The sequence below is a fragment of the Ranitomeya variabilis genome, chromosome 4, assembly GCF_051348905.1.
Source record: "Ranitomeya variabilis isolate aRanVar5 chromosome 4, aRanVar5.hap1, whole genome shotgun sequence".
Taxonomy (NCBI): domain Eukaryota; kingdom Metazoa; phylum Chordata; class Amphibia; order Anura; family Dendrobatidae; genus Ranitomeya; species Ranitomeya variabilis.
Window position 1 is genome coordinate 528,474,125 of NC_135235.1, and position 72,089 is coordinate 528,546,213.

The 72,089-nt window shown below is 44.6% G+C and overlaps 1 protein-coding gene across 2 annotated transcripts; it reads right to left on the minus strand.

Annotated features, from left to right (window-relative positions):
- Window positions 1–20,492: 20,492 nt before the first annotated feature.
- On the minus strand, window positions 20,493–58,056 carry FBXL20 (F-box and leucine rich repeat protein 20). 2 transcript variants are annotated; one of them, XM_077252352.1, is made up of 15 exons: window positions 57,649–58,056; window positions 49,775–49,836; window positions 49,611–49,665; window positions 49,341–49,415; window positions 49,150–49,244; window positions 48,312–48,380; window positions 46,444–46,539; window positions 33,372–33,498; window positions 29,017–29,091; window positions 27,061–27,191; window positions 25,139–25,199; window positions 24,555–24,599; window positions 24,380–24,436; window positions 21,943–22,155; window positions 20,493–21,842 (listed from the first exon to the last, which is right to left on the minus strand). In XM_077252352.1, exons 1-15 carry the CDS (start codon window positions 57,688–57,690, stop codon window positions 21,735–21,737), a joined length of 1,311 nt encoding a protein of 436 aa, XP_077108467.1. In that variant the 5' UTR covers window positions 57,691–58,056; the 3' UTR covers window positions 20,493–21,734. The 2 variants fall into 2 exon arrangements, with proteins under 2 accessions (XP_077108467.1, XP_077108465.1); XM_077252350.1 differs by having other exon boundaries at window positions 27,061–27,194; window positions 57,649–57,922.
- Window positions 58,057–72,089: the final 14,033 nt, after the last annotated feature.

The window sequence follows — 72,089 nt, forward strand, 5'->3', positions numbered from 1 at the left end:
AGAGTTATGTGACACAAAATAGTTAATAAATAACATTACCCACATGTCTACTTTACATCAGCACAATTTTGGAAACAAAATAATTTTTTGCTAGGAAGTTATAAGGGTTAAAATTTGACCAGCGATTTCTCATTTTTACAACGAAATTTGCAAAACCATTTTTTTTTTAGGGACCACCTCACATTTGAAGTCAGTTTGAGGGGTCTATATGGCTGAAAATACCCAAAAGTGACACCATTCTAAAAACTGCACCCCTCAAGGTGCTCAAAACCACATTCAAGAAGTTTATTAACCCTTCAGGTGCTTCACAGCAGCAGAAGCAACATGGAAGGAAAAAATTAACATTTAACTTTTTAGTCACAAAAATGATCTTTTAGCAACAATTTTTTTATTTTCCCAAGGGTAAAAGGAGAAACTGGACCCCAAAAGTTATTGTACAATTTGTCCTGAGTACGCCGATACCGCATATGTGGGGAGGGTCCACTGTTTGGGCGCACGACAGGGCTCGGAAGGGAAGGAGCGCCATTTGAATTTTTCAATGAAAAAATTGGCTCCAATCTTTAGCGGACACCATGACACCTTTGGAGAGCCCCTGTGTGCCTAAACATTGGAGCTCCCCCACAAGTGACCCCATTTTAGAAACTAGGCCCCCCAAGAAACTTATCTAGATGCATAGTGAGCGCTTTGAACCCCCAGGTGCTTCACAAATTGATCAGTAAAAATGAAAAAGTACTTTTTGTCACAAAAAATTTCTTTTAGCCTCAATTTGTTCATTTCCACATGGGCAACAGGATAAAAGGGATCCTAACATTTATTGGGCAATTTCTCCTGAGTACACCAATACCTCACATGTGGCGGTAAACCACTGTTTGGGCACACGGCAGGGCTCGGAAGGGAAGGAGCGCCATTTGACTTTTTGAATGAAAAATTAGCTCCAATTGTTAGCGGACACCATGTCGCATTAGGAGAGCCCCTGTGTGCCTAAACATTGGAGCTCCCCCACAAGTGACCCCATTTTTGAAACTAGACCACCCATGGAACTAATCTAGATGTGTGGTGAGCACTTTAAACCCCACGTGCTTCACAGAAGTTTATAACGCAGAGCCGTGCAAATAAAAAATCATTTTTCTTTCCTCAAAAATTATTTTTTAGCAAGCAATTTTTTATTTTCACAAGAGTAACAGGAGAAATTGGACCCCAAAATTTCTTGCCCAGTTTGTCCTGAGTACGCTGATACCCCATATGTGGGGGTAAACTACTGTTTGGGCACACGTCGGGGCTCGGAAGGGAAGTAGTGACGTTTTGAAATGCAGACTTTGATAGAATGGTCTGCGGGCGTCACGTTGCGTTTACAGAGCCCTTGATGTGCCTAAACAGTAGAAACCCCCCACAAGTGACCCCATTTTGGAAACTAGACCCTCCAAGGAACTTATCTAGATATGCGGTGAGCACTTTGAACCCCCAAGTGCTTCACTGTTTCACTTTCAACAGCCAATCAGAGCGATCGTAGCCACGGGGGGGCGAAGCCACCCCCCTGCGCTGAAGTACCACTTCCCCTGTCCCTGTAGGTCGGGTGAAATTGGAGTTAACCCTTTCACCCGACCTGCAGGGAAGCGATCATTCTGTGACACAGCATATGCGTCACAGGTCGGATTGGCACCGACTTTCATGACACATACGCTGTGTCACAGGTCGGGAAGGGGTTAAGTGGTGGAAAAAAATAATCCAAACATTAATTTTTTTTTTTTTCGGAATCTGGGTCTGAGTGAGAGCTTATTTTTTGCACACCAAGCTGACTTTTTTTTTTTTTACCAATCGAATTAATGCTTTTTATATCTTGATAGATCGGGCAATTCTGAACGCAGAGATACCAAGTGTGTATTTTTTCTCAATTTTTTTTTTTTTTTTATGATTTTATTTTCAAATGCGGCGTGATTTGAATATATATATATATATATATATATATATATATATATATATATATATATATATATATATAATTTTTTTTTTCACTTTCTTTTAGTATCACATGGTGTGGGAACCTACCTGGGCACCACCAGTAGTAGTGCACACGGCTTTATCTTTGAAACTGCTATGAACACCGACCACCAGGCGGTGCTCATAGCAGTTCGGCAATGACAACCACACAAGTCTCCTGTAGTTTCCCGGATTGTCATGCCAACCCATCGGTTACCTGCAGTCACGTGACACGAGCGCCTATAGGCAGAGCCAAAATGCCCATCTGGTTTGCAGTAGTTAAATGCCACTGTCAGAGATTGACAGTGGCATTGAACTAGTTAAGAGCCGTGGGTGGATCGCGATTCCACCCGTGGCTGTTAGGGGCCCATGACAGCTAATCAGATAAGCTGTCATGTGCCAGAAAAGGTGCGGGCTCAGCTCCAGAGCCTGCATCAAAGAGGGAGAGGCGCCCTATGAGGGATATAATCAATCAGTCATCGAGTGTTAAGGGGTTAAAAAGTGATCAACAGATGTTATGTACTCCAAATTGGTACCAATAAAAACTCCAAATCATCCTGGAAAAATAAAAAAAAAAAAAAAAAAAAAAAAAAAAAGAACCCCTACTCAGGTCTGTCAATGCAAAAATTAAAATGTTGTAACTCTCAGAATATGGTGACAAAAACTTTCTTAACTAAAGGGTTTTTATTGTGTCAAAGTAGTAAAACATAAGAAAAAGAAAAAAAAAAAAAAAAGGAAACTTAGGATCACTGTAATCACATTGGCCCGCAGAATAAGGCTATGTGCCCACGTTGCAGATTGTAAGCAGAATTTTCCTCATCAAAACCAGAAAATCCGCTCTCAATTTTCAAGCATTTTTTTCACGTATTTGTCACGTTTTTCATGCGTTTTTTTCCATGTGTCCCAATACAATCATATAGCGGCAAAATTGCTGCAATTCCGCAAATCAATGAACATGCTGCGTTTTTTTTTCCGCGATGCGTTTCCGCTGAAGAAAAAAAACACAGCATGGGCACAACAATGCGGAATTCCATTAAAAATAATGTGATGCAGCGGAAAAAAAAATGCTTAAAAAACGCAACGTGGGCACATAGCCTAAATGTCATGTCATCTTTGCTGCACAATGAGTGGCGTAAAGATAAAATACTTAAAATAAATTTAATGCCAGAATTGCTATTTTTTTGTACATCTCATCTTCATAAAAGTAGAAGGAAAAAAAAAACTTGCATATCCAAAAATAGACAAGCCCTTAACAATGCCACATTGTGTCTGCAATCTATTATATTCAATGTAGCATTCCAAAAGTCAAATAGTGATCTTTCCCCTCTGAACCCTGCCCTGTGCCCAAAACACGATTTTCTGACTACATATGGAAAACTGCACTAAAGAGGGGGAGGAGACCTATGACGTGCATAGAACGTCATAGGTCTTTAAGGGGTTAAACAAATAGGTACTCTTACAAAAAAAAAAGAAAAATTACATATTTTTCATTGTGGTGTCTGAAATTATCCAAATGATAAGACTGTTGACCACAATCAGTTTTTGGTGAATTTGACATTAATTTTTTCATGGTGTCAAAAACACAGCGTGTTACAGTTCGAATAAGGCTATGTGCACACGTTGCGGATTCCATTGCGGATTGTTCCGCACGGATTCTGCAGAATACGCTGGTTAAACGCCCTGCGTTTTACCTGCGGATTATATGCAGATTTTGTGCGGTTTTCACCTGCGGATTCCTATAGAGGAGCAGGTGTAAAACACTGTAGAATCCGCACAAAGAATTGACATGCTGTGGAAAATACGTACGCTACTTACCTGGTAGCAGTGTTTTTTCAGGAGCCCATGACAGCACAACGAGAGGGAATCCGCCCTTCAGGGACAGGAAACCTACAGACATAAAAGGGCGGTACCTCTCTCCCACGTCAGTTGGTTCCAGAGCATGAGAGGACCACCTTGGTTAGTAACACAGATGCAGCATACAATTATGTACATTTTATTATATGAGTGAACATGGAAGAGGAAAAACCATGAAAAAAGTGTTGCAACATCAAAGAAAGAATAGGGCAGGGAATATAAGGGTGCTGTCATGGGCTCCTGAAAAAACACTGCTACCAGGTAAGTAGCGTACGTATTTATTCAGTCGCCATGACAGCACAACGAGAGACTTTCAGAGAAAATAAGAAGATTAGGGAGGGATAACAGCCTCAAGTACCCTTCTCCCAAACGTAAGGTCTGAGGAACTACCCAGATCTAACCTGTAGTGTTTAAGAAAGGTAGATGGAGAAGACCATGTGGCCGCCTTACATATGTCTTCTATCGATACTTCTGATCTCTCCGCCCATGAAGATGCTACGGCCCTCGTGGAGTGTGCTTTTATACCCTCTGGAACTTCGTTGCCACCTGCGGTATAAGCGAGACAGATCGCCTCCCTGATCCATCTGGCTAAGGTGTTTTTAGATACTCTAAAGGTACCTTCACACGAAGCGACGCTGCAGCGATAGCGACAACGATGCCGATCGCTGCAGCGTCGCTGTTTGATCGCTGGGGAGCTGTCACACAGACCGCTCTCCAGCGACCAACGATGCCGAGGTCCCCGGGTAACCAGGGTAAACATCGGGTTGCTAAGCGCAGGGCCGCGCTTAGTAACCCGATGTTTACCCTGGTTACCAGCGTAAAAGTAAAAAAAACAAACAGTACATACTCACCTTGCGCGTCCCCCAGCGTCTGCTTCCTGACACTGACTGAGCTCCGGCCCTAACAGCACAGCGGTGACGTCACCGCTGTGCTTTCACTTTCACTTTAGGGCCGGCGCTCAGTAAGTGTCAGGAAGCAGACGCTGGGGGACGCGCAGGTGAGCATGTACTGTTTGTTTTTTTTACTTTTACGCTGGTAACCAGGGTAAACATCGGGTTACTAAGCGCGGCCCTGCGCTTGGTAACCCGATGTTTACCCTGGTTACCAGTGTAAAACATCGCTGGTATCGTTGCTTTTGCTTTCAAACACAACGATACACGGCGATCGGACGACCAAATAAAGTTCTGGACTTTATTCAGCGACCAGCGACATCACAGCAGGATCCTGATCGCTGCTGCGTGTCAAACTAAACGATATCGCTAGCGAGGACGCTGCAACGTCACGGATCGCTAGCGATATCGTTACAAAGTCGTTTCGTGTGAAGGTACCTTAAGACCCTTCCTCACTCCCTGATAAGCTACAAACAAGGAGTTCTTTTTTTTCCAATCATTTGAGACAGAAATATATTTAAGGAGGCATCTTCTCACATCTAAGGAATGAAATCTACGTTCTTTATCATTGGTAGGATTAGAGCAAAACGAAGGTAGGACTACCTCTTGTAATCTATGGAATTTTGTAGCAACTTTTGGAAGGTAGAGGGGATCAGGTCTCATGATTACTCTATCCTCCCTAAACTGCATGTATGGTGGATGTCTGGAAAGTGCCTGCAGATCACTAACCCTTCTTGCAGATGTGAGTGCCACCAAGAGGGCCGTTTTGATCGAAAGGATTTTTATAGGGATAGTATCGATAGGCTCGAATGGGGCTTGCGTTAAGGCTGAGAGTACCAGATTTAGGTCCCATGGGACTAACTTTTGTTTTATGATTGGTCTGGACCTAGTCACTGCTTTGAAAAACCTAGAAATCCAGTGATTGCTGGCCAAGTTAAAATTATATAGCACCCCCAGAGCCGATACTTGAACTCAGAGTACTTGTGGCCAGACCCATTTCTAGACCTTTCTGTAAAAATTCAAGAACCTGATTTATACATGGTTTTTGGTCTATCTGAGCCCCTGTACTTGATAGAAATTTTCTCCACACTCTAACATAGATGTTTGTTGTAGCGGGTTTCCTACTCTTAAGGAGTGTATTTATTAGATCCTGAGAGAATTCCTTCCTCCTTAGTAACGACCTCTCAAACTCCACGCCGCTAGATGTAAGTTGGCTACTCGCGGATGGAGGATTGGGCCTTGGGAGAGCAGATGTGGCAATTCTGGAAGAATCCACGGTTGGCAGAGAGACATCTTCCTCAGCCACGGGAACCACGCTCTTTTGGGCCAAAATGGGGCTATTAAGATTACCCGGGCTCTGTCCTCCCGAATCTTCCTCAGAACTAATGGGATTAGGTTTAGAGGGGGGAAGGCATAAGCGAGACTGAAGTGCCATGATATCAGAAAAGCGTCTACTGCATATGAGTTGTCTTTTGGATCTAGGGAGCAGAACTGTTGTAATTTTTTGTTCTCCCTGCTGGCAAAAAGGTCTATTTCTGGACAACCCCACATCTGTATGATCTGCTCGAAGATAGCTGGATTCAGCGACCACTCTCCCTGTCTGAGCATGTTGCGGCTTAGATAGTCGGCTTTGGTATTGAGACTTCCTTTTAAATGAAGAGCCGTTAGGGAGAGAAGATGTTCTTCGGCCATCTGAAAAATATGATTTGCGACCTTCATTAACGAACTGGATCGCGTACCTCCTTGACGATTAATGTAGAGCACGGTTACCCGGTTGTCCGATAACAGCCTGACGTGTCGACCCTGTAGGGGTATAAGGAACCTATTTAAGGCGTGATCTACGGCCAATAGCTCTTTCAGATTGGAGGATGAGTCCTGCTCAGACTGAGACCATAGCCCCTGAACCCAATCCTCCCTTAAGTGAGCTCCCCATCCCTTAGGGCTGGCATCCGTAGTCAATACTCTAGATACATGATTTATCCAAGGAACCCCCCTACGAAGATTTGAAGTGTGTGTCCACCAAACAAGTGAATGCGTAGACTCCGCAGAAAGTGAAAATTTACTATTGAGGCGAGCTCCTAGACGACGGGAATTGTGTAAGACGTCCCATTGTAGTGTTCTGGTGTGGAACTGAGCCCAGAGAACCGCCGGGATGCAAGATGTGAGGGAACCCAAGAGAGACATAGCATTTCTTACAGACACTAAGGGATTGTCAATTGCCCTAGAGACTAGATGCTGGATCTTAGCTACTTTTGAGTCCGGCAGGCGACATTCCTGTCGACTAGAGTCTATAACAAACCCCAGAAACTCCTGAGATTTTAGAGGCTGTAGACGCGATTTCTTAAGGTTGATAATCCAGCCTAGCCTGTTCAATGCCCCCATCACCTTCTCTAGCTGGTCCCTGCAATGTGATTCTGAATGACCCACAATTAGTAGATCATCAAGGTATGGAACTATTAATATGTCCTGTTCATGCAGGTGTGCCATAACTTCCACCATAATTTTTGTGAACACCCGGGGTGCGACCGCGACACCGAAGGGAAGTGCCTGATATTGAAAATGCTCTACCGTGGCGGCAAGTGAAACCGCCACCCTAAGAAATCTTTGATGATCTACATGTATTGGAACGTGGTAGTAGGCATCTTTGAGGTCCAAGACGACCATAAAGCAATAGTTAAAGAGTAATTTTATTGCTGTTTTAACAGATTCCATCTTGAAGGACGGAACCAACAAGAAATTGTTCAGGCCTTTCAAATTAATAATAGTGCGATATGAGCCATCTGGCTTCTTGATCAGGAATAGAGGGGAATAGAACCCCCTACCTTCCTCTTCTGTAGGGACCCTGATTAGAACCTTCTTCTGTTGAAGTTCCCGGACCTCTGACTCCAGCGCAAACTGTTCTGTAGAGGAAGAACGAACAGGTGTCAACATAAACTTGTCCCGAGGAATATGATGAAAATCGAACCTTAGGCCTTTTTCTACAATGCTCAAAATCCACGGACTGTTCGTGATCTGTACCCAGGCCGGGTAGAAGGCCAAAAGCCTACCCCCCACCTGGACCGCCCGTCATTGTGGTTTTTTAGAATCTCGTGAAGGATTAAAGATAAATCTTTTACCCCTTCTCCTGTTGCTGTCGTATCTAGTAGACTCCCTGTTAGAATCTCTATATGGCCTTCTGTGGTTAGACCAAGCTCTATTGTAGTCCCGTCTGTGAAAGGGTCTTCCAAGGAAAGGAAAGCGTTTTTTATTATCTCCCGCTTTCTCTAAAAGCTCATCCAGGACCGGGCCGAATAAATGAGCTCCATCACAGGGAATGCTACACAATTTTGTTCTGGCCTGTAAGTCCCCTGGCCAACATTTAATCCATAGCGCTCTCCGGGCTGCGTTGGATAATGCTGAGGATCTGGCGGCTAACCTGACCGAGTCCGCTGACGCGTCCGAAAGGAAGGCTGCAGCATCTTGGATTATAGGCATAGAGGATAATATTTCAGTCCTGGGAACTTTATCCTTGAGCTGATCTTCAAGGTGACCTAACCACACCATCAGGGACCGAGCCGTACAGGTGGCTGCTATAGCTGGTCTCAAGGATCCAGCCGAAGTCTCCCAGGCCCCTTTGAGGAAGATATCAGCTTTCCTATCTAAAGGGTCCTTTAGGTTCCCCAAATCATCAAAGGGAAGAGATGTTTTCTTGCACGCCTTAGCAACTGCCGCATCTAGCTTCGGAACCTTATCCCATGAGGATGAAGCCTCCTCCTCAAAAGGATATCTCCTTTTATATGCTGGCGGAAGTGACCCCTTTCTCTCGGGTTTCTTCCACTCTTTTGAGATCAATGTTTTAATTTTGTCCACCACTGGAAAGGCCCTTCGGGATTTCCGCTCTATACCCCTGAACATAACGTCCTGAATAGGGCACTCCGACTGGGTGTCCTCTATCCCCATTGTGCTGTTGACTGCTTTAACCAGATGGTTAACTATCAAGGGACAGACAGGCTCGACCAGATTCCATTTCCTCAGAGGAGGAAGAAGACGGGAGGGACCCTGAGCTGAGCTCCCCCGAGTCCGAACCCACATCTGAAACAGGGGATAATTTCTCAATTTCTGTTATACGAGACCTGGATCTCACAGAACTCCGGACTTCTTGTCTGACCATCTTCCTTATTGTAGAGGTCAGATCAGGAGCCTCTTCCTCTAGCAATTGTTGAACACAGGATTTACACAATCTCTTTACGTGCCCATCCGGAAGTGGTTCGGCACACTGCCTATGTTTGGCCTTAGTTACACACTTTCTCCCCTAATAAGGAGAGAGGGAATATAAGGGGAACAATGATCAATAACTGAACATTCACGAAGATCACTTACCCCGCCAGCAATGAGTGGTACCGTATTCGGGGGGTCCTTCGTAGCCGACGAACTTTTACGGCCTGAGGACTTTGATGATCGGGACTCTTTAGCTCCACCAGCACGACTATCAGTAGAACGACGCTGGGAGCTCCTCAAAGGCTTTTCTGCCTGAGGCTGCTCTAGTGGCTGCTGTTGCTCACCGCTCTGCGTTGTTCCTTCCGGCGACTCCATGATGGATAGACGGTCAGGAACACGCTGTGGCCCACGTGCACGGCTTAAATCCCCCTAGGTACCGCCCCCAGCCGGGGATCAGCAGGGAAACACTCCAGGTGTCCGCTGATCGGACCTGCCGATTGGTTCCGGTCCACCGCCAGAGCCGTGTCCTAGTGCCGGAGACCCCGAGGACCAACACCCTTCCAAAACGCCGGGCGCCGCCATTAGCCGGGAAGAAAGCGCTACTGCGCATGCCCGGCCGCGTCATCCACCCGCGCCGCCCGCCGCGTCATCCGGACACGCCCCTTCCGGTCGCGGCTGCGGCGCAGGGAGCCGACGCGCCGGACAAGGACGGCCCCACTCCCCAGCCGATGCCGGCACCAGCGCAGGCGGCGGCAGACCCCGGGCTCCAGCAGACACGGCCCTACGAGAACCTTATACTCACCAGGCGCGGACACCGCAGAAGCCAGCTCATCCACACCAGAGCTGCTTCCTCCTGCTGTCACCTACACGAACAGTCCCCCTGCCGTGTGGTGCCTCCATTCACCTGACCAGGCCGAGGTAGGGGACCCCCGCTACCTGTACCGGTCTGGCAGGAGTGGGATCTTCATTCTTCGACCTTCTTCACGAGGCCAGTCTGAAGAGGTTCCGCTGTCAGGGACAGGAAACCAACTGACGTGGGAGAGAGGTACCGCCCTTTTTATGTCTGTAGGTTTCCTGTCCCTGAAGGGCGGATTCCCTCTCGTTGTGCTGTCATGGCGACTGAATAAATAAACCACGGAATTTTCCGCAGCATGTGCACTGCAGATTTGGTTTTCCATAGTTTTACATGGTACTGTACACCGCATGGAAAACTGCTGCGGATCTGCAACGTGTGCACATAAGCCTAAAGTGTATGGGATTTACCTGCAGGTAAAAACATGCACAGGTATTTTTAGTGCGTTTCCGCAGTGGAAACTCATCAAAAACGCATGTAATCCGCACATGACTGTATCAAGTTTTGTATCAAGTTTTGTATCAAGCCAAATAAAGCAGCTGACACCAACAAGACAAAAAAAAAAAATGCAGGGTCAAAAACACGATAAAAGTGCATGTAAAAAAATGCACTACCATACAATGAAAAACAAAAATGCAAGTGACCCATTTTACTTATTACAGTGGCTTGTAAAGATTGGTGCACCCCTGGTCATAATTAAAAGGAAATTGCTGATATTAGGTCATGTTGGATCATAAAATATGGAATAAAACAAAAAAAAAAAAAAAAAAAAGGAAATTCTAATGAAATCTAATATATAAAGCTGAATGTGTGTATGTGTGTATGTCCGGGATTGGCATCTGAACCGTCGCAGCTACAGGCACAAAATTTTGCACAGTCACACGTCTGGACCCCGAGAGCGTCATAGGCTATGTTGTGAGGTGAAATTTTAGCCCCACGCTTTCCAATTCACCAAACAATTTTGCCCCTATCTACATAATGGGGAAAAAATGAAAGGAAAAGTGTTGGAGGCAAATTAACAGCTGCCAGATGTGAACAAGGGGGACTTAAAGAATGAGAGCGATGGCGCCAAAGAGTATATACTGTACAGTTGCTAAGGTGGGGCCCCGACATGGGATAATCACCACAACACCACGGGGATATGAACACACACACAAAATGCGCCACACACTACCACGTGCTCAAACACATATACCACCCTCAGCGCACATTTCACCACACATACACCAACCTTGCCACATAAAAGTCGAAACACAAAAGTCGCTGCTCAAAACTCACCACGCGCAAAATTGGCCACGCGCAAAACTCTCCACATGGAAAACTCGCCACACGCAAAACTTGCACACGCGGAAAAATTGCCACATGCACAAAAGTTGCAACACATGCAAAAGTTGCCTCACACAAAACTTGCACATACTCAAAAGGCACCACACATAAAACTTGCCACGCTCAAAACTCGCCATGCGCAAAACTTGCTGCACACAACTTGCTACACTAACCTGTCACATGCAACTCGACACACAAAAAGTTGCTACACGCATGTCGCCACACGCAACTCAACACACACAACTTGACACACGAAACTCGCCCTAAAACACACACAAGTCTGGTATTATCCTTCAAAAATAAAAATCTGATTAATAAGCAGACAATCTACAAGAGCAACAAATGTACCATATAGGAATCCGGCAGCTGTCAGTCACATGACCAGTCTATTATGTGTATGTGTGAGCTAATATATACTGCCAGGGGGTGGGCTTACTGTTGGCTGGGGATTTATCAGGCTGCCAATTTAGCTTACAAATACTGAGGTAAAAATACTGACCAAATAACGTGTGAACGAGGTCTAATACAGGAGATGACATACAGATATATACTATATACAGGAGGAGATGACACACAGGTATATACTATTTACAGGGGAGATGACACACAGGTATATACAGGAGGAGATGACACACAGATATATACTATATACAGGGGAGATGACACACAGCAGGTATATACTATATACAGGGGGAGATGACATACAGGTACAGTGGGGCAAAAAAATATTTAGTCAGTCAGCAATAGTGCAAGTTCCACCACTTAAAAAGATGAGAGGCGTCTGTAATTTACATCATAGTTAGACCTCAACTATGGGAGACAAACTGAGAAAAAAATTCCAGAAAATCACATTGTCTGTTTTTTTATCATTTTATTTGCATATTATGGTGGAAACTAATTATTTGGTCAGAAACAAAATTTCATCTCAATACTTTGTAATATATCCTGTGTTGGCAATGACAGAGGTCAAACGTTTTCTGTAAGTCTTCACAAGGTTGCCACACACTGTTGTTGGTATGTTGGCCCATTCCTCCATGCAGATCTCCTCTAGAGCAGTGATGTTTTTGGCTTTTCGCTTGGCAACACGGACTTTCAACTCCCTCCAAAGGTTTTCAATAGGGTTGAGATCTGGAGACTGGCTAGGCCACTCCAGGACCTTGAAATGCTTCTTACGAAGCCACTCCTTTGTTGCCCTGGTGGTGTGCTTTGGATCATTGTCATGTTGAAAGACCCAGCCACGTTTCATCTTCAATGCCCTTGCTGATGGAAGGAGGTTTGCACTCAAAATCTCACGATACATGGCCCCATTCATTCTTTCATGTACCCGGATCAGTCGTCCTGGCCCCTTTGCAGAGAAACAGCCCCAAAGCATGATGTTTCCACCACCATGCTTTACAGTAGGTATGGTGTTTGATGGATGCAACTCAGTATTCTTTTTCCTCCAAACACGACAAGTTGTGTTTCTACCAAACAGTTCCAGTTTGGTTTCATCAGACCATAGGACATTCTCCCAAAACTCCTCTGGATCATCCAAATGCTCTCTAGCAAACTTCAGATGGGCCCGGACATGTACTGGCTTAAGCAGTGGGACACGTCTGGCACTGCAGGATCTGAGTCCATGGTGGCGTAGTGTGTTACTTATGGTAGGCCTTGTTACATTGGTCCCAGCTCTCTGCAGTTCATTCACTAGGTCCCCCCGCGTGGTTCTGGGATTTTTGCTCACCGTTCTTGTGATCATTCTGACCCCACGGGGTGGGATTTTGCGTGGAGCCCCAGATCGAGGGAGATTATCAGTGGTCTTGAATGTCTTCCATTTTCTAATTATTGCTCCCACTGTTGATTTCTTCACTCCAAGCTGGTTGGCTATTGCAGATTAAGCCTTCCCAGCCTGGTGCAGGGCTACAATTTTGTTTCTGGTGTCCTTTGACAGCTCTTTGGTCTTCACCATAGTGGAGTTTGGAGTCAGACTGTTTGAGGGTGTGCACAGGTGTCTTTTTATACTGATAAGTTTAAACAGGTGCCATTACTACAGGTAATGAGTGGAGGAAAGAGGAGACTCTTGAAGAAGTTACAGGTCTGTGAGAGCCAGAAATCTTGATTGTTTGTTTCTGACCAAATACTTATTTTCCACCATAATATGCAAATAAAATGATAAAAAAAAACAGACACTGATTTTCTGGATTTTTTTTTCTCAGTTTGTCTCCCATAGTTGAGGTCTACCTATGATGTAAATTACAGACGCCGCTCATCATTTTAAGTGGTGGAACTTGCACTATTGCTGACTGACTAAATACTTTTTTGCCCCACTGTACATACTATATACAGGAGATGACATACAGGTGTATACTATATATAAGGGAGATGACAAACATGTATATACTGAGGTGAAAATGAAAGGTGTGAGGTGAAAATGAAAAGGTGTGAATGCAAAATGAGAGGAGTGAGGGAAAATAGTGGAGTGATCGGAAAATGACAGATGTGAGGTCGAAATGACAAGTGTTAGGGGGGAATGAGAGAAGTGAGGTGCTATAACTAACCACAGATATTTACTATGCCCAGGCAACGCCGGGCTCTTCAGCTTAAAATATATATATATATATATATATATATATATATATATATATATATATATATATATATATATATATATATATATATATATATATTTATTTTATCTCCTTAACTGTACTGACCCACAGAATAAAGTTAATATGTGACTTAACCCCTTAGTGACAGAGCCAAATTTTTGAAATCTGACCAGTGTCACTTTATGTGGTAATAACGCTGCAATGCTTCAACAAATCCCAGTGATTTTGAGATTGTTTTTTCGTGGCACATTATACTTTATGACAATGGTAAATTTAGGTCAATAGGTTTTGTGTTTATTTATAAAAAATATCAAAAATTTGAGAAAAATGTTAAAAAATTAGCAATTTTCTGAATTTGAATGATTATCCCTTTAATCCAGATAGTCATACCACAGAAAACCATTAATAAATAACATTTCCCACATGTCGGCTTTACATCAGCACCATTTGTAAAATGTTATTTTATTTTGTTAGCATTTTAGGAGGTTTAAAAATGTAGCAGTAATTTTTCATTTTTTCAAGGAAATTTACAAAAATTTTTTAGGGACCTATCCATGTTTGAAGTGACTTTAGGGGTCTCATATATTGGGAAACCCCCAAACGTGATACCATTTTAAAAACAGCACCCCCTGACATATTGAAAACTGCTGTCAGGTAGTTTATTAACCCTCCAGGTGCTTTTCAGGAATTAATGCAAAGTGGTATGACAGAAATGAAAATGTGTATTTTTACCACCTAAATGCCTCTAACTTCTGAACAGATTACTACGGCCGTCAGACTCTAAGACCGCTATTTGGACGTGAATTGCCATGGCAAACATCAGGACCACAAAATCATGATCTGAGGGCACCGATTGGGATAAAGAGGGAGAAGCCACACTCTGTTAACCATTTATAATGATGTAGTCACTATTGACAGCAGCATCTAAGGGGCTAAACAGATTTGGAAGGTGCAAATACTGATCATGGCTCATACAGCAAGTTGTCAGCTATAGTGGACAGCCGACAGCTGCAGGATTGTCACCTGTATGGAGATGCTAGTCTCTTATATCTCAGGTCAACTAAGACGTATTGCTGTCATTAAGGGGTTAAACTACACGGTCAGCGTTGGGAAGATTTTAAAAAAAAAAGAAAATACAAAAAAAAAAAAAAAACCAAAAACACCTGATTGGGAAAAATATTGTAATTATCACTTTCTGCCATCTAATACAAATACATTTCTTGAAGACACTTGATAAAAGCCACAAGTTCAGTTTCCATAAATGTGGTTATTTCAGGTGGAGACGTTTCCTCTGTACTTATCCCTCAGGAGCTCTGCAAATACAATGTGGTGACGGGTAACCATTCCAGCAAAATTGCCACTCCAAATGGTGCCCCTTCCCTTCTGAAACTCACTGGGTGCCCAAAAACTAATGAATGACCACATATTAGGACATTACTGTACTTAGCAGAAATGGCATAATACATTAGGGGATACATTTTTTAATTATCTTTTGTAGAAATGAAAAATTGTGTGTTACAATATAATGTAGATTTACCCAAAAACATTTTCATTTTCACAGCTCCATGGTAAGCCAGTACTATATTCACTATAGCCCTGAATGAATTCCTTAAAAGTGTAGTTTCCCAAATGCATTTAATTTATTTTTTTAATGGAGGGGGTTGGGGTTTCCTCTGTAGCAATACCTCAGGGGCTCTACAAACACAATATGGCTAATGAAAACAAACTCAAAAATTTGCAGTACAAAAGCCAAAATGGCAATCTTTCCCTTCTGTGACTGCTGTGCAGCCAAAACAGTGGAGTACGACCACATATAGGATATTGCTGTAACAAATTGTGGGGTATGTCTTCTCATTACTGAAAGTTTGGGGTGAAAAGTAGATTTTAATGGAATTTTTATTTTTTTCTCCTTTCCACTTTGCTTTAGTTCACTTGAAGAGTGAACAAACTTCCTAAATACCATTATACTGAATATTAACCCCTTACACCGCAGCCCTTTAGTTTTTGCAATTCTGCTTTTCGCTCGCCTTCTTCCCAGAGCCATAACTTTCTTATTTTTCCGCCAATACAGCCATTTGAGGGCTTGTTTTTTGCGGGACAAGTTGCAATTTTAAACGACAATTGGTTTTACCATAACAGGTACTCGAAAACGGGGAAAAAAAATACCAAGTGCGGTGAAATTGCATAAAAAGTGGAATTCCACAACATTTTTTTTTTTTTCTCTAATACACCATGTTCACCAACTGCTAAAACTGACATGTCATTATGATTCTCCAGGTCATTACGAGTTTGTAGATACCAAACATGGATAGAGATAGTTTTTATATTTAAATGGAGGAAAAAAATAAAAATAAATTGTGTCATTTTCTAAGACCCGTACCATCTCCATTTTTCGTGCTCTGGGGTTAGGTGACTGTCTATTTTTTGTGTGTTGAACTGACGTTTTTTTAAATTATACCATTTTGGTGTGAATATGATGTTTTGATTGCCCGTTGTTGCATTTTAATGCAATGCTGCGGCGACCAAAAAAAACGTAATTCTGGCATTTTGACTTCCGCTACGCCATTTACCAATCGGATTAATTATTTTTATAGCTTGATAAAATCAGGCAATCCTGAATGCAGCAATACCAAATATATGTTTTTTTTAATTTTATTTTCAATGGGGCGAATGGGGGGGGGGGGGGGGGGGGGGTGATCCGAGCTTTAATTCTTTTATTTTAAAAATCTTTTAACAATTTCTTTTTACTTTTCACTTGCTTCAATATTCTTCATGGGAGACTAGAAGCTGTGATAACCCGATCGCCACTACTACTTACAGGCGATGATCAGATTGCCTGTCTGTAGCAGAAATGCTCACTTGCTATGAGCGCAGAACCACCGGGAGGCGCTCATAGCAATCTGGCTATGACAACCATAGTGGTTTGTGGGAGGCCTCTGGTTGTCATGCCGACCCATCAGTGACCCGCAATCATGTGACGGGGTCACCAATGGGTGGTATTAGTGATACGCTTCCAGCGCGATCACATTAAATGCAGCTGCAGCATTTAACTAGTTAACAGCCACGGGTGAATCGGGATTCCACCCGCAGCTCTTAGGGGCACATGTCAGCTTTTTCAAAACAGCTGACATATGCTGGGAAAGATGTGGGCTCAGCGTCCGAGCCAACATCAAAGGGAGGGAGTCCAACATGCGCAGTACTTGTATGGCGCATGTAGTGAAGAGGTTAAAAGTGTGCAATATATATACATTTTAATTTTTTTTTTTTTTCAATAGGGACACTTGTGCAGGGTTTCTAATATATCAGCCACTCAAAAAACTTGAACCGAACAAAAAAAAAAAAAAAAAAGCACTTACAAATTTTATTTTCATCAATAAATCTTGAATAAAAAGAGGTTTCACAATTGTATGTTTAAAAAAAAATAAAAAATGTTCCTGTGCTGAGATAATCTTATAAATGTGCCCCTGCTGTGTACTGTGTAATGGCTGTGTCTGACAGTACAGGGACATGGTCTAATCATACCACAGCTCCTGGGCAGGGAAGAGCACAAAGGAGTATACAGACAGGACAGGCAGTGAAAGGTTTTACCTCACAGAAAGCAGCTGTGATCCCATGCTGTCCTGTCTGTACATTAACTTTTGCGTCCTCCCCTGCCCAGGAGCTGTGGTATGATCAGACCATGTTACTGCATGTTCAGACCCGGCCATTACACAGTACACAGCAGGGGCACATTTATTAGAGTATCTCAGCATAGGAACATTTTTAAACACATCAAATCCAATGGTGGATCCAATCCAATTAATGCCAAGATCTATTAAAATGTACTTTGTTAGTGGGAAAACCCCTTTAAATAAGGGGCAGGTCATCTGTTTACATGAACCAAGTGAAACTGACTTGTGCTCAGATTGGAAGACCCCGACCTGAGTTAACTGCTTCATAAAATGATTATGAAGAAGCAATTAAGTCGGGCCTGGACTTCCGATCAGCGCACAGCCCATGTACATGGACAGTGTAGAACCAGCCTTACTAATCACTACGTTTTACACAAAACAAATAGCAATGGCCACCTCAATGGTCCATTCAAATAAATTCTACTGTCGACATTTATCTCACTTTAACACAAATTTTGACAAAGGTTTTCGGCTTCAGTTTTAAGTGGCTATTTCCACAAACTCTAGATCAGGGGTCCCCAACCTGTAGCTCGGGAGCCACATGTGGCTCACGGGCCCATAATGTGTGGCTCACGACTGTCTGCCAGCTTGGTGCATTGGCACCAGGTATAAATACAATAACTATTAAGAGCAGATCTCTAAATGGTGACTTTTGTGTGTAGCCCTGTACAGAAGAGCAGATCTGAATGGGGGTGAGATAGGAAACCGTGGAGCTTGGTATACTGCCTTGGGGTGATTTCAGTGGAAAAGTTTTGGTTGTCATTTTACCGTAATGGGGGCTTTGGGTGTCACTACTGTGAGTGGGGAAGGAGCTGGTTGTGGCTCGCGACACTCTCTCAGAGCTGAATGTGGCTCGCGACCCTCTTTCATAGCTAGATGTGGCTCTCAAGGTCAGAAAGGTTGGGGACCTCTGCTCTAAATTGTTAGCATAATTTGCACAAAAATTGCTGTAATTTCTCACCAAGAAAATTAACTTAATCACAAAATCCTAATTGTCACTTTTTTTTTTTTTTTTCAATCCTAATTTTACCGCAAAATGATCTGCTTACATCTTTGTTATTCTTCTTATTAGCTCATTAGAAAGTTCTAATAAGAACGTGGCAGTTGACATGTTGATTGAATTGTAAGAGCTTTAAAAAAGGGGGCTGGGGCTGGAAATCAGTTGGCCAAATTCATCAAGACCGTTGTCGTCTTGATAAAGAGATATACTGAAGTAATATTTGTGAAGTAGCCATTGTCGCCGCTTGTCATGAACTTGACTGGTGATCAACATGCCTGCGTACCACCCAATGTGTACCCACTGTCGAAACTGGGTGAAAATAGCGTGACAAAACCAAAAGTCTCAACGCTTTAGCACAGCTTCGAGTTGTGTCAACATTACTCCACTTTCCAAAACTTTATGCCAGAATACTAGCGTAAAAGCTACGATCTCTCGAGCCCATTGCCTTCTGATTTGACTGTATGCATTTCCTTGGCTTTAGCCATGGTTCTCATTGCTTTACATTTAAAAGAGCTTTATAGGAAAGGACATTGCTGCTTGTAAGATTGCCCTTAATAAACCATTTATTGGATCATCAAAAACATACAAAGTATGGCAAAAGCTTTTGGAGGCTGTTTCGTGTCAATAAGGGCCACTAAGAAGTCATCTCTTAAATACAAACGTCAAGGCCTGACTGACATTCTACAGGAAGTACACGGATTGGACTGCAGAGGTAAAAAGTTATTTTCAATGATAAGCCCCCTTTCAGACATCTTGAAAAATTATTGTCTGGAGAAGAAGAGGTCAGCAATACTACCATGAGTTCTGTGTCATGCCCATACTAAAGCAGCCTGTAACCATTCACGTGGGAGCCAAAAATTGGGAGTGAGCTTACGCCCTGGAAAAAAAGCAACGCAAGAACACCGTCATGAATAAAGAATGGAATCTAAACATCTTCCAAGAGCAACGTCTCCCAACAATGCAGGAGCAATTTCTGTGATGAACACTGCTTTTTCCAGCATGATGAAGACCACGTCACAAGGCAAAAGTGGTAACTACAGTAAGTGGCTTGGTGAAACAGACATTGAAATTTTGGATCTATGGCCAGGAAACTCCCCAGATCTCAATAATTTTGAGAACCTGTGGTGAATCCTCAAAAAAGACAAAATGGACAAAAAACAAAAACAAATTGCGATTAGACAAGAATGTGTTGTCAGCTGTCAGGATTTGGCACAGAAACTGAATTCCAGCTGTGAGGGAGAATTGCACAAGTCTTGAAAAATTAGGATCACCACTGTAAATAATGAGTCTTTGCAAAAACTTGATGCATTTGTCAATAAAAGTTTAAAGACATGTAAGGCTGATACTTGTACTTCCGTAACCACAGAAACATTGGCCCAAAAGATCTAAAAACAAAACAAAAAACACTGAAGCATTAAACTATGAAAACTAAAATTAGTGTCTCCAAACTTTTGGTCACGACTGTAGTTGGGGCAAGGAGCAGCTTGCAACCATAGCACTAGATCACGGTATTTTCTCAGCAGAGGCAGCTGGCCAACTCAGGAGTTATGGTAGAAAAAGAAAAATGTAAAATGGAGCCCCCATTTGGCGTAGGGTCATACCATACCCTTAACCCACAGTTGATTGCTTGCCAAAATCCTATAATGTATTAGAAAAACTGGGGTAATATCGGTAGCGAAATGTGTAGAAAAAAAAAAATCTGGGGCATAGCAAAGGGTTGAATTTTATCGCACCGCCTTAGATCAGCACAGATTTTTAACAGTTTACAACAAACCCACCACGATGTGTGAACCTGGCCTTACAGTCTGCAATCACTAACGCAATACACAAGGTTACGTTCTCATTGTGCCAACACTGCTGCATTGTAAAAAGACAACATCAACAATACAGATGCCCATTCATCGATAGCACCACAAGTATAATGGATAGGTGGAAAATTAAACCGTAATAAGGAGCAAGCTCTGCTAAATTTATCAAAATGGCATACTATGTGATATAGAATATACTTACACAATAGGTTATAGGTGCTTAACTGGTTGCAAGTACATGTTTGCCAGTATTTTGTGCCCAAAAAGTTCAACCCAGTCAAAAGTCGTAGCACAGGTAACTGAACAAAATTAAAAATGGTGCAACTCATTAATAAATACAAAGTACGTCACTTTATGACTCATATCATTGTGAACGGTAGCACATGAAAAGGACTGCAGTACTACAATTTTACCCATGTATTGCCCCCTTAAAAAAACAAAACAAAAAAACCAAGATAAATAAGTAGTAAAAGGCCATTGTCCATAGGTGTAGATTTCGGCTGCATTTTTTTTCTATTCCCCTTCACTATAATGTCAAACTTTACTGCAGCAACCAAGACGCACAGGATGAACAAGGGCTAATACTGCAGCCCACAACCACGCCCCCCCAAAAAAAAAAAAAAAAAAAAAAACAGCTTTGGCAACTGTCGAACACATGAAGCCAGACACATACACAGGCGAGAGGACATTTAGTAACTGAACGTGGTCTTCTGTTTCCATTTTTACTTCTGTAATTGGCATCATTATCACATCCACGTGAGCATGAGGAGGGAGCATCCCATCATATCATTAAAATTATGTTGTACAAAGTAATATATATTTATAATATATAACTCATTTCTTGTAACTTTTTTTTTTAAATTTCCATTTCATTTGTTGGGGAATGCATTATGATGATTCAGGAGAGTCTAACATGTGCAACCTGGGGGAGGGCAAGAAGGGTGCATGGTGGTTGCCCGCAGCCGCTTCCCTGTTGCACTGCCACGTTTAGATGTGGAATTCAGCGCTGGAGCAATTAGATTATTAGGTCCTTGAATATTTATCATTGCTCCCGAGTCCACATGGTCTCCTCTGGTACTACAGCAAGGGGAAAACCGGGTCCCAACTCAAATCAAAGCCATAGAGGAAGGTCGATACCTTCTCCCACCAAAACTTACAGATGCCCCCTCCCCCATCCTTACAAGGTTGCCCATTAACCATGAGAGGACTAGGCGGATAGGGCCTAAAAAAGGTCATAGGTCCAGACCACAAAATTGTAAATATCCTCCCATTCCATTGTTGAGGAGTAATATCCTGGAGTGTTACCTTTCTCTCTTCAATTTTCCACCAGTCTGAATAACGTAACAAGAAAATAAAAAATGAAAAAAACAAACAAAACAAAAAAAAAACGAACTTGTGTGGGTTGCTGGACCCTGCCTTGTCTGTAGTGGGCATGTGCGTCTTACATATGGGAGGGAAGTCTCACCTCCACCCACCATCACCTCAGTACGCTGGCGCATTGTCCTTTGAATGAGTCCACCTCTAAACCCACACAGGTGTGGTGGGAGGAGACCCAAAAGTGTGTCTCTTCTCATAGGATGGCACAGCATCTGCAGAACCGTTGCCTGCTGCCCCCTACTGAAGGAGGGGGTGTGACTGGAGCAAAGTAGGCATGGACTTTGATGTTGGGGAGATGTGTCTGGAAAAAGAAGAAGGTTGGGTACAAATATATTAGAAGAGTAGTGAATAATAAAGCATCCTAAAAATTAAAATTCCAAAAAAACAACTTTTACGCTCACCCGCAGCCTCTTGATGCCAGCCCTTGATATTTGTTGGCAGTCATACAACTCAATACGTTCCAAACTCTGGCAGCTTTTGAGGTGCTCAAGGGATGCATCGGTAATTAGAGGACAATTATCTAACTCGATGACCTCCAGGCGGTCATGGGCACAGGCACCATTGCCCAGGTGACGGATCCCATCGTCTGTTATTAACTCGCAGTGGGATAGGCTCTGTGTGCAGAAAAACAAGAGATGGACTTCCCTTTATATATAAAGCTACACCTCAGTGCTCCTATTACAACAACTAACAAAAAAAACAAACTTAGGTTATATCTGTTTATGGGACAACCTTTTTCATGAAAACTGAGCACCCATCAACAGGGTAAGATCTCTGAGGATCGTCATAGTTCACAGATACTGGGGTCCACACTAATCATTTAAAGATACCCTTAAAGGGAACATTGTAACACTTTTTCCCTGTAGAGATCCAATGTACAGGCCATGGGGATCTAGTATAAAAGTCGTATGCAAATTAGGCTGCTAGAACACTGGGGGAGTGATAATGGAAGAAACTATGTAACTTTGACATGCCCACAGTGCTCTTCTAGCTTGATTTGGATATGATTTATTTGATTTCTCATGACAAACTACATGCAGCAATAGGATACAGCATGAATCATATGTGTATTAGTGATGAGCGAGTGTACTCGTTGCTCGGGTTTTCCTGAGAACGCTCGGGTGACCTCCGAGTATTTTTTAGTGCTCGGAGATTTAGTTTTCATCGCCTCAGCTGAATGATTTACATCTGATAGCCAGCATAAGTACATGTGGGGGTTGCCTGGTTGCTAGGGAATCCCCACATGTAATCAAGCTGGCTAATAGCTGTAAATCATGCTGCTGAGGCAATGAAAACGTAATCTCTGAGCAGTCAAATACTCGGGAGACCACCCGAGCAACAAGTACACTCGCTCATCACTAATGTGTATGTATGGAGAGACCTGTTAACAGAAGCAGTGCAAGGAGAAGCTTTTTATAGTCTTCAGTCTTTAGGATATGTTTCCATATTCAAGTATCTTTAGGCAGTTTTTGAAGCCAAAGACAGAAATGGATCATAAAACAGAAGACGTGTGAAGTGAAGACTAGTCTCATAAGATTTGGGTATGTGTGCAATCCCAGTCTGACCACCAGTTCTGTACAAACTCATGTGTAGGTGGTCAATCTCTCACTATCTGCGGTTGATGGACTGCCATCATGACCCATCTAATCCCTCGACAGCCCTCAAACTCTTCCTTACCCTTCTCATTGATATAAATGCCCCCAATGTATCCTCCAAAGAGAACATCGTATGGATTTGTCTACTAGATCATGGCTCTCTTGCCAAGTCAGAAAAATAATCCACAGCGCTCTGTGCGCAGAATTTTCTGTGCATTTCTACGAGATGCAAATTCAGCTCGTCCCTCCTATTTATAAGACCCAACAGAGAGAAACCCATCACAAGCAGAAGACAGCAAAGGCTGATGCTGCATCGCATAAGAAACTGGAATTTGCAGTGTGAAAGTCAGGCGACAGCAGTAACTGATCACTTATGTCCGATTTATACATGATAAAATTTCCCCTGCAAAGCTTGGAGGCATCATGGGAAGCAAGGAGGATTCCCTGCCCCAAACTTACCATTAATGTAAATTAACCAGACACGTCACAAGATACACACACAGAGGAGCATGTGACTAACACACCTCTTTGAGTAAGCACACTGATACGTTAGCTTGTTAGCTTTTTCTATTTAATGATGTCCGCCTCCCCAACACATGCATCCCGATTAAGAAAACATCAAAACGTGCGTTGGGGCGGTGGAGACAACACACACCAGTGGTCACATCATGCAAGTCTTTTCTTTTTTTATGTGCCTACCATAAATTTTTATAGGATATGTATCCTGGAAGGATTGAATAATTAGTTTAGGCTATGATATCCAAACCAACACCCAGAATTTTGTGAATTGTCTCTGCCTAAGGACAGCAGCCTCTGCTTTAGTTTCGTTATTAAATTGATTTTGTTTCGTTTTAACATAGTATAAATAAAAGCATTTTTCATGGGTTAAATACACAAAGTTATCATGGGAAGCATAGCCTGCTTTAGGGGAAACCATATAAGAGGGGAAGAATGAATACATTTTATTGCTAGAACGCAGTATTTTACAATTAATAAACTAACAACTCAAAAATGGCAAATCAACTGTACAAGACATATACAAGGGCCTCTACATTTTTCCTTATTAATTAAATGTGCTGTACTAGATCAAAAAGTGCCGAAATGTTACTTTTAGATACAACACCAATAATGAATAATACGTACCTGTGTGATATATTTTAGCTTCGTACTTAAGACTTCCATAGAAAGACATAGTTTGGAGTGTATGCTGCTGGGTTCAGACACAATTACTTGTACTACTTACCAGCACCTGCAGCCGTGGACAGTGTATGGAGAGCTGGATGAGAGTGCTGTCTGTGATCTGCAGCAGAACAGTGGGGATGTTAGTATTTTTTTTTTTTTTTTTTTTTTTTTTAACACGAGTCCACACAGAAACCTAAGGTCATGTAATCCCCAGTCTCAGGCAGGTGACCGCTCACCTGTACACATTCCTCAAGATCCATCTTCTCCAACTCATGGCAGTTCTAAGAAGTGGAGGAAAAAAAAAAAAAAAAAGGGAAGGTTTTAGTGCTGTCAAGTGTCTCTCAACTTCGCGACAAAATGACCTTGGGTTGAGTCAGACTGATTGCTATGGACCTGATGTCTCACGACCCCAAGAAAATGGGTTATACTATAGTGAAAAACAACCAACTTAAACCCAGCACAAAGCTACAGCGGAGGAACACATTAATGGTTTACCTAGTACGGATGCCCTTGCCTGCAATGGATCTCAGTTACCAGATGCCACAGAAGGATAAACAGACTAATGTCTGTAAATCTCCCTAGTGCGCTACCCCATGGGGAACCCTGCCGAGGATCAGACTCAGAATATCCTACCGACACACAGCACTGAGTGCACCATAAGACTCATGGCCATTGTATACATGGAGTGTCACCTGATCTGTCACCAATAGCATTTTGACAGGTAAAACATTATTCCCCACCCTAGATGACGTAAGGACATAGAAAACAAAGCAGGTAAGACCACCAATATGAATGCCGTAGCAGAAATCACCAGCCTTACTTTTGCAAGAGTGGTGAACCCCAGATCTGTCAGCTGTGAACATCGAGCTACTTCAAGTATTCTGCAAGAAAAAAAAATTATAACATATTATATGTTCGTAATATAGACAACATTCATGGCCAATTACAATATTGGATTGCCGTTATCATGGTAATTGTAATGTTCCTGCTTCGGTCACCGCTTATACGTCTCTCATGGCTACAGAAATTAACTTTAAGTGCAAAGCCCCACAGTTCTCATAATCCTCAGTGATTGCACTGAACACAATGGTGGAAACTGAAGGACACTTTTCACCTGATAATACTGCAATTAGTTACAGAGTCATTTTTCTGGGTTCAGGATCATTTACTACCTCCTCTACGTATTAGATTTAATTGGAGATTCGTTAATGCCTGGACCTCAGGAACTTTTTTTTTTTTTTTTTTTTTTTTTTAGTAAGCTTCCTATGAAAAATTCATCAAACCGGCCAAGGCCAGCAGGGCATGGACCTGTACAAAATTTAAAGAGATTGTCCACTAATTTAACAATGATCACCTCTCTTTGGGAGAGGTCATCAATGTCTGACCCGGCGCCCACTGATCAGCTGTTCCAGTAGTCGGCTAGAAGGGCTCAGTTACGGAGCTGCTCAATCTACTGATAGTGGCCATGGCCGGGTAACGCACATCTGCTCCTACTGACTTGAGCACGTCCAGCTGCCGCCAAGAACAGCTGATCGGGGGGATAGCTGCGTGTCGCACCTCCACCGATCAGACATTGATGACCTATCCTAAGGATAGGTCATCAAATGTTATATAGTGGACAGCCTCTAATACATGTTACATAATGCAGCAACATAACTATTTAATAAAAAGGATGAAACTACTCTACATAATACTACACCTGAGTAAGCTGGAAGGGAAAGCACTTTAAAAAGGGTTTGTCCACTACTTTTAGAAAGACGATTTAATCCTTCGGGTAGCTTATCAATATCAGATCCGTGAGCGTGCGACATCTGGCACTGCCACCGATCAGCTGGTCGCGATTCCAGCGGCGGCTGGATGTCATCAGTATCTGAGCAGAACAGTATAGCTCCATAAACTGTATAGTGGCCACAGGCGGGTACTGCACATGCATTGCTATTTGAAGGAATGAACAGGACTAGATCTACAATACCTCACTGCAGCCATTATACAGTTAGCAAAGCTGTGCTCTTCTGCTACCGCCGGAACCAGAAATTGGTTGATTGGTGGGGGTTCTCCACCGATCTGATATTGATGACCAATCCGAGTATAAAGCACTAATAAAAAGTTACTGAACAACCCCTTGACTTCTTAAATGGAGGTTAGGAAGTGTAGAGATCTATCTGAATGTGAAAGCACTTAGGCAATCAATAAGTAACTGACAGTGCGTCTGAAAATCATTTGTGGGCCTTCTTCCCCTTGGTAGCCAAAGACAAAGTAGTGTACAGAACAGGAACACCTCAGCTCCATACACGTTGTAGTGGCCATTCCAGGTACTGCAGCTCAGCTCCTACTGAAATGTACGGGAGCTTAGCCAAGAATAGCCACTATAAAGTATGGACCTGTGGTGTCCCTGCTCTGTACACAAATTATTTCCGGCCATTGCGTACCTGCAAACAACTGTTCAATGCTACTAGACGTCCGTCGATCTGATAGATCTTCAATATTTAAGTCCTGGACTGCCCTTTTAGACCCTGACAATTTTTTGTTTCAAATAATTCATTTAGATGAAGAGTAGTATTTTATTGGAAATAGTTTTTATTCTATTCATTATGTCCTACCATTTAAATAAAGCAAATTAATCATTATATCCCTGAATGGTGTAAGTAAAGTGTAGAATCTTGCTCTATATGGGATAGGGAGGGGAATATATACATTTCTGCCTCAGTAACTGTGTATATACAATTCAACCCTGCCCGTTACCTGAGCCGGGGGCAGTTCTGTCCCAGTGCATTAAGAATGGAGTCTGTGATGTTGGAGCAGCCGGAGGCACAGAGAGATTGCAGCTTGTGGCATCCACGGCAAATCGTGATGAGACCGTCATCCGTTATTTGCTGCTGGGACAGAGGCAGTGAGAGCTGGGACATGAGCTAAAAGCAGCGCTGCCGTGGCTTGGGCCCAGGCGAGTGGGCAGGGATGTAAGAATCAGGTGTCACCAGATTTAGAGAGTGGGGTTATAAGACAGACCTCAGATAGGTTATAGACAGGGAGGTGAATAGAAGGAACCCTAAAAATCTAAGTACCTCAATATCAAACCAGCTGGAGAGCACTCCCCACAGATCTAGCTCCGGAGGTCTGCCCCAGCATTGGAAGGCATGTCTGCTCCATCCACAAGTCACAGGACCTCGGCAGTGGTCAGGAGACTAGATGAGCGACTCACCAGAAAACATCGGCTGGAGCAGTCCTGAAACATCCATACAAAAGTGGCTTCTGGAGCTGGCGCAGACCTCCACAGCCGCCTGTGCTGTATCTGTGGGGACGCTCAAAGAAGAGTATGTCTTCATTTATTCTTTTAAAACCATCAAATGTATTTCGGCATTGAAAACCCCCTAGTGACCCTATGTTAGGCTGGATTTACCAAGCATCATTTTCCCAACCAATAATCACCCATCTTAAATGGTTCAGATCATCAGTCTCCAACCTGTGGCTCTACAGCTTTTGCAAAATGTAAAATTCCAGCTGGAATTGATGGCAATAGCGGTTTTCTAAAAGCTGGCGATTAACATATTGGAGATCACTGGTCCAGGACATCAGGGACTCCCATGTTTATCGGACCTGCATAAAAATGTATCCAACCCAATTATTGATTTTGATGTGACTATCGCATAGTAAACAACAACGTGAGTAAATGGAAAATCTAATCGAGATTTAAACATGGTCATTTCTTGTGCTGTCTCATCTTACATATGAGGCTTTTTTGTGACTAGTTGAATCGGAATCAACACTCAACATTGAAATTCCAACACCAAGAAAGAAAAGTCATGGATTTATGGAAATCACAAGATTGATAGACATGTTAATGATATGCAAATAATGAATAAATGGAAACAAAAATGTCAAAACAGCCTGATTCATTCAGCATCTGGAGTATGAGCAAGCTGTGCAGAAATACTCACACAGCTTGGAACCAATTGTACAGCCATTTCTTCAAAGTGTCCCTTAAGATGTTGTTCAACACGTCAAAGCCAGGCTATTACTTGTACTAATGTGAGCAGCCAGCATTGGCTTAAACCTGCTACCTTGAACAACAGTGTCTGAGACGTCATTGATCAGCAATTGCAAAGGTAGCTGCCAGCAGCGGATTTTGACAATTTATGTGCCCAAGTGCATTCTAAATGAAAGAACATTCCTCAGACAACCATTAATAACGTCTTTGATAGCAACCAATGCGTTTAAGTGCAGGGAATTCTGTGCGAGGTACCCATACTCGACAATGACTAATCAAGAAGTTTTGAGAATTTTGCTTCCATTTATTCCATCATCAACATGTCCATTGATCCTTTGATTCAAATAATTCTTAGTGTTGCAAATTCTATGTTGGGGAGTGTAAATAACTGTCTATGTGGCCCAGACAAGGTGTGTGACTATACTGAAAGTGCAGTAGTTGTAGCTGGATCGAGGAGCCTGAGCGGCCTCAGAAAATACTTTTGCCCTTTATTAGTTAGGCCACTACTAATAATGACATAAAAAAAGTTAGATTTTTACACTGAAGACCAAGAGCTTCACGTTACTTCAGTGGCTGAGCCTTACCCATCCATACCCAATACAATTAGATGGCTCCTCACTGACAGTTAAGACACTTTATTTGGGAGATTCTTCAAGTTACCTAGCAGACAGTGATAATTACACATGCAACCTTTGAATCTCAAGTCCACTTACTGAACACGCCTGTAGATTTAATGTGACAAGCTCTGGACAGTGTGATCCAATATACTTAAGAGCTTCATCTTCTAGCTACACAAGAGACAAACAAAGGAGACATGTAAAATTATTATCCACATACAAGACTGTTACACTCATATTCATGAGCTGTGAACAACCCACCCTCAACACTAATTGGTGGCTTTCTGTGTACACTGTGCATAGGCAGAGAGCTGCCAATCTGTGGTGTGGGTGAGGCAATACAGCGCTCAGCATTAACAGAACTGGGAGATCTGCCACTGTTAAAACAAATTAATTTGTACCAAATCTTCAATCTGCGACCAGAATGATCAGACTGATATCTAAAAAGGCCCAGACTGTGTTACACCCATGTGAAACAGATTTGTATGATAAATTATGACGTGACCGAGCTGCTGCAAGGCCCTTAGGTAGTCGAGTGGATTGGCATTGCTTATTTAACCCCTGACAAGAAGGTGGGCCTGTTCATGCAGATCGAGAATCGAGAGGAGAATGGATTAGGGTGGAGTCCATATGACTTGAACCAATAAGTCGCAGGAGAGCCCATCTGAATTACAACCAACAATAGTTTTGGAAAAAGTGAGTGGCTAGTGTCACCCTGGGGTAGAGCGATCACCGTAGGAGAGCCACGAATTGACCAAAGAACAATAATGATGTTACCCAAAATGTTTGCGAACTTGTATCACGGGAAAGATGGTAGGTGGGATAAAAAAATAAAATTAAATAAATGGAAGGGGTGGAGTATTGAGCTGTGGAAAAAAAAAAAAAAAAAAAGAGAAAACAACTTGCATGTATGCTGGAAACAACCAGACAGACAATCTATTGAAGGGAGAAGAGTTTTTCCCGCCCAAGAAGAAATGGTCCTTGTCTAAACTGGAGTTGAGCATAGCCGAGGTCAGGCAAAATTAGCAAGGCAATCTTCCCTCTAAGGACACCCTCATCATGAGGTCCAGGTATGGAAAATAGATGAAATGAACCCTTGTGCCTACCCATAGTGATGCAGAAAATCCAAATAGGAAGGGTACAGATATAGCGGAGTTCGAGAACAACGACCAGGCTAGGGCTAGATGCGTCGCTCGTTCCAGAAATGGACAGAGGTCTGAAGACAACCTCGGCAACACTGTCTAGAGGATGGATCAAAACAGCCAGTCTGAGGCGGAGCTGAACAAACCTCATGGAAAAAGAGCAAAAGACTTGCATGAAATCTGGGCAACACTGCCCATACAAAAATATCAAACGAATAAAAGAAAATCCTGTCTTGATGCCCAGAAAAAATGGATCACACCCCAAGACATTAAAGGGCAATATATGCTGATAAGGAATGGTCTATACTTCCCACAGAAAAGAGTTAGGAAGGGGCTGCTCTACTATTAGGCCACGTTCACATGTTCAGTTTTTTACCTCAGTCTTTGCAAGCCAAAACCATGAGTGGGTGACAGATAGAGAAGTTGTGCATATGTTTCTATTATACTTTTCCTCTGATTGTTTCACTCCTGGTTTTGGTTTACAAATACTGAGGTAAAATACTGACCAAATACTGATAATGTGAATGTGGCCTTACGATGAGGAACCCACAAGCAGTTACGACGTACACCACGAAAGGTGCTGTCCAGAGGAAGATCTCTGTAATCTTTTTGGGCCTTGTCCTGTGGGGTGGGAGACTTTTTTTTATGGGAAATGTTGAGGAATAGGGACAGCTCTTAGCAGGATAATGTTTTAAGACAGATTAGACAAAACCTGTCATGAAAAAGATAGCGCAGCAAGGCAATCATTCAGGATTGATAAGGCTTTTGTCTGTGGCTTGCAGTAAGGGCCCCTTCACACTGGTCGATTCTGCTACGATTACGACGCATTTGCGTCATATTCGACATCGCAGTACGAGCTCGTAGCCAGCGGTCACACTCTACGATGTTAACGCTTTTTCTGACGTAGTTGCGATGTGAACGTCACGCGTCGCAATCGTACGCTACCCTTCACACCGCCATAGTCCTACGACTCCGAGCGTGACGTATTACCAGCATGGGCGTGCTAAAACGTCACGCCCAATCAGGAGACAGGTATGCGGAAGCCCAACCCACGTAGTCGCATTACGAGCTCGTATGACCGCCGTCACATACTACGATTTCGACCGCCACAGCGAGACATTTACGACGAAAGAAAGTTCTGCTCTTTCTTTCACATCGTACGATGCTGGGCTGCGTCGCAAATCGTAACGCCATGTCACACTTTGCAACCTCGGAACGAGGACGGATAAACGTCACAAATCGAACGCTCGTTCAGACTTTGATTGCACAGTGTGAAGGGGCCCTAAAGCCAAGGTGGTCTATCATGGCGTTTGAGCAGTATCTTCAGTCCTCAAAGAGTAGACCTGAAACATTACTCTGAAGAAGCAAACGGGCCCACTTCAGGAAAAGGCATTTAGCTGTTGCAGACCTGGAAGGACAAGACATCATGACACACAATAACACAGTGTTAGCTGGTAGAGAAAGGCAGGAGAAGGGCCTGTACCTGCAAACTGTCATTGACAAGACTATGGCGGACAGCTTGGAAGAAAGTATTAGAGAAACTGTCCAAACCGAAGTCCGAGGGCTCAGCCTTAAGGCTATGTGCACACGTTAGGATTTTTTGAAGAAATTTCCTGAACAAAACCGGACATTTTCTGCAAGAAATCCGCATGCATTTTTTTTCCGGAGGTTCCCAATGCAATAATATAGAGGGAAATCCGCAAAAGAAGAAAAAAAAAAAAATAGCAAAATTAATGAACGATGCGTTTTTTACCGAAATGCGTTTTTTTCACGGAAAAAAACGCAACATATGCACAAAAATTGCGGAATTCATTATATTTTATAGCGAAAAAAACCGCGAAAAATCCTGAACGTGTGCACACAGCCTAAAACCGTGTGGATGAGAAACAAGTGACAGAGTGCTGGAGCAGTATGAGGGACCCTGGCCTACTTAGAAGGTCTACTTGCAGGCTATTCAGGGATCTTGAAGATGTTGTCCTTAGCTGAAATTAAGACACCATCATTGCAAAGCAAACCACTTATCAAGCGTTACTGCACTGCCCCATGGCCAGAGGAGCAGAAGGAACCTGATCTGGTGCCCTGACCAGCCTGCCAAGAACTCCTCTGCCATGATGCGAGATGTCTGCTCCTCCAGACACCAAGCTAAAAACTGGTTCAGCCCCTCAGGAGTGGTATAAATAGTGGGAGAGGACCTGTCATCACATTTATTTTTTATATTAAACTGGACACCATATAATTGTGGCAGCAGAGCAGAATAAAGTTTTTCTTTGTTTTCTATTCCACTAAGTGTGCAGCCATTAACTTCAGCTGATCCTCCCAGGACTTCTGTGCTGTGTAATATAACCACAGTGCTTATTAACGCTGCACACGCCAGCTGGCGTGGACCTCTGATCATGTGACCCTGATGACATCACAGGTCTTTCTGCACGTGGAAAAGGCGTTCCAGCTCCATAAAATTTCAATGCTTTATTTATCCATTAAAAATTAGTACAACATAATAGATCCTTGCATCTGTGCGAATGTCTTAGTACAAAGTACAAACTTTCTGCACGTCCCTGTTGCTGCCTGCTTATGATTGGTCAGCGTCATAAAGGAAGCAGAAGTACACGCCCACAGAGAACAATATCGAAGTACACCCACTTGGACTTATAGGGGTATTCCTGTCTCCAAGAACCTATCCCAATATATAATGTATTTTTTGCACTGCAGCTAGTTACATGGTGTCTCCAGTTCAACATGAAAAGTTTGGTGGTAGCCATTAAAACCCCATGGTCTGTGTGTTTATCCCAATAACACGGACAATTAAGACAAATCTGCAAGTCCAGTTTATTTGGTTGTTACAATTGTAGATTTATGCAGGATATGCAACACTTCTGGTGAGGATGCTGCAGGGCGATCGTCAAACGCTGAAGCAGGAGCTTTACAAACGCGGCTCCGGCATCGGACCACCCGACCTCCCCTGGCAGCATCTCCATAAGTCAGTGGAGCTTTTACAATTTTGGTTATCTTAAAGGGGTTGTAGAGTCTAAAATTAAGAGTGTATTGCACGAGGCTGCACCCACTAGACAGGTTCTGCCCAGGAGTATGCATATCTCATACTGGACCGCCCTTCCCAGGGCAGACAACGGCGAATCCCTGCAGCGTGTCCTGAAAAGATTCACAAGTCTGCAGGGATACAAAGTGACTGCAGACTTCTCATGTTAACCCAGACAACCCCTTTTAAAGGAATATTACCGTTAGATGACGTTTTTTTAAATTGATTTAACTCTAAATCAAATGCAGGGGAAAAAAAAAAAAAGTAGGTCATACCTGAGTGCAACCCTTGAGGGATAGAAACCGCAGCCCCCCACAGCCCTTTACCAGAGCCTGGATCCCGTCCTTGCTGATCTGATCACACCAAGAGATATTCAGCTGCTCCAGAAGGGGGCAGCCCTCACTGTCACATGGAAAAAACAGGACAATTCATTTTATATGATATGATATAATGGAAACCAGAAAAAATAAAAAAAATAAAAAAAAATTGAAGATTGGTAAAATTGTAGAAAAAAAACAAAATCAAAACAATTCTGTAATTGTTCCTTTGGATTTTCTTTTTGTGGCTTTCAATTCATTGTGCAGCAAACAAAACATTTTGCTTGTATTGCCATTTTCCAAGTTTCCACGGTTTCATTTCTTTTTGGTCAGTGGAGCAGTGTGAAAGATATAGGGATTTTTCTGTACTCACCGTAAAATCCTTTTCTCCGAGCCATTCATTGGGGGACACAGACCGTGGGTGTATGCTGCTGCCACTAGGAGGTTGACACTAAGTGATACAAAGAAAGTTAGCTCCTCCCCTGCAGTATACACCCTCCTGCTGGCTCTCAGCTAACCAGTTCGGTGCAAAAGCAGTAGGAGATCAATAACATATGAACGTATAGCATGTCACATGCTATACTCTTATATAATGTCAAATTATAAAAACAAGCACAAACTAATAATAGGGAGGGAGCTGTGTCCCCCAATGAATGGCTCGGAGAAAAGGATTTTACGGTGAGTACACAAAAATCCCTATTTCTCCTTCGCCTCATTGGGGGACACAGACCGTGGGACATCCCAAAGCAGTCCCTGGGTGGGGACAACATCAGATCAGGCCGTGTAACCGCTACTTACAAGTGCGACACCGCGGCCTGCAGAGTCCGCCTGCCCAGACTCACATCTGTGGAAGTGTGGGAATTATAGTGCTTCAAGAATGCATGCGGACTGGTAGAATTCGCAAGCTTGCGGCCGTGCTTGCCGACGTCTGGTACCTAGAGCCCTCAGACAGGAAGATAGGCTGACATCTAGCACGGAAGGACTCCTGGATGGTGAAAAGAATCCACCAGGCTAACATGGCCGATGAAAACTGCTAAACCCTTCCTGTGACCGTCAGGAAGCCTTCTTACCATCGAGAAGCCCAAGTAAAGTGTCCAACCTTCGGAATGATGCCGTCCTCGATACGTACCCACTCGGAGCACTCACTTCTTCCAGATTATGGAGAACCCATTCTGTTTTGTGGACTGGAGCCGAAAGAGATGAGAGAGGGACGATGCCCCTGCAACAGTGGGAATACAATACCACCTTGATAACGAGGGAAGGGGATGGCCTGAGGGCAACCTTGCCTTGATGGTAATAAGGAAAAAAGTCTGAAAGAACAGAGCGGCGAGCTCTCATCAGGATGACAGGAACGCAGAGAAAAAAGGGGAGCGACCTTCCCTGATAGTAAAGTCTGTCCGGATCACAAAAGGAGTCTACTGTAAGATCCCCAGGACCATTAATGTCCCACAGATCTAACGGTATGCGGTAGGGAAGAACTACAGGTGAAGACTCCCTGCGAGAGTCCATATTTGCAGTTTTGTCGCAATAAGACGGAAAAATACTAGTACCGCAAGCGAGAAAACCTGACATGGTCAGTGCGGGTCTCCCAGGATCACTGAGGCCCTTCCTGCTTCCAAAAAGATCTCAGAAGTAGTGGAAAAGTGGTTATGGAAATTGGTACCATGGAAGAACAGAGCATGCACTGCGATGGTCTTGGATCTCGAGGCCAAACCATGAACTGGAGTACATTGGTGTTCAGTTTGGACTCCATCCGACTTACATCTGGAGTACTCCAGTGAAGGCAGATCTGATGGAAGACTTCCGAGTGAAGTTCCCACTCACTTGAGGAGAAATCCTGATGGCTGAAAATGTCTGCCGCCCAGTGTTCTACTCCAGGGATATGTACTGCTGAGATCACCGAATGATAGATCTCGGCCCATCAGAGAGTGCGAGGTACCTCGCTAGATGGTTGACGTATGGCACAGCCGTGGCATTATCCAATTGAAGACGGATGGTTGACCCGCCTGAAGGCAGTGGACCTGCTGTAGGATTAGCCATACCGTTCGGATCCCCAGAGCAATGATCAGGAGAAGACTGGCATTGGTATTCCCTAATAACCATTGGACCAGGTGAAGGCTCTGGATAAGGAAGGAGCTCAGAGACTACCCTTTGAAAGCCTGATTGACTTGCTGAAAACGAGCGGAGTGAAAGAAACTGCTTCCATTGTCATCTTTTTCCTCAGAACCCTCCTAGCGAATTGAATGAACCGAGGGAATGAGTGATCAAGTGCACGAGCTCCCTGTTGAAGGGCCACGACCTTGACTCGAGAGAGAATTACCATCCTTCTTGTGCAGGATCATCCTCAAAAAGGATCTGCTAGGCTGGGAATGAGGAAAAACTTGTCTAAGTTTAGCTGCTATCCCAAGTGAGAGGGTATTGCAAGTGATATAGACGACTCAGCTAGAAAGTCGACCAAATAGGGCAGGGTGACCATGCTTCTAGGGTGCAAGAGGTACATGACAACCGCCATGACCCTTGCGACCACTCTGGTGCGGTAGCCAGGCCGAAGGGCAAGGTCGTGACTTGAAAATGCTGTTCACGAATGGAAAGGAGAAGGGATTATTGTAGAGGGGAAAAATAGGAATGTGAGGGTAAGAATCCCGAATGTCGATGGATGCCAGAAACTCCACCTTTTTCTGTTGAAGTAATGGCTGAGCGGAGGAACTCCATTTGAAAAAGGAGGACCTTGTCAAAGGTTGTTAGAAGTTTGAGGTCCAGGATCGGTCTTGCTTTTCATTCCCCCTTTTTGGAACCAAGATCCCTTAGATCTAGACTGTCCTGGACAACGCTTCCACTGCTGGTTGGGTCTGTAGAAAAGATACGATCCCCTTGTTAGTCTCCCGCTCAGAAGATTTGATTGGCCAGCTGTACTGTCTTCGGGGAAAGGTTACTTGTGTGAATCGAAGTAGTTAAGGTCTCTGACCAGGAGACTATTGGTCAAGCAACCCATGTGGCGGCTAAGAAAGGGTAGAGAACTAAACCCGAAGCCACAAGACGGAACGAACCAGATTTGCAATCCAACCGTCTGTGGTATTTTAATTGAGGATACATCGGGCAGGGATACTGGTAGGTATACCACAAGAAATTCCACCCGGTTAGTCTGCCAAGTGGCAGAATGCGGGGCTGCATCCAGCAGGTCAGGAAAAAAAAACATCTCTTGCCATCATCGTGCAGAGTAGAAAATTAGGAACCCTCGATCCACCATCCTCTTAACAACGACGTGGAGAGGAATTGTCCGCTTTCTTGCATCAGCCGCTAAATAGTGGTGATACAAAGGGGGGTGCTCGGACGCCAAAAAGGGGTGCCTCTGTACATCCATAGGGTTCAGGTCTGCGGGTGCCCAGGGCAGGTTGTCTGGTGTTAGGCCTGGATGCAGAAGAGGATACATAGAGGCGACACTGCATGTGCTCGTCTGTATATTGTTTGTGGGGGGGAGAAGAAAAAATAAATAAATAAATAAATAAATAAATAAATAAATCGGGGCCCTTTAAAGGACCCGTCGCCCTTAAAAATCAGACCAGGTATGGCATCCCACGTAGAGGCTTCTGTCTGATATAAATAGGCGAGTCCCTCTTTTTCTGAAGCTCTGGCAATCCAAGGCAATATCCGATCCATATTCAGAGCGTTGTTCTCAACAAATCATCGGGGAAAGATCAGGAAATGAATCTTCCGTTTTCTAGACGCCTGTACGTTTTTCTAGAATACTTGCGGCCCTTGCTAGCCGACGGTTCCCATTGTAGGAGAGGGACCATGTATATCGGCCCTGCGAGCACTCCGAGCCACAGAGGGTTCACAGAGGGATTCAATCTCTTGGTCAGAGAAAACATGGGTTGCGGTTAGTGACAAAGTCCACTGAGGGGGACTAGGTACTCTGAGATAAACTGGGATCAGCGGCGGAGGGCTCCAGAGCTCAGTTAGGGTGACCAGCTTCAGATTGATCGTGTGCCTTTAAGAACCAGGGCCTACTGGTCATGTGCCTTTAAGAACCAGGGCCTACTGGTCATGTGCCTTTAAGAACCAGGGCCTACTGGTCATGTGCCTTTAAGAACCAGGGCCTACTGGTCATGTGCGTAAGACCAGGACATACTGGCCATGTGCGTAAGACCAGGGCATACTGGTCACGTGCCTTTAAGACCAGGGCATGCTGGTCATGTGTCTTTAAGACCGGGGCATTTTTCAAGGATTAAGCCAGAGGTGAAGCCCCTTGAGGGGAACTAGGTACTCTGGGAAGAGCCGGGATCGGCAGCGGAGGAGGGCTCCTGATTTGAATTAAGCACTCTGGGAAAGGTGACCGGCTTCTGGCTGGTCATGACTTAAAGAGCAGAGAATGATGGTCATGTGCCCTTTTGAACTAGGGAACCTTTAAGACCAGGGAATGCTGCTCATGTGTTTTCACAAAGCCAGGGAAAGCTGGACATGTACCTATAAGCCCAGCGACTACTGGGCATGCGTCTTTAAGACCAGGGAATGCGGTCATGTACCCTTAAGACCCGTGCCTTTAAGACCAGAGCTTGCTGGTCAACTAGAGATTGCAGGTCTTAAGTATTAAAAATAGGGAATGCTAGTCCCTTTATGCTGCCGATGCGTGCGGGGGAGGGGTGCGGAGGGAGGATTCTCCTTACCGAGATTCTGAGTCCCCCGTTTGGAATAGCGCTGTCCTCAGCGCTGAGTACCGCCGGTGTGATGCAGCAGCCACTTCCGGATGAGCTCGTGTCCAGAAATGGCAGGAAGAAGAAGATGGCCGCCGAGAATAGAGTTCTCGTCCTGAATGAGAGGCGCCTGAATAGGGGGGTGGAGCCTGAAGTGCGGCCTAGCATGGGCTGGAGTTCCGGGTTGCGGCCTACACAAACCCGAAGCCGGGGGCTAAATTTTTTAAGCCAGCCGGCGCCGAACGAGGGAAAAAGCCGCCGGATGCGCAGAGCCCTCCAACCGCTCGAGTCCCGGCACTTACCCCAGTATGCAGCTTTGTTCAGCAGGACAGAAGGTAGAAAAAGATCCTGTGCTGTTGCTGCTGTTTGGACGGTGCAGGGATAAGGAAAGTCCTCAATCCATCGTCCCTTTAGCAGGGAGGTGGAGAGGAACCGTCCGCCTCCTTGTACCATCCGCTCTTAATAGTGGTGGTGCAGTGGGGGCTGCTCGGACGCCACGCTGTAGAGTGCCTCTGAACAGCCGAGGGTAAAACCTGGTGGTCAGGGCTGATGTCCGGCAATAGGCCTGGCTGCAGAAGAGGATACTGGAGGTGACACTCCAGTGCTCGTCTGATAAGGGAGGGGGGAGATCAGTCCCATGAAAGGGCCCGTCGACCCTAGAATCAGCTCAGGCAGTGGCTTCCCACGTCGCAGGAGAGGATATGGAGAGGTAAAACTCCCGTGCTCGCCTGTTGTTGGTTCGGGGAGATCAGAACATGAAAGAATCCGTCGCCCCATTCGTCCGTTGTAAAGGTAAAAAGAGTTTTGGGGTGTGAATAGCAGACCCGTTCGTGTGCCTCCTACGGACACTAAGCAAGAACTGGTTAGCTGAGAGCCAGCAGGAGGGTGTATACTGCAGGGGAGGAGCTAACTTTCTTTGTATCACTTAGTGTCAGCCTCCTGGTGGCAGCAACATACACCCACGGTCTGTGTCCCCCAATGAGGCGAAGGAGAAAGCTGTTTTTTTATTTACAGTACCCAACATCAAATATGTATAAATATTAATTTTTAAAAAATATATTTTTAATGGGAAAAAAAATATATATTTTTTTTTTTTTTAGTCCTCTTCAAGGACTTAAACCCATGGTTATGCAATTGTTTATACTATATGCTGTAAAACAACAGTATTGCATCAGATAGGAGACCATGACTCTTACTATGAACACTAACCACAGGCTGGTTGACACGTGTTTACTGTGACAGACAGGAGCCAGAAGACTACAGCGTCTGATTTCTCCTACTCCTGCACTGATGAGAAGCACTTTACCTTCATATTAAACGGTGTAAATTTATTTTGGCAGTGCAGGGGTTAAGCTGCCCTGTTGGAAGCCCCTGGAGTGTTAAGGCTCTCAGCTGTGCACTGTTAGCCACTCCCACCTCCTATATTATCTGGGCCCTGGCTAGCATGCATTGTCAGAGTAGCTTATACTGCATGGCTGGGGTTGTTGTTGGTTATTATAGGAGAAGGCGTTTGGTGGGTTCGTATTACGGTACAATACTACTACTCTTCCATGGGTGGGGAAAGGGTACAGACTCAGGGGACTTGAACCTACGATCGTCTGATCGCTTATATTGCAATATTGCACACAGGGCCGGACTGGGACTAAAATTCAGCCCTGGCATTTGAAGTTACACAGGCCCACTTGTCACATGGTGACTGTATAATATCTTTGCCTAAAACCGGCCCTGCCTACAAGTGTACAAAGTGGGGCCCTAGGCAAAGTTTAAAATGGGGCCCCAAACGCCAACATATTGCACATCACACAAAAGCATTTTGGTTGTATTTACATGCGCTGAGTTCAGGCCGCTAAATGGGTTTGATCGACAATACTTAAGTTGTTGAAAGCTTGTTTCCCGGCCTCTTTCCACCGTCTGAGAAAGTGATCGTTCTGTCCCATCATTCTAACAGATCACTAACTGATCCCCATACAGTATCATGTTATAAGCAGCACATCTACAGTTTACAGCGGCGATGTGCTGCTGAGAACAAGGATTTTGGTTCCGGCAAAAACAATCTGAATATGCAGCATTTTACTTGTTTAATAAAATACACCCCATAGTCCTCCATATATTATAATGTGCACCACAGTCCTCCATATAGTATAATACACTCCCTATAGTCCTCCATATATTTAAATACACTGCTCAGTCCTCCACATAGTATAATACACTCCTCATAGTCTTCCATATAGCATAATACACTCCTCAGTGCTCCATATAGTATAATGCACCGCCATAGTCATCCATGTAGTACAATTCACTTCCCATAGTATAATGCATCCCACAGTTCTTCATATAGTATAATGTATTCCCCATAATCCTCGATACAGTATAATGCAGCCCACATACAGTATAATGCAGCCACCACCCTACAGAGTATAATGCAGCCACCCCAGAGTATAATGTAACCCCCCATAGAATATAATGCAGCCCCCTCAGAGTATGATGCAATCACCCCTCATAGAATATAAATATAATACAGCCCCCCATAGAATTTAATGTAGCCCGAATAGAATAGAATACAGCCCACCTCCCCATAGAATATAATGCAGCCCCATCAAAGAGTATGATGCAATCATCCCTCATAAAATCTAATACAGCCCCCCCATAGAATATAATACAGCCCACCTCCCCAAAATATATAATGTAGCCCCCCATAGTATATAAGACAGCCTCCCCCATAGAATATAATATACCCAAATAGTATATATCAAAGCCAGCATAGTATATATCAAAGCCAGCATAGTATATAGCACAGCCTGCATAATATAGCACAGCCTATATAGTAGTATACAGCACAGCCCACACAGTAGTATATACACAGCACAGCCCACACAGTAGTATATACACAGCACAGCCCACACAGTAGTATATACAGCACAGCCCACACAGTAGTATATACAGCACAGCCCACACAACTGTAACTGAGGCAATGACAGACTAGCACAGCCCACATCTCATCTCTCCTCCCCCCCACCCCCGATAATGGCCCCACAGTCCAGTGAAAAAAAACAAAACAAAACACACACACACACACACACACACACACACACACACACACACACACACACACACACACACACACACACACACACACACACACACACACACACACACACACACACACACATCACTCTCCTCTTGCCCACGCTGCTCCCTGCTCCTGTCTCAGCGGCTGCAGTCTGTCCGGGACACAGCAGGTGCGCGTTGATATGACGTCATCGCGCACCCGCAGTGTCCGAGGCAGAGCGGGGTATGATGAGAGAGGGAGCGTCAGCAAACGCTCTCTCCTCCATCATTGCATTCAACTGTACCAGCGTCATAGACGCCGGTATAGTTGAATGCGGCGGCGGCACTGGCAGGGGGAGCGGAGGAAAGAGTGCAGCGGCCCACTACTGGCACCGGCCCTTCTGGCATTTGCCAGAAGTGCCCGATGGCCAGTCCGGCCCTGATTGCACACCATAGTATTGCAGCATATAGTTATAATAAAAAAAAAAAATAATTAATTCACAAACTCTTATGAAGTACAGTTACACACTGGTCCTCACAGGAGCACCATTATTGGGGCCCAGTGAAGCGAAAGGAGTCGCGTACGTCATATGATGAGAAGGAGTTACGGTAATGTCATTACTTTCTAATCTGCTCAAACGGTCTCCTTATTGTGCTGGACACTGTAAAAGGAGGTTAAAACCTTAGAGACACTGACCAAGCAGAATCAGCCTCATCATGGGGCAATCAATACAGTAAATGTACAAAACATAAAATATATATATCCCGGCAATTCGTCTTTTAGGCTGTGCGCCCACGTTGCAGAATGTAAGCAGAATTTCCCTGATCAAAATCGGAGTCCCTTGCCAGGAAATCTGCTCGCATTTTGCTGGCATTATTTTTTGCCTATTTCATGTTTTGGTTTTTTTCCATGCATCCCAATACAATTATATAGCAGCAAAATCGGCGCAAAATCGGCGCAATTCTGCAAAATTAACCCCTTTCTGAACTCGGACGGAATAGTATGTCCAAGGTCAGATACCCTGCTTTGATGCGGACTCCGGCGGTGAGCCCGCATCAAAGCCGGGACATGTCAGCTGCTTTGAACAGCTGACATGTGCCCGCAATAGCATTGGGTGGAATCACGATCCACCCGCCGCTATTAACTAGTTAAATGCCGCTGTCAAACGCTGACCGCAGCATAACTACTGCTTCCGGCCATCGGGCCGGAAATGAGTGCATCGCTGACCCCCATCACGTGATCGGGGGTCAGATAGCATCAGCATGACAACCTGAGGTCTCCTTGAGACCTCTATGGTTGTTGATGCCGGCTTGCTGTGAGCGCCACCCTGTGGTTGGCGCTCATAGCAAGCCTGTAATTTAGCTACATAGGAACAATTTGATGATCGCTCCTATGTAGCTGAGCCGATCCAGTTGTGCCAGTTTCTATCCTCCCATGGAGGCTATTGAAGCATGGCAAAAGTAAAAAAATAAAATAAATAAATAAATATATATATTTATAAAAGTTTAAATCCCCTCCCTTTCACCCCATTCAAAATAATAATAATAAAAAAAAAAAAAAAAAAAAAAAAAAAAAATCAAACCTACACATAATTGGTATCGCCGCGTTCAGAATTGTGTTTAAAATGCAATAACAGGCGATCAAAAGAACATATCTGCACCAAAATGGCATCATTAAAAACGTCAGTTCGGCACGCAAAAAATAAGCCCTCACCCGACTCCAGATCACGAAAAATGGAGACGCTACGGGTATTGGAAAATGGTGCTATTTTTTTTTTTTTAGCAAAGTTTGGAATTTTTTTACAACTTTGATAAAGAACCTAGACATGTTAGGTGTCTGAACTCGTAATGACCTGGAGAATCATAATGGCAGGTCAGTTTTAGCATTTGGTGAACCTAGCAAAATAGCCAAACAAAAAAAAAGTGTGGGATTGCCCTTTTTTTGCAATTTCACCGCACTTGGAATTTTTTTACCCCATTTTCTAGTACACGACATGGTAAACCCAACGATGTCATTCAAAAGTAAAACTTGTCCCACAAAAAACAAGCCCTCACATGGCCATATTCATGGAAAAAAAAAAAAAGAAAAAAAAAAAAAGTTATAGCTCTGGGAAGGAGGGGAGCGGAAAACGAACACGGAAAATCCCAAGGTCACGAAGGGGTTAATGAACATTCTGGATTTTTCCATGATGCGTTTCGGCTGTGGAAAAAAACACAGCATGAGCACAACAATGCGGAATTCCATTAAAAATAATGGGATGCGTTTTATAAGCATTTCCGCAGCGGAAAAAAATGCAAAGTGGGCACATTGACTTAAAGTCATCCTTCACTTTGACCACATTGCTCATTTTTCACATTTTTAAATTAAAACTGAGAACTAAGAAATCTTCTGTGCGTGACAGCTCGGCCAGGTCTTCCTTCTCTGACTGTATGTGGCTGTTCATATGGCTGCAGCAGAAACTCCCACCCGCTCCATGCATCCTAGGGCTGGGGATTAAGGTTTCATTTCAACATTCATTACCAGGTATAGCTTCCTTGCAAGAAGTGGTCTACAATTGGGGGAGGGGGAATTCAGTTTCTGGAGTACACGCAATGTCTAGCTTTGCAGCTCAGTGCCATCCACTTGAATGGAGGCATGTTGCAATACTAGGAACTGCCCATAGGCAACAACCTTACCAAAGTCGCCGTTTCCGCCTGTCAATCAATGTGGTCTGGTCAAATGGGCGTGGTGGAATCGCTTCTTCTCCCCCAGATCTTGCTTATCTTTCCGTTGGTGGCGTAGTGGTTTGCGCATGCCCAACAGCGGAATGCACTGCGCAGCTGAAGAAAAAGAGCGCGATCTGCGCTATTAAACGGTTTAGTGCTGGCGGCGGCCATCTTCCTGAGGCCGCGCGTGCGCAGATGGAGCGCTCTGCTGTCCGGGGCTTCAGGAAAATGGCCGCGGGATGCCGCGCGTGCGCAGATGGAGATCGCGGCGGACATTTTCCTGAAGCCGAGATGCGATCTCCATCTGCGCACGCGCGGCATCCCGCGGCCATTTTCCTGAAGCCACGGGAAGCCAAGCACTACCATCTGCGCACGCGCGGCCTCAGGAAGATGGCCGCCACCAGCGCTAAACCGTTTAATAGCGCAGATCGAACTCTTTTTCTTCAGCTGCTCAGTGCATTCCGCTGTTGGGCATGCGCAAACCACTACGCCACCAACGGAAAGATAAGCAAGATCTGGGGGAGAAGAAGCGATTCCACCACGCCCATTTGACCAGACCACATTGATTGACAGGCGAAAACGGCAACTTTGGTAAGGTATTTCGGCAGCATAGGTGGGGAATCCGGGTACACAAAATACACTATTGTAAAGCACAGCTCAGGCCCTATTTAATGGTATTTTTATCTCATACTGAAAAAACGGGGTGACAGGTTCCCTTTAACCCTTCAGCGTCCTGAGGGCCATTATAGTACTCAACCAATAACATGCATTCAGACTATAAGAATATTATGGAATACCGTATATACTCGAGTATAAGCCGACCCGAGTATAAGCCGACCCCCCTAATTTTGCCACAAAAAACTGGGAAAATTTATTGACTCGAGTATAAGCCTAGGGGGGAAAATGCAGCAGCTACCGGTAAATGTCAAAAGTAATAATAGATACCAATAAAATTAAAATTAATTGAGACATCAGTAGGGTAAGTGTCTTTGAATATCCATATTGAATCAGGAGCCCATATAATGCTCCATAAAGTTTATGATGGCCCCATAAGATGCTCCATATTAAAATATGCCCCATATAATCCTGCATAAAGGGTAATAAAAGGCCCCATAAGATGCTCCATAGACACATTTGCCCAATATAATGCTGCACAAATGCTGATTATGGCCCCATAAGATGCTCTATAAAGATATTTGCCCCTTATAGTGCTGCACAAACGTTATGGCCCTATAAGATGCTCCATACAGACACTTGCCCCATATGCCGTAGTGCCCTACAAACGTTAATTATGGCCCCATACAGACACTTGCCCCATATAGTGCTGCAGAAACGTTATGGCCCCATATAGTGCTGCAGAAACGTTATGGCCCCATATAGTGCTGCAGAAACGTTATGGCCCCATATAGTGCTGCAGAAACGTTATGGCCCCATATAGTGCTGCAGAAACGTTATGGCCCCATATAGTGCTGCAGAAACGTTATGGCCCCATATAGTGCTGCAGAAACGTTATGGCCCCATATAGTGCTGCAGAAACGTTATGGCCCCATATAGTGCTGCAGAAACGTTATGGCCCCATATAGTGCTGCAGGAACGTTATGGCCCCATATAGTGCTGCAGGAATGTTATGGCCCCATATAGTGCTGCAGGAACGTTATGGCCCCATATAGTGCTGCAGGAACGTTATGGCCCCATATAGTGCTCCAGGAACGTTATGGCCCCATATAGTGCTCCAGGAACGTTATGGCCCCATATAGTGCTCCAGGAACGTTATGGCCCCATATAGTGCTGCAGGAATGTTATGGCCCCATATAGTGCTGCAGGAACGTTATGGCCCCATAGATGCTCCATACAGACACTTGCCCCATTTGCTGCGATAAAAAAAATAAATCACATACTCACCTCTCCGTCGCTCAGGCCCCCGGCACTTTCAATAGTCACCTGCTCCTCGTTCCGGCGCCGATCTGTTTCCAGCACTGACGTTCAGCAGAGGGCACGCACTGACCACGTCACCGCGCCCTCTGACCTCAGCGTCAGTGCTGGAGACAGATCGGCGCCCGGAACGAGGAGCAGGTGACTATCGCGCAGCGCTGCTCTCCCCTCCCCGTATACTCACCTGGTCCTGCCGCTGTGTAGATCCTGCTTCCCCGACGCCGCAGCGCTTCATCCTGTACTCAGCGGTCACATGGTACTGCTGATTACAGTAATGAATATGCGGCTCCACCCCTATGGGAGGTGGAGACGAATATTCATTTACTGTAATGAGCGGGACCATGTGACCCCTGAGTACAGGAAGAAGCTGAAGCTGCTGCTGCCGGCGCTGGGGAAGCAGGGACTGCACCTGGACTAGGTGAGTATTTTTAGACAGCCCCCGCTCCCCCTCCCCTGCCGACCCCCGGTATAACTCGAGTATAAGCCGAGAGGGGCAATTTCAGCCCAAAAAAGTGGGCTGAAAATCTCGGCTTATACTCGAGTATATACGGTAGATCATAAAGATCAAACAGAGGTATAGAAAGAGCACAGTTCACACATGGGATGGAGCAGCAAGTTATATTTGTGCCCTGCAAGGTAAAGGTAATGCTCACCTGAGAGCCTTGAGGGAGAGGTTGGTAATCGATGTGCATGAGGCCAGGTCCAAATGTTTCAATTTACAGCAAAATTTACTGAGACTAGACGAGGTTCTGTAAGGAAGGACAAGCACAAGAAGTCAGTGGCGCCATACAGCCTGCAAAAGGCTTGGATCAAAGATTTCTGCACAGACTATTGCAAGCTTTGCAAGTGACCCATACCCAATCAGAGAGAAGAGATCTGGCTGTCACTAAAGACCCCTGTGCAATGCATGTTATTCTGGGTCTGTAGGGATGACCCCCTCACTGGCACAATCACCATATTAAAGGGAATGTGTAATCAGAAAACCGGTTATGGTTTTTTAAATGGTATTTTGAAAACATTTGTGCTACGAATAAAAAAAACAAAAAACATCTATTCTTGCAATTTTCATACTGGCCACTAGGCCTAATAGTAGACTCCTGCTTCCTGTCTAGAAGAATAACATGGGCATGCTCTAATCCAGGCAAAGGCCACAATAAATTTTAACAGTGTATTGTGAATGGCAGATGGTGGATCCTGTATCATCCACAATTAATATTAAATAATGTGTATATATTATATATATTGCCCTTCATTGTAATCTGTCTGACAATATTAACACTGATGAGACGTCATCTGAATAGCACAGGAAGCACAAGATTAGTAGAAGGCCTAGATGCCAGTGTGAAAACAGTAAGATCTTAGATTTTTCTATACAGATAGTGAAAAGAAATTGGAGAAAAAAAAAAAAACAAAACAAAAAAAAAAAACACCCCAACTCACAAAATTATAAAAAATACAATTAACATAAAAACCTGAATTAAACAAAAGGTAAATTTTCTGATGAGACATTCCAAGTGGAAACCCCTTTTAAAACAGTCAACCCTACAGTTATGTGACACTGTTTCCTGTATATAACTATTACATTATAGAGCTGGGGAGGTGGCAAGGCCATTATATCAACATGCCACCCTTTAAAAAAAAAAACAAAACAACAAAGTGAATGAACTGGATGATGCCCGCTTGGGCACCATGAAGATTTCAACATGTGAGCCCGGATAAGGTTGGGAATAGTCTTGAAATATGATTTTTGGAAACCACAAATGACGAGGTTGTCTGATGTTCCAGTCTTCAGGAGCCCACCGCCACCCTGCCTCTGAGCTTCCTGGTTGACGGGGGCAGTGTGCTCCTAAAGACTCACAATACTCCTGACGGCCCGAACAGAGCGCTATTGGACGCTGCTAACGGAAGCGACTTTCCCTCTGCAACACAGGAGAACAAGTGGAAAGACAGAGGGTGGCCGGATCCAGCAGTATGCTCCGCTTCAGAGCAGGACTTAAAAGAGTGTGCTCTATGCCAAGGAGACCGACCACCTACAAGGTAGCCAGTTACCTTAGGAATTAGCAGTACACAAGAGAAATAAAAATCCCTTCGGTCAAAGAAAGAGAGGATTTTTATTAAGCGGTAATCTGAAAAAGCGCTTTATATAAGCACTTTACAATTTCACCCATTTAAAAATAAACACCTTTGATTGCATATAATCTTAAGAAGCTTATACATTAGAAAGGGTGTTCGGAATTAGAAAATAATTCATATTAGATATACTTTTTATGGGGAGGGGCGATGGGAAGAAACAGTACTACACTTGTCCATGAGCTGCGTTTAGACTAAGCTGCATTAACCTTAATGGGGATCAGTTGCAATACCAGACACAGCCCATGTGTAGAAGTGGCGCTGTGCCTAGAAAAGAAAACAAAGAATGACCCTTTTCTAATCTAGGTCTCGTCCAATATCCATTAAGGATAATTCACCAACAAAGTCCATTGTTACGTGGACCTCCCATATACCACGCATTATTACTCACGTGTCAGTGATTTTGGTGCAGCCATTTAGATTTAATACCTCAATATTCCTACAGTTCTGGGCAAATGTTCTGTAAGGGAAAACAAAAAAGACTTTGTAAGTATCTGAAAGGAACAAAAGAACATTTAGGAATGTAGCAGATAGTACTGAGCCTGTAGCCCAATTCCAGGGCTGGGGTCCTCCTCTACACTGATCATAGAGAGAAGGGGGGGGGGGGGGGGGGCAGATGACAGTGCATATTCCCGAAACTGGCACAACCATTATGTGCCCTGAAGTAAGTGGCCATACAAGGCGATAATCTGTGTATTTCCAGAAGTGTGAGAGCGTTCAATGACATATTCTGAGGAAGCAATCTCCCATAGCCTGCCTTATCGCACAGTAGTTTGAAGTGTAAGGGCCCTTTCACACTGCGTTCTTCACCAAGTTCAGTGGTCCAGTCAGGGCTTACGTCTGAATCCCCCTCAAAACTGGTATCGGCAAGTGTGATAATGACTACATCTGGGTGTTCGTATACATCCGAAAATGATTCATGACAGAGCACAAGGTGACCCCGTCTGCTCCATTATAGTCAATGGTCCCATGTAGGCCTGAAACCCATTTTGGGGGGGGGGGGGGTTTGGATGCAACAACCGACGGGACCACTGAATGTGGGCAATAGCGTTGTGTAAGCACCTTAAGGCATTTTCGAGTTTGTGTGTAGAGTCCAATGTACAATCTGCTGAGGAACCCATGTATTTCTACTGCCGCTCTACATAGCCTTGGTCATGGAGATATACTAATAGTCTCTGTAGTAAAGTCATCTCATTACAGTAGATTCCACAATGTTGGTCCACACGTACCTCAGGGCATTATCCCCTACGCCAAGGCATCCACGTAAACTGAGCTTTCGGAGGAAGCCCCCACATCTCTTTGATATATTCTCTACCACACGACCCTGGAACATAATAGTGATAACAAGAGATGAAGGAATCAAAATATTTAACCTGACGGAAGGAAAAGAACATGAAAAACTACTCGATTAATTAATTACCTCTATGTCCCTCTGGAAGTCAAACAAGTCAATTCGCTGCCAGTTGCTTCCATCAAGCGCGAGGACATTCCAGGCCTGAAAGAGAAATCAATGATCTTAAAGAGGTTTATCTCTAAAATAAGAGACAAGTTGGATCTATGGACATCATCCAAAAAGTGTAATCCTCTTCACGGGGGCATTACTGGGATCCAACTACACCTAGGACTTCATCACGGGAGACAGCCATGGTCAATGAGAAGGGATCGATTGACCTCACTGGTCTTCACTTACCCTGGAGACTTGAGCACATCGACATAAGGTTACAACATCTAGAAAGGAGAAGATCCTAGCGAGAGAGGAAGATTAAAAAAAACAACATTATGAACTGTCCTGCCAAGAATGACCAGAGTAATGGATGGTCAGCCACATTTCCATTGCTAAAGGCAATATCTTACCTAAGCAGAAGCTCCTTTGGAAGCTTCTTGTTGATTAGAGCCTCATCATTGTTTGAGAACATCTGAAAGAAAGACAAGCAATAAAAATAAATAATTAAAAAAAAGAAAAAAAAAGAAAGGTTAATAAGAGGAAACAAGAAGGGGGGTGGGGGGGGGGGGGGATGGGGCAAGGCTAAGTACACGCTGGGTGCTTTTCCTGCAGCAAAACCTGAGTGCTTGGCACGTGTAGTGTGAAATTAGCCTTTTAATGTTTAATAAAAGTCTGAAAAACATGGAGATACTAAAGAAAATCTGACGCAGACCATAGGTGTGATCCTACATGCCCAGTTCTTCTTACACCAAAACATCTACTGGACTGGCAGCACCTAGGCATGGCAAGTATCTGGCGAATCATTAGCACTCCCCGAGTCCCTTCCACCAGTCCACTAAATACTGATGCAATTAGAATTTGTCCCTCTAATTTTTTCTGTTCCTTGTGAATATTAGTATTATTTTTTAAATGTAACAATTATCTGAACCGTATTCCTAATGCTAGCCCCATTTAGGGTTAGAAAAAGTGCTTTAAAAAAAAAAATAAAAAATAGTGTTAATACTGAATTAAGACAGGATATTGGGGAGGGGGTCTGCGCTTTCATGTTCCCCCTCCTGTTTACACAGCCATATGAGGGCTTTTTTTGTGGGACAAGTTATACTTTTATACCATTCAGTTTATCATGTGATGCGTTGTAAAAAACGGGGGAAAAAAAAAAAAAAAAAAGTTAAAAAAAATTCCAAGTACAGCAAAAGTGCCTTAAAAAAAATAAAAATAAATAAAAAATAAATTTGTAAGCTAAATCAATAAATAAGTCCTGATGTCCCTATACTCCGAGACCTGTGCCATGTTCAGCTGTCAGGAGACCAGGCTGGGTGAGGGCTTGTTGTTTTGTCCCCCGAGGAGACGCATTTATCGATCCCATTTTCGGGTAGAAACGATGTTTTGATGCTTCTTATCACATTCTCTTTGAGATATTGCAGCAGTTGGAAAACCACAGTTATAGTGTTTTGGTTTTATTTTATTGCTGCAGAGTTGACAGATCGGGTTAATCAATTTCATACAATGACAGATCAAACTTTTACGGACGTAACAATACCACGTGTGATTTTTCTATTTCTTTATTTTTTAAGATTGAAAAAAAAAAAAAAGGGGGGGGGGGGCGATTTGAACTTTTAGATCCATGAGCTGTGCATAGGCAGTAACAGATGACAGTGCTCACTTCATTGTACCGACATCTGTTATCTCTGCTGCTGCCCATGCAGATAGAGAAAAGCCGATGACAAACCCCATGTCAGCTCCTGCACAGGCAGCGCAGAGCAGTTAGCACTGCTCCAAGACGTAGCGACACTACTTGCCAGTGCTGCCGATTTGAAAGTAGTGGAGTCGAAATTTTGCACCCCACAGACTTTAGAGCCCAAGACAACTGCCAACATTGGCTGTGTGGTCTGTATCGGCAGTGCTGCTAAGCGATTACTGTCCGGCTGCAGCAGTGATGTCATGTTGAGTGCTGCAGCCGGACAGTAATCGGGGCAGTGGAGAAGCACTGTAGAATACATGAGGGCGAGCAAATGTCTTCCATCTACAAAACTGAGCCTAGAGCTAAAAGTTTGCTATAAGGGGATGTAAGGTTTCTTGAGTTTAATGGGTGGGCTTTGTCATGCCACGCCGTAGCTCTGCCCAGTATAGCGTGAGCCGGCCTTAAAGTGCTGTGAAACAGCCACTTGACGTTTGTAGGTCATAAGATGGCAAATAAACAGAATTTATTTTTTTAAGAAAGGATTCTTCCTAGAACTTCCACAAAACCTCAAAATCCAGGGTTGAACAAATGCTACAGAGACATCCCTGGTGAGAGCAGTGTGGCCAGCCATGAATAGATGTATGCCCGGTAACTAGCGCATGCAGCTGGACTATTACACATGTCCTTCTATGGCCCAGACAGCTTGGTCATAGCCCAACTCCAAAGGACAGGGATTACAGTGCAACCCAATGAGGACTGCAGTTTCCTGGTTGCCAAGAGAGGGCGCTGGCGCTTTATATTTATGTATGATGTTACTATACCCTTCTGAAATGTACCGTGCTGCGGAATATGTTGGCGCTATAGAAACAAAAATTATTCCTATATAGGTGCCGCTCAGACTCCGCTGTAAGAGGCGCCTCCTGCTGACTTGCGAGCTGCTATAGACACAGGTAAAAGATAGGAAGTGATAGTTTAGAAATTATTTCTTATGCATCATTCAGGTCAGTTGCACACCGGGAGAAATATAAGTACCGAGGAGTTCTAGTCATTTATTATAATTACAGGATTTGAACAGAATTAATTGATATATAGAATATTTCTGGGATTTATAGAGGGACACATGGTGGCTGGGCAGGTCAGTAGGAATAATGATCGGGTTGGTGGCAGCAGGCTAGATGGAGGAGCACAGCAATGAGCCGTCTGCAGACTCTCCTACAGCTTCCCTTCAACAATCCAAAATGATCTGCTAACATTTCAAATATAGCGGCATTAGGAGTTGTATAGGTCATTGGGCACCAGTCTCAAGATCATTTACATCTAGGGGGATGAAAACCCTTCCCGACCTCCTAGGCCTGCTCATACTTCTGCATACTTCTAAAAGAAAGAAGACATTTTTTTTTTATAAATATTAATTTTTTTTTTCTTGGAGATTCTCTTCATTAAACGGGTTGCTTCACTATATTAAAGTCCTTATCCTTTCAATATCATATTGGTGGGTGTCCAATAGCCGGCATGCCCACCAATCAGACCTGCCTGGATGTTAGAGGTTGTGAAGCTGAACAGCTCCATTACCTGTGAAGTGGCCGCGGCCGGGTACTGCACATCCCCTTTACGATTGGATCGGCGGTACCTGGCTGATACACAGGTGACTGATCTGTGCTGTTCAGCTCCACAACTGCTGCCAGCACCAAGAACTGATGATCGGTGGAACGCCTGGTGGTGACCCCCACTAATCTGATATTTGTGAGTTATCCTGAGGATCAGTCATCAGTATAAAACCCCTTTAAAAGATTACTATGGTTTAATCTATAGGTGCTATGGAAATCTGTGTCTCCATAGTAACAGACGACAACAATGCTTGTCTAGTCTGATCCTGCCATTGCACTCCCATTCACCTGTCCTCTACTTATTGCTAATCTACCAAACTGGTATCCGGCTGATCACCTCTGATCTGGGTCCTCTAATTGCCGGAGAGCAGCTATTATCAGACGGAAAGCCATTTAGAGGAATGACAGTGTATAATGAGTAGATGGGCCAGGACTACCAAAGTGGTAGCCCCCTAAAGAGTCTTTTGGCCCTAACCTCTTAAAAACTGGAATGACCCCATAAGGAATTTATGGAATCTCAGAAGAAAATGTAGGTAGCTTAAATTGTGAAGTAGTTCTGATGTTAGGGAAGATCCGTGTCACATCAACCCAATGGATATGTGAGAGCCCCCAACCCCCCCCCCCCCCAATTTAAGAGAATGTTTCAGAACTGTAAAATCGTTCGTGAGCTTATCACTACACGATCAAGACGGGCGGTAAGTAGGGAGTTGCCTTTTAAGCAGTTTCCACACACATTGGTGTAGATTCCAAAAATAATGAAGCGTCTTGGGTTTAATAGCACATTACAAGAAGACTAGTGATGAGCGAATATACTCGTTGCTCGAGATTTCCCGAGCACGCTCGGATGACCTCAAAGTATTTTTTAGTGCTCGGAGATTTAGTTTTCATCGCGGCAGCTGGATGATTTACATCTGTTAGCCAGCTTGATTACATGTGGGGATTCCCTAGCAACCAGGCAACCCCCACATGTACTTATGCTGGCTAATAGCTGTAAATCATTCAGCTGCGGCGATGAAAACAATCTCCGAGCACTAAAAAATATTCGGAGGACCCCCGAGCAACGAGTACACTCGCTCATCACTAAAGAAGACCCCCCCCCCCCGATGAGAGCTGCATTATCAATAATCATCATCTTCTAGGGGCCGCAGCCCATCCATGTAATATCAGCGGTGGAAGGTGCCCCCAGCAATGAGATCTGATTGCTGGGGGGCGGGTCAGACGCTGGACCCCTGGTCGTGTACTGAATGGGTTGATTTTAAGATATTATTCTAGTGGGAAAACCACCATTACTGGAAATGCTCCATCGCACAGGGGCTCAATAATAGCCAGCAGGGAATTTCTTGCTCAGCGTGGTCGCCCTGCAGACAGAAGCTTTTAGGACAGTCTGTGTCCAGAAGTCTGCAGGGCAAGTAGAGAAATGTCGTTATTCCTGTAGTCGGCAGGAGAGGAGCTGATAACTTTCCCTGTACAGTGGCGGCTGGAGCCACATATATGGCGGTATACACACGGCGCGCAGGTGCAGGGACTTTTGCATACAGCTATAAACACAATGCTGCTCGCTTTATCTGTGTCAACATGTCAGTATGCAAATACCTCAGCTTGTGAAAGGAACAATAACCTGGTGTCTATGTAGTCAATTGTTCTCTGTTATCAGCCACATCAAACCAGCAGTAGAAGTCTCTGCCCTCCTATATGTGTGAATACGTCCTTACATCTATGTGAGCGATAATAGTTGGTGGTCTTATCATTCTGCCCGTCTATAAAGGGCTGAACACTCGGGGCACAGTTGGCAGAGGCTTTTCAGGCTCCTCCTGTGTGAGGGTGACGAGGGCACGCACGAGCTTTTATGTCCCAGCAGTCCTCTGATAATACCCCTGTCTCGGTCATCTAGCTGCAGTGAATGGCGAGGAGACATCGCTCTGATACACGGTCCCAGACTCCACGCTGATTGCCGGGTGGGGGTGGCAGGTTTAATTAAATATACAGCCGAACCCGCGAGCCAGCGGCATCATTACTTCTCTCAGGGAAGTTACACATCGTTGGCAGCAGCAGAAATTAATTTCCGTTTTAGCCTGCGTATAAAGCGAACCTCCCAGGGTAGCCATCGTACCACCACCACCCATAACACAGGGTATTAACATGAAAGAAGCAGGCAGAGGTGCACTACATGGCCCAGAAAGCCCTGCAGAGTTTAGCAACAGGAGAACATACAAGTCATTAATGTGCCTTTTCCCCTGCTGCTGGCATCAGCTGGCACCAAGGGGCATTATAAAGAGTAATGACCTAGGCAGCAGTATACAATGAGGGGGCTTTCTAAATCTGCTCAGACAGTAGTCGGCAGGGGAAGAAGGCCATTTACCCCCCCTAATAAACCATATGCATGTGAGCGGGCACATTAGAGGGGGAATAAGGAGCAATAGCTGTGTGGGCAGCTGTAGGGTAGACCATCAATGTTTCATCAGCGGGACCCTTCTGATCAGCACTGTGAAGGGGGTCCGCCAGTCTCATTTATGTAAGAGCAGCGGTACCTACCCATATGGGCGAGACACTGATAATAATGAAGAGGACACCACACTCGTAGGACCCCACCAGCCAAACATTATACGGACAGACCCTCGGAGTTCGCTTGTGTTACCCCAACATAGTCCTTTATAGCATATATGGCTGCCCTCTACAGCATATAGGCACCATCTAACACCACATATCGTCTGTAGTGCCCACCCGGAGTCACACTGCAGTTGGTGCCCACTGAGGCCCTATTCAGAGAAGGACGGCATCATCATCTTTATGACAGACAATAGCCCTGTGGAGCAGACTGCTTCCTTCTAGTAATCAGCAAGGGGCACACTGATCCGACCACGGATAACGGTGGGACAATGCCCTTTACTTCACTCCAGCTACAGGGAGCATTTCCTAGGAGTTGTTATTTAGGCAGTTCCCCAAGCGCCCATTGTTACAGTCCACCAGAGGCCTGTTGTCTCAAGTCATAGGACATGTGACAATCTTCCTCTTACTGATGTAGGAGTACAGCCCTATAATAAGCCCTACACCCAGATTATCAGAGCAGACCCAGGCAGAATTGCATACCCTGGACCTTCAGAGCTGCAAACAACTACATAGAAGTTTTTTAAAAAAGTGTGAATTTCTATTCTGACTTTTCCTGCATCAGAACTACAAAATCAGTTTCAGAGCTAACACTACACTGGTGTATAACACAGCTGAGTGCTCTCCAATGTTTCATCTGATAGTATAACCTTGTGCCGATCACTGCAGATCAGTGATTATTTTCTCATGTCGGCTCAGAATTTCAGATCACTCGCACCCATATAAGTCTATGGGCATGTACGGACTGGGCCTGGCATTTGAAGTCACATAGGCCCATGCTGTACGTGTCTCCGAGCACCAGATGGGATATATTACCAATTTTACCCTGGATGGAAGAAAGCAAGATTTACTACCAGACTAATATTTCTGATGATACCTGTGGCCTGCTGGAGTGATGGAGTTGGCCACTTTGTGCTCCATCACTACTCTTAACATTGATTCTGCCAACACAATGTATCAGACTAGGCAGCCCACGACCAGACAGGCCCTTCTAGCATTTGCCAGAATTGCCAGTCCGGCCCTGTCTATGGGTGATGGTGAAACATTGGACTGCACTCAGACATCATCTGAGTGCAGTCCGACATCCATAGACACAGAGTAGAAGATGGAGAAATTAATTTCTCTGTACCTGTACTACAATCCTCTCATGCGAGAGCCAGATCCATCTCTGACAGGTTTGATCCGACTGTCAATAGAATAATCGGCCTCATTCTCTAGCAGGAGAAAATGTACAGCAGTGCGAGCGAGCCTGAAGAGGGAAAACATGGGGAAACTTATTTGCCGTTTTCAGGAGCAGTTTCTTGTCAGGGAATCAGGGCAATACTTTCCACTCACAGAGACTGAAAATCTGTACAGACTTGATTTGCTGAAGGATTATACAAACATTATTAGTACCTATTAAATATCAAAATGGAAAAAATAGAAACACACTAGGCCTACGCGTTTTGAGCACAAAGGTTCTTAATGGGCTGTGATTAGCGAAACGCATAGGCCTAGTGGGTTTCTATTTTTTCCCCATTTTGATAGGACCTAATAATGTTTTTATAGTCCTTTACACTGTGGTTGCTGGAGGTCTTCCTGCCTTCTCAGTGAGCTTTTCCACCCTGGAGATGGCCCGTGGTCCCTGCCCGTGGTCCGCACCCTTATCACATGATACCCAGACAGGTGGAGCTGATGGGAGATTTTCTTCTTTGCCATTGAGACACCTGACGTTGCAATCATGAACCAGCTCCGTAGACACATGCACCACTAGTCCCAGCATGCTGCAGTGTCTCCTAATGCCAGATGTGAAAGTGAGAGGTGCCGCATAGCCCCTGGGACCCCCTGCAGGCACAAGAGGGGGCGCAATCTATGAACAATAAGGCTTTATTTCCATAAGCCGAGGCCAAAGATGAGGACAGCACCCTAAAACCAACTAAACCTGTGGGTGCAGATGTGAGGGAGGCGAGGGGCTGCCAGGGACCCCCGATCCCTCACGTAGTGGGGGACATCAGCCTGAATGGCACTAATGTTACCAGGGTGCGGGGGATGGAGCAGACACATTGGACTTCATCCATCGCTCAGTCCCAAAACTGGTGAAAGACGCTATGGAGAATCGCTTCATCTCAGGATTAACTGTTACAGTGCTGGGATAAGCGGCGCCATGCCACTCAGGAATTATTAGACATGATCCGGTACATTTTAGAGCCGATCCCATGGTTTCCTGAGGTCGGAGCCATCAGTGTGATGATCCCAGGGGTTACAGGTAATGGCCATGGGTCACATCCCAGAACTACCCCATCCCCCAACATCAGAGGGCACTGTCACCATCCTGCCCCCTCCCTCCATCATCCATATACCCCCAGAAATCTCTCCCATCACCCACACACAACACCCGGTACAGGAGTCGCACCTCAAACCGGCTCTTGGTCACCCCGTTCATCTCTCTCCGCATGGGGGCGCTGTGGGCGCTCTCGGGGTGCTGAGCCCCTTTGTGTCCGGGATCCGCCGAGAAGTGACAGGGGCGCCGCCTGTCCCAGCAGCAGTGACCGGGTGGAGGCAGCAGAGCGGCCGTGTCAGGAGCTCCGCTCCCCGGGCTGTGTCCTGTGCTGTCACCGGGGCTGCCCGGGATCCTCTCCCGTCTCTAAGGCCTTTAACTTTAGCCCAAAACAATAACACCCGCACCTGCCAGCATCGGCGCCTGTGATTGGCTGAGTGAGGTAGAAGAGGGCGGGGCTACAAGCTGACAGCTGATCGTAGCCCCAGGGACTAATGGGAAAGCCGGCACCGGGGACTGGAGCAGAGGCCGGAAACTGCCGCCTACTCCCGGCTGACAGTCTGACACTCCGCCGGCAGATCGGGCCCCTAGGGGCCCCGAGTCTCGCTCCTTCCTTTAGTATAGCTTTAGCCAATAAGAAAGAGAGCACGGGCATTTAAACGTGACGTCATTATCGCGGGAATCCTTACACTGAGAAGACTAGAGATTTAAAGGGCCAGTACCCTGAAGTGTATGCAGTCTATTGTTCCCTGTAAGCAGCCATTGCAGACTAGGGCGAGGCTGGCTGTGGTGGGATCATTGCTAGCAGTGCCTGCCCCATAATCACTGCTCTATATCCAGTCACAGCTACATTCACGTGGAGATGAGGTCTGCCCTGTGTACCAGCTGCACTTCTGTATTATCTGCACACTTTAGGGTCACTGCTGGGTATTTTTATTAGGTTTTTTTTCATAGGTGCAGGGTTGTGGACTCATGGCCAAGTGTTTAATGGGTTAATCCACTTTATCCGCTGCGTTTTTCCATCTTAAACCCGTGAGTAAGAAGATTTAGCTGGGGATTTCAGAGAGAGAATAGATCAGTCACCTGGAGGATTAAATCAATTTCAGGAAAGGAGGAAGAAGGTCTCCGGCAGCGGATCACCGTCCGGCCTTGTCTATACGAAAATAGCGACGAATTCAGGGACCAGAACTGGTGATTGGCTTCCTCCATGTCCAGTGTTGTCAGGAAAGTCTGATGCTTGCATATTACACAGGTCAGAAAAAGACCTAGGTCCATCAATAGATTTATCAGGAGCGGAGAAACGGTTTCCTATTTATTGTATGCCATCAAGTAACTAAGATTCTCTTAGAAAAGCCATGCATGGATGAGATTAGAAAAAAATGGCACACTTAGATGCAGTACCAGACCCAACCTATCAATAAGTGTGGCACCGTCTCTGAAAGAAAATAGCCCTGCGTTATTAATCCTGTACAACCACTTACAAGGGAAAATCCGTCTGGGATATTTTAACCCCTTAAGCCCCGAGGGTGGTTTGCACGTTATGGACCGGGCCAATTTTTACAATTCTGACCACTGTCCCTTTATGAGGCTATAACTCTGGAACGCTTTGACGGATCTTGGCGATTCTGACATTGTTTTCTCGTGACATATTGTACTTCATGATAGTGGTAACATTTATTCGATATAACTTGCGTTTATTTGTGAAAAAAATTGAAATTTGGCGAAAATTTTGAAAATTTCGCAATTTTCCAACTTTGAATTTTTATGCCCTTAAATCACAGACATATGTCACGCAAAATACTTAATAAGTAACATTTCCCACATGTCTACTTATATATTGGAAACTAGACCTCCCAAGGAACTTATCTAGATGTGTTTTGAGAACTTTTAACCCCCAAGTGTTTCACTAAAGTCTATAGCGCAAAGCCGTGAAAATAAAAATTCTTTTTTTTTTCACAAAAATTATTTTTTAGCCTCCAGTTTTGTATTTTCACAAGGGTAACAGGATAAATTAGACCCCAAAAGTTGTTGTCCAATTTGTCCTGAGTACGCTGATGCCCCATATGTGGGGGGGAACCACTGTTTGGGTGCATGACAGAGCTCGGAAGGGAAGGAGCGCCATTTGGAATGCAGCCTTAAATGGATTGGTCTGCAGGCGTCACGTTGCATTTGCAGAGCCCCTGATGTACCCAAACAGTACAAACCTCCCACAAGTGACCCCATATTGGAAACTAGACCTCCCAAGGAACTTATCTAGATGTGTTGTGAGAACTTTGAACCCCCAAGTGTTTCACTACAGTTTATAACGCAGAGCCGTGAAAATAAAACATCTTTTTTTCCCACAAAAATGATTTTTAGCCCCCCAAATTTTTATTTTCCTAAGGATAACAAGAGATCTTGGACCCCAGAAGTTGTTGTTCAATTTGTCCCGAGTACGCTGATAACACATATGTTGGGGTAAACCCCTTTTTGGGCGCACGGGAGAGCTCGGAAGGGAAGGAGCACTGTTTTACTTTTTCAACGCAGAATTGGCTGGAATTGAGATTGGACGCCATGTCGCGCTTGGAGAGCCCCTGATGTGCCTGGACAGTGGAAACTCCCCAATTCTACCTGAAACCCTAACCCAAACACACTCCTAACCCTAATCCCAACGGTAACCCTAACCACACCCCTAGCCCTGACACACCCATAATTCTAATCCCAACCCTAATCCAAACCGTAAATGTAATCCAAACCCTAACCCTAACTTTAGCCCCAACCCTAACTTTAGCCCTAACCCTAACTTTACCTCCAACCCTAGCCCTAACCCTACCCCTAACCCTAACCCTAAACGTGACTGAAATACGTGGCACTGAAATACGTGGCACTGAAATACGTGGCACTTAAATACGTGGCACTGAAATACGTGATACGTGGCACTGAAACACGTGGCACTGAAACACGTGGCACTGAAACACGTGGCACTGAAATACGTGGCACTGAAATACGTGGCACTGAAATACGTGCAACTGAAATACGTGGTACTTAAATACGTGGCACTAAAATATGTGGCACTGAAATACGTGATACGTGGCACTGAAATACGTGATACGTGGCACTTAAATACGTGGCACTGAAACACGTGGCACTGAAATACGTGCAACTGAAATACGTGCAACTGAAATACGTGGTACTTAAATACGTGGCACTAAAATATGTGGCACTGAAATACGTGATACGTGGCACTGAAATACGTGATACGTGGCACTTAAATACGTGGCACTGAAACACGTGGCACTGAAATACGTGATACGTGGCACTGAAATACGTGGCACTGAAATACGTGGCACTATGACTGTCAGAAAATGTTCATTAAACGGTTAGGGGTGAGGTTAGGGGTAGAGTTAGGGTTAGGGTTTGGATCCCTTTATCACCTTGATGGTGGTGGGTGGCTTTTCAGTGTGTTTTCTGTTTTTTTTTCAATAAAAACGCATGCGTTTTTAACGCAATCAAAAGCATTTGCTTAAAAACGCAAGAAAATACTGCAGGTTGTATTTCTGAAAATGAACACATGCAGAAAAAAAACGCATGCGTTTTCAATGTTAAATATAGGGAAAAACGCATGCGTTTTTTGTGCAAAAAACGCTGCAGACAAAAACGCAAGTGTGAAACCAGCGACGCTTTTTATAGCAAAAAAGTTTTTGCGTCTCCACATTTTGAGACCTATAATTTTTCCACATTTTGCTCCACAGAGTCATGTGAGGTCTTGTTTTTTGCGGGACGAGTTGATGTTTTTATTGGTAACATTTTCGGACACGTGACCGTTTTTGATCACTTTTTATTCCGATTTTTGTGAGGCAGAATGACCAAAAACCTGCTATTCATGAATTTCTTTTGGGAGAGGCGTTTATACCGTTCCGCGTTTGGTAAAATTGATAAAGCAGTTTTATTCGTCGGGTCAGTACGATTACAGCGATATCTCATTTATATCTTTTTTTATGTTTTGGCGCTTTTATACGATAAAAACTATTTTATAGAAAAAATAATTATTTTGGTATCGCTTTATTCTCAGGACTATAACTTTTTTATTTTTTTGCTGATGATGCTGTATGGTGGCTTGTTTTTTGCAGGACAAGATGACGTTTTCAGCGGTACCATGGTTATTTATATCCGTCTTTTTGATCGCGTGTTATTCCACTTTTTGTTCGGCGGTATGGTAATAAAGCGTTGTTTTTTGCCTCGTTTTTTTTTTTTTTTCTTACGGTGTTTACTGAAGGGGTTAACTAGTGGGGCAGTTTTATAGGTTGGGTCGTTACGGACGCGGCGATACTAAATATGTGTACTTTTATTGTTTTGTTTTTTTTATTTAGATAAAGAAATGTATTTATGGGATTAATATATATATTTTTTTAATTATTTATTTAGGATTTTTTTTTTTTTTTTTACACATGTGGAAAAATTTTTTTTTTACTTTTTTACTTTGTCCCAGGGGGGGACATCACAGATCGATGATCTGATAGTGTGCACAGCACTCTGTCAGATCACCGATCTCACTTACATCGGTGCAGGCTTACCAAGCGTCTGCTCTGAGCAGACACTCGGTAAGCCACCTCCTTCCCTGCAGGACCCGGATGCCGCGGCCATCTTGGATCCGGGACCTGCAGCCAGGAAGGAGGTAGGAGACCCTCGCAGCAACGCGATCACATCGCGTTGCTCCGGGGGTCTCAGGGAAGCCCGCAGGGAGCCCCCTCCCTGCGCGATGCTTCCCTATACCGCCGGTACACTGCGATCATGTTTGATCGCGGTGTGCCGGGGGTTAATGTGCCGGGGGCGGTCCGTGACCGCTCCTGGCACATAGTGCCGGATGTCAGCTGCGATAGGCAGCTGACACCCGGCTGCGATCAGCCGCGCTCCCCCCGTGAGCGCGGCCGATCGCGTATGACGTACTATCCCGTCACCCGGAATTAAGTCCCAGGTCACCTTGACGGGATAGTACGTCATACGGGATTAAGGGGTTAATTGGTTTGGGACCTCCCAGTCCAGTACAGCAATGGTGCAATGATTAGGATTAAGTGGCTGGACCAGACAAAAGTGGAGACAGTTAATGACATTTCATACAATTCTACATTTCTGCCAGTGCCTCCTAGATTTGCCATGAAGAGAGTAAAACCAACTATACACACTGCTCAAAAAATAAAGGGAACGCTCTGTGGCCTCCCCGCTAACTCTCTTGCACCACTCCAGTCTGTCCTCAACTCTGCTGCCCGACTAATCCACCTTTCTCCTTGCTACTCCCCTGTTTCTCCCCTCTGCAAATTCCTCCACTGGCTCCCAATTCCCCAACAAATCCAGTTCAAACTACTAACACTGATCTACAAAGCCATCCACAACTTGTCCCCTCCCTATATCTCTGAACTAACCTCTCAATATCTTCCCTCACGTAATCGTCAATCCTCCCAAGACCTCCTACTCTCCTCCACACTTATTCATTCCTCACACAATCGTCTCCAAGATTTCTCCTGAATATCCCCCATCCTCTGGAATTCCATGCCTCAACACGTCCGATTATCCATCACCATCGGATCCTTCAGACGGAACCTGAAAACCCATCTCTTCAGGAAAAGCCTACAGCCTGCAATAACCTTTTCTGCCGCCTCACCACTACTGAAGCTACCGCCTCACCAACCACCCGAGCTGCCGCACTCCTGACCTTCTGTCTCTTCCCTATTATCCCATAGAGTGTAAGTCCACAAGGACAAAGTCCTCTCCCCTCTGTACCAGTCGGTCAATGTAAACGATATCTATAACTCTGTATGTAACCCATTTCTCATGTACAGCACCATGGAACTAATGGTGCTATGTAAAATAATAATAATAATAATAATAATAATAAAATCCCACATCCTACATATCACTGAATGAAATATTCCAGTTGTAAATCTTTATTCATTACATAGTGGAGTGTGTTGAGAACAATAAAACCTAAAAATTATTAACGTAAATCACAATATCGCACTGAGGTCTGGAGTTGGAATGATGCTCAAAATCAAAGTGGAAAATGAAGTTACAGGCTGATCCAACTTCAGTGAAAATGCCTCAAGACAAGGAAATGATGTTCCGTAGTGTGTGTGGCCTCCACGTGCCTGTATTACCTCCCTACAACGCCTGGGCATGCTCCTGATGAGGCGGCGGATTGTCTCCTGAGGGATCTCCTCCCAGACCTGGACTAAAGCATCCGCCAACTCCTGGACAATCTGTGGTTCAACGTAACGCTGGTGGATGGTGCGAGACATGATGTCCCCAGATGTGTTCAATCGTATTCAGGTCTGGGGAACGGGCGGCCCAGTCCATAGCTTCAATGCCTTCATCTTGCAGGAACTGCTGATACACTCCAGCCACATGAGGTCTGGCATTGTCCTGCATTAGGAGGAACCCAGGGCCAATCTCACCAGCATATGGTCTCACAAGGGGTCTGAGGATCTCATCTCGGTACCTAATGGCAGTCAGGCTACCTCTGGCGAGCACATGGAGGGCTGTGTGGCCCTCCAAAGTAATGCCACCCCAACCCATTACTGACCCACTGCCAAACCAGCCATGCTGAAGGATGTTGCAGGCAGCCAATCGCTCTCCACTGGATCTCCAGACTCTGTTACGTCTGTCACATGTGCTCAGTGTGAACCTGCTTTCATCTGTGAAGAGCACAGGGCGCCAGTGGCAAATTTCCCAATCCTGGTGTTCTGTGGCAAATGCCAAGTGTCCTGCACGGTGTTGGTCTGTGAGCACAACTCCCATCTGTGGACGTCGGGCACTCAGACCATCCTCATGGAGTCTGTTTCTAACCGTTTGTGCAGACACATGCACATTTTTGGCCTGCTGGAGGTCATTTTGCAGGGCTCTAGCAGTGCTCCTCCTGTTCCTCCTTGCACAAAGGCTGAGGTAGTGGTCCTGCTGCTGGGTTGTTGCCCTCCTACGGCCCCCTCCATGTCTCCTGGTGTACTGGCCTGTCTCCTGGTAGTGCCTCCAGTCTCTGGACACTATGCTGACACACAGCAAATCTTGCCACAGCTCGCATTGATGTGCCATCCTGGATGAGCTGCACTACCTGAGCCACTTGTGTGGGTTATAGAGTCCGTCTCATGCTACCACGAGTGTGAAAGCACAACCAACATTCAAAAGTGACCAAAACATCAGCCAGAAAGCATTGGTACTGAAATGTGGTCTGTGGTCCCAACCTGCAGAACTACTCCTTTATTGAGTGTGTCTTGAGAATTGCTAATAATTTCCATCTGTTGTCTATTTCATTTGCACAACAGCATGTGAAATTGATTGACAGTGTTGCTTCCTAAGTGGACAGTTTGATTTCACAGAAGTTTGATTTACCTGGAGGTATATTCTGTTGTTTAAGTGTTCCCTTTATTTTTTGAGCAGTGTATATATATATATATACATACATAGTGATGTTTGCCGTTTTGTGGTTCCATACTGCACCAGCGGGTCACAGTAAAGTGACCAGATCTGCGCCCCTGTTGGTTACAGTGGTGGTAACTCTACAGAGCATGTAATGTTCCACAGGCCGCATCAGTGGCTCCTGCAGGACCTGGTTGTAACAGTAGGTGCAGTAACACATGTAAGATGACATGGGAGAAAAAAAGTGGGCGCTGGAAAGATCCTCCTAAAAATAACAGACATACGTGGCCTGTAGGAAAGGCAGGGTTATCGGTGATTAGGACTAGTGGGCCTGTTAGATCTGTGTCCTGAAGAGCGTGGTGGACACTAAACCAGGTCTGCAAGGTATCAATCCCAGACGGGACCTGGTCCACAGGGCAGATTGCCCAGCCAGGACATACTTAAAGTCTTGTCTGGTGGCCTTGGCAAAGGCCAAGATCATGAGCATGGGTGGCAGCTCAATAATACTGTAGACGATAATCCAGGAGCATTGTTTTGTTGGTTCTGTGGCTGCCTGGGAACCAAATGACGTATCCAAAGCCAGTAAGGGACCAGGGTGGGCATAATGATGCAATACAGATGGCATAACAGCCTAAGAACAAGTGCCATCTTGAAGTTGCTCACTCTTTCAAACCAGAAAACGTCCTTACGGTTTATGACCTCAACATCTTTAGGGAATCTGGTAAGGAAAGAAAATTGTTGGCAAATAATTGAGAGAAGTCTCTGGAGCAGAGGTGTCAAACTGCATTCCTCGAGGGCCGCCAACAGGTCATGTTTTCAGGATTTCCTTGTATTGCACAGGTGATAATTTAATCACCTGCACAGAATGATTCCAGCACCTTGTGGAATGCTAAGGAAATCCTGAAAACATGACCTGTTGGCGGCCCTCGAGGAATGCAGTTTGACACCTCTGCTCTGGAGCTTTTTACACCTAGATAGGTTATGAATATAGAAGGCTATGTACAAAGAAAAATGTTTTAAAGATATTTCTCTCCACTTTTAAAAATGCTTTTATTACTGAAAGAAAGGAAAAACAATTGGCATAGTGAGGCAGACATTTCTTATGGTCTTGGGTCAGAAGAGCATGCGTCTTGGAATTTGGCCATGGATACCTTCATGGTTTAGCGTACACCTCACTATGCAAATTGAAACCTCAATGCCTGGTGCCTGGTGCAAACAAATCTTGCTGCAGGTCCTTCAGAGCCAGTCGAGGTTCTTGACCACCTCCGTCCTCAGCAATCTGGTTTGCGCCAGTAATCGCTTCCTCTTTCCCCCATGTCCAGGCAGTGTAACAGAATCCCAATACATCTGTGTCTTATTTATGTGGTTTTGAGCACATTGAAGCTGACTTCACTTCTGTTTTTCGGTCAGTAGAGTTGCACCGCTTGGAGTTCGTCCACCGAGAACTTCAGCACATACTGAAATCTCAATGCCTTCTGCCACCAAATCTTTCTGCATATATTTTGCAATCTCTCGAGGGTTTTTGACCACCAGCCTCCTCAGGAATCTGATGGCTCTCTCTTTCTGCCATGGCCAAGTAGTGTAGCTGATGTTCCTATCATTTTGAGTTCTGCTTTCTACCATATTTCTAGGAACATTCAATGCCTTTGTATCTCTTTGTATTCCTTTCATTGTTTGTTCAAGGCATTGACTATTTCTCTATAGTTTTAATACCACTCTCGACTTATTTTAACCCCTTAACCCCCTGGAACTTTTTTCGTTTTCACTCCCCTCCTTCCCGGAGCCATAACTTTTTTATTTTTCTGTCAATATGGCCATGTGAGGGCTTATTTTTTGCGGGATGTGTTGTACTTTTGAATGACACCATTGGTTTTAACATGTCGAGTACTAGAAAACGGGAAAAAAATTCCAAGTGCGGTGAAATTGCAAAAAAAGTACAATCCCACACTTGTTTTTTGTTTGGCTTTTTTGCAAGGTTCAATAAACGCTAAAACTGACCTGCCATTATGATTTTATGATTCTCCAGGTCATTACGAGTTCATAGACACCAAACATGTCTAGATTGTTTTTTTATCTAGGTGGTAAAAAAAATTCCAAAATTTGCTAAAAAAAATATTCCGATACCTGTAGCGTCTCCATTTTTCGTGATCTGGGGTTGGGTGAGGGCTTATTTTTGCGTGCTGAGCTGACATTTTTAATGATACCATTTTAGTGCAGATACGTTATTTTGATCGCCCGCTATTGCATTTTAATGCAATGTCACGGTGACCAAAAAAAACGTAATTCTGGCGTTTTGAATTTTTTCTTGCTACGCCGTTTAGCGATCAGGTTAATCCTTTTTTTACGGATAGATCAGGCGATTCTGAACGCGGCGATACCAAATATGTGTAGGTTTGATTTTTTTCAAATTGTTTTATTTTGAATGTGGTGAAAGGGGGGTGATTTGAACTTTTATTTTTTTTTTCATATTTTTAAACTTTTTTTCAACTTTTGCCATGCTTCAATAGCCTCCATGGGAGACGAGAAGCTGGCATAGCCTGATTGGCTCTGCTACATAGAGGCGATGCTCAGATTGCCTCTATATAGTAGAATTACAGCATTGCTATGAGCGCCGACCACAGGGTGGCGCTCACTGCAATCTGGCATCAACAACCATAGAGGTCTGCAGGAGACCTCTGGTTGTTATGCCCATGCACCGAAGACCCCCGATCATGTGACAGAGGTCACCGGTGCACGCATTTACTGCCGGATGGCCGGAAGCAGAGTTTGACAGCAGCATTTAACTAGTTAATAGGTGCGGGCGGATCGTGATTCCGCCCACGCCTATTGCGGACATATGTCAGCTGTTCAAAACAGCTTACATGTCCTAGCTTTGCTGCGGGCTCACCGCCGGAGCCCGCATCAAAGCGGAGGTTCTCCCATCGGACGTACTATTAAGTCCGATGGCAGAAAGGGGTTAAACATGCAATTAAATGTCATAGACAACAAGCCCCTAGCCAGTCCAAGCATTTGATGTAGTTATCTGAAGCACTCCTGATGGAACCAATGAAGCCGTTGATTAGTTGCATCGGTCCTGTTTGGAGCAACACCTCAATGTGTTCTCTTGGGAGGAATTCTGACAATGCAGAAGTCATTAAGTGACATTTTAAGTTGAATTTGGAAAAAAAAACCTTCTTATAGTAGAAAACTATGTACATTGTCTTTGAATTCTGTTTTTATGTATCAGGGCATAATAAAAATAACATCTTGTACTTGGTTTTAAAATTCAGTAAACAACACCAATTTTACACTCATCCTTCATCAAAAACTAAGCCAAAATGCAGAAGCAGTGTGCGAAAAATTAAGTACATCCCATGAATCATGAAGCTTGTAGAACCTTTAGCTGAAATAAGTAATGGTTTTCTGTATGTGTTTAGCAGCCTCTCTGGAGAAATTCTGGCCCACTCTGCTTTACATTGTTGCTTAAAGAATCCCTCCCAAGTTTTATCCTGTTAATATATTGCAATCATCATATTATATAGCACTGTGCTCTTACAGTTGCCTCTATGTAGAAACAGGAAGTCTCTTGTTCCTGAATTTATCATTCCCCTCTTCATCTCCTGAAGTAGCTTCTCTCTCCTCTGCCAGTCAGGGACATTTGCAGTGACTTATGAGTCCTGCGGAGAAAACTGACCTCCTGTTTTTACATAGAGCTTAGAAGGACTCAGCTAGGCAGTTTTTAATCACGTGATGTCAGAGACCTAAAGGAAAACAGAAGGATAACGTGGGTAGAAAGGCAAAACGAGCAATTGTAAGTGCACAGTGCTATATATGATGACTGCAATATATTAAGACAGAAATTTTGATGGGAGAAGTGCCTCTTTAAGTTCATTAAAGTGTATGGTCCAAGTGGAGGAAAGACAATTATGGCAGCTAAATAGGAAAGGGTTCTTTACAGTAAGAGCAATCAGACTGGAATGCCGACCACAAGAGCTAGTAATGGCAGTTACTATAATAACATTTAAAAAAGGTCTGGATGCTTTTATAACAAAACATGACATTGTGAGTTATAAATAATCTAGCAATATAAAATATATAACTTTGAAGATAGGTTGAAAAAAGACCTAGGACCATCAAGTTCAACCTATGTAATTATGTGAACTGTACATTAGGAAAATGCTTGAAATGTAATTCCCCATAATATTATTTTACAAGTAATTTCCCCTTATTTTTTTCTGTGTAAAGTGCTAGCTATAAATCCAATCTCTGGATTTAAAAATCGCAAAACGCTCCTGAAACACTTGCACATTTAATCTGTATTATGGTGCCTAAGGGAAGTCATAATGATAGGCGCCTGCTTGTTAACAAGGGCAGTTATTTGCCTCTATAATGAAGTGAATTACCAATGATGAAAGGGTTAATACTTGGGTCCTGCATCAGTAATAGCCCCTGTAGTAACCATGACAACTGTTATGAGGTCATAAACAAGTGTGATAAAGAAGATTCTATAATAGAAGGCCGCGCTGCCACGATCAGCGCCATTACTGATGCACCTGAGGACGTTGAGCTTGACCACCCCACGCATACCTCCCAACCGTCCCGATTTCAGCGGGACAGTCCCGCTTTGGCACCGGGGTCCCGCTGTCCCGCTTCGGGCATTTAAAATCCCGAATTTGCGGCCGCCGGTGAAGCCCCGCCCACTTCCGGGACGTAGAGACGATTAGGACTAGTCCCGCACTCCGGGCGGGGTCAGTGACGTAAGCGGCCGGCATGATCACACTCTGCAGCCTTTGTTTAGTAAATCTGGGCCAGGAGATCGGGGAAGGAGGGACCAGCTGCGTGCGCGGCGCCGACTCCAGCCTGGTGTCTCCCCCACCACGCACCGCAATGCGCATGCGCGGGAATCTGTGGTACCCGATGCTGAGGCGCAGAGTCTGGTCCTTGTGTCACTCGGAGGCGGCAGCGGCGTGTGAGGGGGAGGGAGGCGGTCATCATTACCGGCACACACCGGCATGCATTGTGTATGGCGGATAAGGGGCGGCAGGGAGAAGCCTGCAAACCAGATAGTGCAGTGTGTCCATGCACCTCTCCATCCACAGGTCTGTAACACCTCTAACAGTGCCAGCCAGCACCCTCCTAGTGCCAACCTGGCTGTGGGTGTGTGTGTGTGATGGCTGGGTGTGTGTGTGATGGCTGGGTGTGTGTGTGTGATGGCTGGGTGTGTGTGTGTGATGGCTGGGTGTGTGTGTGTGATGGTTGCGTGTGTGTGTGATGGCTGGGTGTGTGTGTGTGATGGCTGCGTGTGTGTGATGGCTGGGTGTGTGTGTGTGATGGCTGCGTGTGTGTGTGATGGCTGCGTGTGTGTGTGTGTGTGATGGCTGCGTGTGTGTGTGTGATGACTGCGTGTGTGTGTGTGATGACTGCGTGTGTGTGTGATGGCTGTGTGTGTGTGTGTGTGAAGGCTGCGTATGTGATGCATTTGTGTCAAAGCTGCATGTGTTTGTGAGCTGCGTTTGTGATGCTGCGTGTGTATGTGTGATACTGTGTGTGTGATGCTGCATGTGTGTGAGCTGCGTGCGTGTGTGAGCTGTGTGTGTGCTGCGTGTGTGTGGGCCGTGTGTGTGAGCTGTGTGCGTGTGCATGTGTGTGAGCGTGTGTGTGTGAGCTGCGTGCCTGTATGTCATTATACAGTATGGAGAACTGTGGCCATTATACAGTATGGAGCATCATGTGCGGTCATTATACAGTATGCAGCATCATGTGCGGTCATTATACAGTATGAAGCATCATGTGCACCCAGCATACAGTATGGAGCATCATGTGTGGTCATCATACAGTATGGAGCATCATGTGCGGTCATTATACAGTATGGAGCGTCATGTGCGGCCATTATACGGTATGGAGCATCATGTGGGGCCATTATACGGTATGCATGCCGTCATTATACAGTATGGAGCGTCATGTGTGTTCATTATACAGTATGGAGCGTCATGTGTGGCCATTATACAGTATGGAGCATCATGTGCGGTCATTATACAGTATGGAGCATCATGTGCGGCCATTATACAGTATGGAGCATCATGTGCGGTCATTATACAGTATGGAGCATCATGTGCGGTCATTATACAGTATGGAGCATCATGTGTGGCCATTATACAGTATGGAGCGTCATGTGTGGCCATTATACAGTATGGAGCGTCATGTGTGGCCATTATACAGTATGGAGCGTCATGTGTGGCCATTATACAGTATGGAGCGTCATGTGTGGCCATTATACAGTATGGAGCATCATGTGTGGCCATTATACAGTATGGAGCGTCATGTGTGGCCATTATACAGTATGCATGCGGTCATTATACAGTATGGAGCGTCATGTGTGGCCATTATACAGTATGGAGCACTGTGTGGCCATATTTTTTTGTTTATAACTATTGTATATGAAACAGTGTGATCAGCAGTGCTAAATGGGTGTAGTTGGGACGTGGATATGGGTGTGACTAATTATGAATGGGTGTGGTCAGAGGCGTGGCCTAAAATTTGCCGCGGCGCGCTTTGCGCTAACTTTGTCCCTCTTTCCCATCTTCAAAAGTTGGGAGGTATGACCCCACGTAATGTGCCGACCTTGGTGAAATTTGGAGGTTCTAGCAGGGAAAGGGTTTGTCTGCTTTAGACACCCCAGGGCATGGGAAGGTAACCGAGGGGGGTCCCCAGAACAGGATCCCCTTCTGTTACCCTCTACAAAGAGCTGCTCTCCTTTGGGAGTTCATGGAAGCACCTATGACTTTAATGGGTGATAAATTGAGATGGGAGAAGGGGGGAGGGGGTATTTCTCCTATTCGGGGTTATCCATTATGAACAATCCCTGTAACCAAAAGTCTAAATTTATGAGAGGTGGACCTGGATCTGTAAGGAAGAAATGGTTCATCCATCTGGGCATTCAGATCAACTAAATTGTGTCTAACAACCAATGTGGTGACCGATATCGCAGCCAGATCTCTCCCACATCCGGTTTATCACATTTATAGTCTATATTTATGTCGTTCTCTATAAATCTGGTAAAATGTACAAATGTTAAAACTTGTTACATCTGTTATATATCGGCACTAACTCTCTAAGCCCAAGGGAAGGGCGATCCTCCAGCCATGGTTTCCTAGAGGTTTCCACTACAGGGGTTTTTTCCTCTCCTGAGTGCTGGAGGGTGACTCTTCGTG

Coding starts and splice junctions, on each gene's coding strand:
- FBXL20 (XM_077252350.1), bottom strand. CDS start 57,690: ATGCGGAGAGAGATGAACGGGGTGACCAAGAGCCGGTTTGAG. Junction 49,837..57,648: donor TGACCAAGAGCCGGTTTGAG/GTGCGACTCCTG, acceptor TCTTTCTTTCAG/ATGTTCTCAAACAATGATGA. Junction 49,666..49,774: donor CCAAAGGAGCTTCTGCTTAG/GTAAGATATTGC, acceptor CTCTCTCGCTAG/GATCTTCTCCTTTCTAGATG.